Here is a 67545-nt window from a genome sequence, read left to right on the forward strand (position 1 = left end):
TAATATTTTTCACAGGTTTAATCAATGCATAGTCATTTGTTAGTCACATTTTCAACTTGCATGTCATTTGGTGAAAACATACATGATCATCAGTTAAAATTCATCTTCTTCAAGTTCAATCTCTGCTTGTGGTTCGTATTGGGGTAGGGAGACATATGCTAGTAGTTTTGTGGTGAACATATTGTTTACCATTCTGTGGACACAGGGCAATATGCATGTTGAGAATAAGCAAAGGAGTATGAGCAGTACTCCAACGAGTACTAGTCCTTTCATGAGCAACGTCTTCCATGACCCACTAAGAAGCCATGTGAGCCAGTCCTCTTCACCAGTGATGTAGTCCTGTCGTTGAGCTTGACTCAGTTGTCGCAGCACGTCCAGTGCGTCAGTCATATTGTTGGAGTGCACATTATCAGGAATGTATGTGCAGCAAGTCGTGTTGAAGAGCACACATAAGCCTCCTTTCTCGGCTAGTATCACGTCCAATGCGACTCGGTGTTGCATTATTGTGATGCGCACTGCATCGATTTCTTCATTCTGAGCCTTGTTGATCTTTGTTGAAGCATTCAGAAACAGTCCAAAACGGTAGTCGAGTGTCTCTATCCTGAGCATGTTTTTGGCATTTCCTGCCCACGGGAATAGAGAAAGCATTACTTTTTGTCCTTTGGTCCATGTTTGAATTCGTCTGGTACGTCAGTTCCCCAGATTGAGTCGTGAGGTTGCACGTCTCTAGTGCTCCTCTTGCGTCTCGTCTGATGTGGTTCATCAAGCCTCGGGGCCTCCAGGATCCTCGCCGGGATCTTCTGCAAAGGAAGCAAAACACCTTTTCCTGCACCTCCCTAACTTATCCTATTTGGGACTCTTTAATCAAAAGCATGATCCTAATTATGTTCTTAACTTATTGACTTGTATTTATATATATTCTTCAACGTTACTCATCCCTTTAAAACTCTTTAAGCGCTGGTTTCCCGTCCGGTTGCTCGCTATCATCAACATCCTGTACACGAATTGTCGCTGCTGCAAGTGCCTCTACTCTAATCTTAAGTCACCTTTTTAACCAGAAAATCATTATAAGCGCCTATTCTACTAAAAGATCCAAAAGAAAACAACCTCTTTAATCCTTTAACCTTAACATAAAAATAACAGTTTCAGTTTTACCATATCCAAATGATCAACAAACCCCCAAACATAATCACGCATAATAAGAACCAAAAAAGTCCTAAAATGATCCTAAATTATTAAACAATTAAATTATTAAACCCTAAATTCCCCCTTTATTTTGACACATGAAATGTGTCACAATACTATACAAAACTCAAAATGCTTAGTTTTTCCCCACTCATGATCCAATCTATGTCATAAAAATAAACTTGAAACAGAACAATTATCAGTCATGTGTTTCTCCAATTAATGGTAACATGAGTTACATCAAAAATGTTTCCCCTTTAACATTTGGCATTCTCCCAACAATATACTATAATCCCATAATTTAACCCCAGTCAACAAAACAGAAATTTTCTCTGGTAAAAGCCAATTGTTTGTCCACATTTATGCATCCTCACTCACCCAGCCACACATTCACTCACATGCAGTCACACCATATATTTGCTAATAGTGGAGCTTCCCGCACGATCAGATTCTCCACCCTCAGCAAAATGAGCTCATTCATTTTTTTTTATTTTCCATAGGAAAATATTTCTTTATGCTTTTGGACTGGATTGACTCGCATAAAATCCTACAATTTTGGACAGGGACTTACGACCTGATCAGTCCCTACAGGTAGCTTTCTCCTCAGCCAATTGTAATCTGGAAAGCCCCCCTTTTATTTGCTCTCCCCGAGAATTTGTCAGCGCTGTTGCAGGCCTGCTTAGAACAGAAATGAGAAAAAATAGAGCTGATTATTAGCTCACAAAACACAAAACAAAATCACCTGACAGGTTTCCTTTAAGTGCACTGTTACAAACTAATGGGCCCAATCCTAGACATGTCCATGTTTCCTAAAACTCCCTCTATTAAAACAAAAACAACAACAACCCAAACCTTACTGACAGAATCAACCCATCACCACAACAACCTTAAACACACAAGTTTTGCCACCACATAATCTCACCCCCTCAATACACCGAAAGTCTTGTTAAAACCACACAATTTGCACACAAAAATCACCCCCTTTAACATACTTAAATTCAGCATAAAACCCCTTTACGACAACATATAATCACTAAACTATAAATTTCCTACCCAACTCTGCACTTCTCTTGTCTGCTATGCTTCCTCTTCTGAAAGCCTCAGTCACACACACACACAGGAAGCTCCTCCGTCACCACTCACTTCAGCTAATTTGCATACTGAGTCATCTCTCAATGAGTTGCTGTAACAACAGAAACATATGTTTAAACATTACCACCTTATTAAATTATTTTATTTCTTTCTACAGTGATCACTACTGTTGATCACTTAGTCCCAGAGCACTCCTAAGTCACTCTTTTAAAACTACTTTAATCACTTTTTGTTTTCATAACTCACTTTGTCATATAGCTTCTTTGAGTTCCTCAATTTCAAACTCAAATGTATTTTATGTTTGTGTATGTGAATTTGCATATGTTGCTTTTCCAGTGTGTCAGACTCCTTCATAATTTTGCCTTTAGTGGCAAAAGTGGACAAACATCTTGAGAAAGTTGAGGGTAAACAGGAATGTTTCCTCTGGATGAGTCCGACTCTACCAGAGGAAAAGGGGAAAGATGCAGAGAAGACAGCGCGAATGGTGCGAGAGCCAGCAGAGCAGCCGGGGAGCTGTTTAAAGGAGGAGCTGTGGAGCTGCTTTGCGTCAATTTTCTCCTTCCCAAATTTACTAACCCAAATTCTGATTTCCCACCTTAAATAGCAGCATTCCTTGTCCTCAGCCAGAAGTTAGGGCTCCACTTGCCACTTTCCACCTCCGCCTTAGCCCAGCGGCTTTACCCTTGAGGTCCCGTCTTCTTCACTTCATCTCACCCGTGAGTCTGAGCTCACAGGGACTGAGTGAGGCCGAGTAATCGTGACTGTGCCTGCCTTAGGTTGTCCCAGGGTTTCGAGGTGGGATCTTACCCGTCATGGGCTATCCAGCCTTCCATACTCGCCTGATACGGGGGCCAAGTGGGCAGGGGAGGGAACACACTGGCTCTGGAAATTAAAGGAGTGTAAGCTGCTTCCTTCATTGCATCTTATATTAAACTATCCCACTTCTGATTCTTTCCTAGAATAATTTCACATATGGCACTTTGTGTATGTGTGTTTTCTATTCATTAATGTAATTGTCAGTTATTTTCTCTCTTCATTTTACTTTTTTATCTGTTTGTTTGTGACGTTCTACTTTAGTTCTACTAAACCTTGATGTAAAAACAATACACCCTCTTTTGACGCACATACTCTGCAGTTTGCCTACGCACGCACTTCTCTCTCAGACTTCCTCTTTTCACACACCGCCTTGCACTCACCCTACTATCAACTTTCATAGTGTTATTATTATTTATTATTTTGTACCCGTCACACCCAATCCCTCAAGTATCGGCACAAATTTGTTTCCAAACCAACAAAATAATCAAAAAACAAAAACATACATGAGTCAGGACACAAAAAGACAAAGAAAAATGCTGCCAGAAACAAAGCAGAAGTGTGAGGGGAAACTGAGCTCACAGACAGCTGCATGTGTTGGCTTTTAATAGCATGCAGCCTCTGCTCTAAAAAACCAATAAATAAAAAATAAAAGAAAATGTGTAACATGCTCATCAACTTAGCGGTGTCCACACATTTAATTCAGCTTCATAATCCTGTAGGTTTAGTTATTATCTACAGGGTTTGGCTTATTAGTTGTTATTATAGATGTGCTCTGTATCTCAGTAATATTTATCTAGGATAAATGACAGGTTTTCAAGCAGGTTAAGTGCCTCTATGCACCTAATTGGTTTAGATATCGCCTTTATTTTCTTCATCTCATATGTCATTATACTGAGTTTGAGCAAACCTTAAGCTTGGTGCAGACTACTTCATAACAATTGTCCATCTCACATCATACTGACTAGGATACTTCTTGTCAATATTAATTTTATATCATTATTAATATCATCATCTTTTTCTCTCTATATAGTAACAATAGTATATTACAATATTTTACTAGTGTATATCACTATACTACTACTGAGACAATTTAATAGTTAGGATCATCTTACTCAGCAAACAGATAATTTATAGTTCATCCAATCTGTACAATTTGCTTCATCTCTGAACAGGTTTGTGCCTACTTTTAGACTGGTCTTCTGTTTGCCTCATCTCAGATCCAACCTTCAGTCACATGCATTCTCTCTGTTGCATGTCGAACCAAGTAGTTTATTATTATATTTTATTTTGTATCCATCAAGGACGTGAATGAGCTGCAGTCTCACCCACCTCCAGGATGGAAACATTTATCTTTTCACACACTTTCCTTGGCTGTACAATGATACAGCCTTAATCTACCTTATGCATCTCTCTTTTTTTTTTTTTTTTTTTTTTTTTTAGAAAAGGTCTTCATCCAAATCACCATCAGGGTGTATACCTCACCCCTGACGTCGTTGCCCACCTCTCAATTTTAAATACACTTAGTCATTGAGGGCTAGCAGGAGGGACTATGCGCTTACCTGCTGCTCCTTGGCAGGTAGCTCCATGCCCTCCTGGGTTTTAATTGCACCTTAGAACACATATGCATCAACACTACAATGAGCGGGTGGAGGGAGGTTTGGAGTCTTCTCCCACCCCCATTCTCTGCGGCCTGCTGGAGCGGGAGGGCTAGTAGGAGGAGTTGGCCGTCCGACTGCGGTCTGGGGTGTGGGGCCTCCCTGCTGCTGCGGAGTCGGGGTGGTCTGCCTCTCCCCACCGCAGGGAAAAGGGTAACACCACCTGGGTCTGGGTGCAATTCTGGGGAGTGTGATCATGTGTACAGCGTCTCTTTATGTCTGTCTCCACGTTGGTTGAGTGTGGAGTGAGTGCATATGAGAGCATGAGGGTGGGAATGGATGTTTGTGTCTGTGTGTGCCTGTATGTCTGTGTCTATATGTCAGGTTGGGTATCAGACGCCACCTCTCTGGGGACACCTCAGGCCCTCCAAGGTTTGGAGGCCTATCTCCACCCACCACCACTTCCCCTGCCGGTGGCGGACTCCCTCAGGTGTCGGTGTGTTGGTGGTTCTTTGTGTCTGGGGGTGGGCGTCCGGGTACACACCGGCTCACTCCTTGGCGGCCGCTTGTCGGGGCCTGGGGCCTGGGGCTCGCTCGGGCCCCTTTGGAGGTGGGGTGCCCCCGGCCTCTCGGCCTGGGGCTCGGTCACTCAGGCACAGCTGGGGGCCGGCGGAGCTCACGGGCGCGTCACTGCAACTCCCCCTGACTTCTGCTCCGCGGCTGCTGGGCGAGCCCTCATCTGGGACTCTCCTCAGCTCTTACTGGAACAGTGGCGCGGCTGCCCCTCTGTTGGTCTTCCATGGTCTCTTGTGTTCTGGGGGCCTCTGGATGTCTGGAGTTTTGATCTCCTCCATACCCACTTCACACCCTGGAGGACGGGGCTGTGGCCCCCCCACACTCCCTAGCAGATCATTACATGGAGAAACCTTTGGAATGCAAGCATGCTGATCCACACAGGTATGCACACATGGGTATTCACAGACGCGGACTAAAGCTTTCTTGGCTGCTGCCTCAAAGCACACTGTGCGCTGTCTATCTTGCGTGCTGCACAATATCGTTTATTATTTAGTAAATATTGATATCTATGACTAGCTAGTTTATTGTGATGGTGCTTTGTTTTCTCTATTATTATGTTGCTCTTTGTTGTTTGCTGTCTCCTCTGTTTGTTTTTTTTGTTTGTTTGTTTTTTTTTCTCCATACAGGTGACCCAGGAGTTCTTTTTTTTTTTTTTTCTCTCTCTTCCCCCCCCTTCTCACCGTCTCTTCTCCCCTTTGGTTTTCTTTCTTTCTCTCCCCCTCTTTCTCTCATTCATCCCCCCTGTCCTATTTATTAAAAAAAAAAAAAAAATGACAAAGGATGAACTGAAGCTCTGCCATCACGTAATGTCGCATACTGCTGTTTCTGATGTCATTTAAAAAAGAAAAAAAAAAAAAAAAAAAAAAAAAAAAGAAAAGGTCTTCATATGAATGATTTCCTTTTATTTATTTCATACACGGCCACGGCCACTATCTCTATGTGACATAAAAAGGGGATCGGTTAGATGCTGTTTTGTCACATGTCCTGAGGCTGATTTCACAATTATAGTGTTTTTTGAAAATGTTACATTTGGGACTTCTACAGTTAAAACAGTTTTACAAGCTCCTGTGTCTCAAAACATTTTTTTTTAACGGCACACCTTTCACATATACTACAACTGTTGGTTTGGCTTCTGACCCTAGCAGCAGTTGTTCTATATTGTAAACTTCCGCTTCATCTGTTTCACTTCCTTCCTCTCCACGTCTTCTACGTCTGTCATCATCACTTTGAAAAGATGCCATTCTGCTAGACGTTTTGCTTTTTTCTTCTGACTTTTTTCCACATATAGCTCTTTTTGCAAAGCGGTTTTTAAAGCATTTATTAAATCAGGGGTGCATTTGCCTTGCCAAGCTGGACAATATATTTTATTTTGTATTTCTCCACCTTTTTGCACTGACTATTCCTGAATTTGAACAGTTTTTTTCTAACCACTCTTCATCTGCTGTTAATTTTACTTTAGTTTTAGAGTTACCCATTTTAAACTAATTACGTCAGAACTGTGACACCTTCTCTGGCACAAAGGAGCGGGCAGGTGATCAATAACAGCCTTCTACTTTCTCACTATTTGAGAAAGCGGTTATTGATTTTACGTGATGACGCACAACCTTAGTTTCCCACTCCAGCCAGTTCGTGAGTGTACACAGGAAAACAGCTTGAGAAGGGTTCGACCGCGTATTGGGTCGTAAATGACAACTCACTTCTCTTTGTTAACACAAACAGAGCGCGCTTTTATAATTTTTATTGAGACTTTCCGTATTTTTATTGTGCAACCTTCTAACTGTTCCGTTGCAGCCACTCCCAGAGCGACCGGAACTCGTTCCGTTACAGCTGCTTTCCCAAAGCAACCGGAACTTTTAATAGCGATTTCTAGAATTTCGCTCTTGCCTGTTGTCTCTTAAATCCCTTCTGGATTGAGATCTGTCGGCGCTAACCAGGTTTACACACTATTTTAAAGGAAAATCTCAATATCAACGTATTTTAGCGCTAGATGGAATGCAGTGTTTCATATTCACCTTACTGTGGCACTGCGTTTTGGATCCGGCACATCTGGTCCTGGCGTCGTGGGGCCTCGCTGACCAGAGATCGAATTCACGCTCCCGGATTTTCCTTTTTACTGTGCACAGATTTTTTCCAGCGCAGGCAACACGACGTCAGAATCCGATGAAAACCGTCTGTGGACAACTAGACGTTAAAAATAACAGTTAGTTATCCGGCTACGAAGGACCAATTAAATGTCAGGGGTTTAGACATCTGTTCACAAGTAAGAGAAATAAGACACTGCAGACCGACTCAGAGTTTAAGAACGTTTACACGGGTGAATGCCTCTGAGAAGACAGACACAACGAGTACAGGCTGCTTGCTTTATTTATAGTTCAAAATGGATTACATAGCACTTCCTCTTTTAACGGAAAGGGGAGAGCTCAGGCATTGTCTTAGCTATCTAACCTCTGCACACAAACTGAAAAATAACGACACAGCAGTATTCATGCTTATCTGACATCACAGACACTGAAGTAAAGAATGCATGTATATCCTGTCTTGTCAAACATCTCAAACACTGAAGTAAGGAATGCATTGTGTTTTGTTTAACAATAGGCTTGGTTATGTGAAAATATATGAACACTAGAAAATAAAACACACTTGATTATATTGTATTTCATAAAAATCCTCTATCAATCGCCTTATGTCCGCGGAAACTCAGCTGCGTATTCTTGACCTGTCGGAGCTTGTTTTCCAGCTTCCTCCACTTGCGAACCATCGATTCATTAAATTAACCTTAAATTCTCTCGCCGCTGCTCGATTTCCATGTTCCTCCGCGTAGCTGATGGCCTTCAGTTTAAACTGTGCTTCGTAAGCGTGTCTCTTTGCCATTTTCAGGGTTGTTAAAACAACGATGTCCTGCATAATGCACATACCTGTTCTTTTATACACGTATGTGCGATTGTCCCGGTATATACGATCAACGCCCACACTTCACCCTTTAACGTTCTCATGGTGTTCTCTACTACGTCCTCCTTACAACACATAGGGGGCACTGCGCTATAGGGCGCGCCGTACTTTTTGAAGAAAATCTAAGACTTTTAAGTGCGCCTTATGGTCGTGAAAATACGGTACTGCAACAACATGGCAACAGAGCAGCTGCAGAGAATTCAACATTAATGAATCGATGTCCACAACCTGCTGCACAACCTGCAGCAGGTTGTGGCCTGATGTGTTTTTAAGAGTTTCACTTTCAGGAGGAGAAGATTTAAACGAGTCACACAAATGTGAACTACAATGTCTGTGACACACAATTTATGCAAACTGCAGTAAATCTGACCTGAAGAAATCCAGTCTTCTGCCTGTTGTGGTTGTGACAGCTGCTCGTAGGAGAGTTTGTTTGTAGGAGGTGGAGATGTTCTCAGATCAAGTGCGTAATCGTCTCTTTGTGTAGACGCTAAAAGCTGTGAGCCAAAACTCTCTGCTCTGAAACTCTTCACTCAGTCCTCACGCTGAGAGTTTAGAGGCTGAACTTCTTGTTCCTCCATAACACTTTTCATGAAACAGCAGAAATGAGCTTGTGTTTCTCAGCAGTGCGCACACAGAGAGCCGATCCTCTCTGCTCAGCCTGAACAAATCAAAGTGAAACGTCAGTGAAAACACAGCTGCTGATCAAACTGTGTCAGATTAATGCCTCAATGTTTCACTGTGACGTTAAAAAATACATACAAATGATTTAAAGAAGTAGGAGGCAGATTTTCACAATAAGAGCACTTTGTTTTTAATATAGCTGTCGAAATTAACGCGTTAATTGCGATAATTAAATTTTGGAATTAATTACGTTAGAATATTTAACTATTTAGCGCAACACGCAGATAAAAAAAAAAAAAAAAAGTCGCTCCCATAATTCCACTTGATTTGTTTACATACATACATTCGCGCTGTCTTCTCTGCATCTTTCCCCTTTTCCTCTGGTAGAGTCGGACTCATCCAGAGGAAACATTCCTGTTTACCCTCAACTTTCTCAAGATGTTTGTCCACTGAAAATGGAGAAGCAGGAACAGGATGGCCTTCTGGATGGGGAATTCAAATACAAGAAGAACATAGATGGGACAATAAACAAACGCGTTGTAATTTGCACTCACTGTAGTAAAGAGTTTCAATTTCACCGTTCAAATTCTACCTTAAAATACCACCTTAATGCCAAACACGCGTTTGTCGGGGCAGCAGCTTCACCCGGCCTGCGTCAGACCACTCTTAGTGAACGCAGGCCACTCGGTAAGTCTTCTTTGGACAAACTGACCGACAATATAGCCAAATGGATAGCAAAGGACTGTAGACCACTAAGCATTGTGGAGGACAAGGGCTTTGCGGATGTTTTAAAGGTTGCATCTCAGGACGCGTCCTACAAGCCCCCAGCGAGAAGCACAATAACAATTCGAATCCACGAACTGTATGAAACGGAGAAAAGGAAAAAAGAAGAGGCTTTAGTTCACACAGAATGCGTGGCTCTGACAGGAGACCACTGGACATCATTGAGTAATAACAATTACCTGGGAGTTACTGCGCATTTAATCACTGAAGCCTGGGGTCTGACATCCTTTGCGCTGACTATAATGAAAACGGAAGAGCGGCACTTTGCGGAGGCTTGTGCAGAGCAGTTCCAGACTGTTGCTCGCAGGTGGAGAATTGAGGAGAAGGTGACAACAGTAGGCACGGACAGTGCGCGCAATATGATCGCTGCGGCTCGCATCATGCCATTCAATCACATGCCGTGTACCGCGCACATTCTACAGAGATGCATCACAGTGAGTCTCGCAGACAGTGGCTTTGTCACTGCGCTGGCCAAATGCCGCAAAATTGTTGGCCATTTTAAGCACAGCCCAGCAAACACAGCAGAGCTGAACGCAGAGCAGGTGTCACTGGGGCGCAAGCAGGAGCCGTTGGCCCAGGACGTGCCTACACGCTGGAACTCCACGCTGGAGATGGTGAAGCGCTTGATCCGCAACCAAACTGCAGTAACCGCGACTCTGGATAAACAAAAGCATAAACTTGTCCTCCTGACGCCTCCAGAGTGGGACAAACTTCAGAGACTGGAGACACTTCTAGAGCCCTGCAGGTGAGCCTGTCATTGTGACCATAATTGTAGGTTTAGATTAAATGTATCAAACATACATCTTAAATCAGTTTTGTTATTATGAAAATGTCTTAATACCTAGTAATAAAAAGCTTTTTTTAATTTGCTGTCTTATCTGTGTGTGTGTGTGTGTGTGTGTGTGTGTGTGTGTGTGTGTGTGTGTGTGTGTGTGTGTGTGTGTGTGTGTGTGTATTCCACTGCAGATATGTGACTGAACTGCTGGGAGGAGAGGCCTACGTCTCCTGCTCTGTAGTTCTACCAGCCTTCTGCCACCTGCGCCGTGTCATGGAAGTAACTGATGAGGACCCTGCATATGTGGTGAGGTTTAAAGAGAAGTTTAAGGAAGACCTTGCTTCCCGCCAGGAACATATCAACTATGCATGGCTCCAGATCGCAACTGCACTGGACCCACGTTTTAAAGACCTACGCAGTGTGCCCAAGACTGACAGAGAAGCAGTGTGGATCACACTGGCAGGCATGCTGCATGAAGACTCTCCTAGAAGATCACACACTACAGAAGAAGGTCCAGCCAAGAAGAGGCTGAGCCTGCTGCAGATGGACTCTGACTCTGAGTCAGAGGAGGAGGTACAGCAGGACAGAGCCATACAGCGCTACAGAGCAGAGCCCTGCACTGCCTTAGAGGACTGTCCCTTACAGTGGTGGGCAGCTCATGCAGGAGCCCACAGCCAGCTGGCCCGCCTTGCTCGCAGATACCTGGCCACTCCTGCCTCCACAGTGCCCTGTGAGAGGCTGTTCTCTGTAGCAGGGCACATTGTGAACAAGAAGAGGTCTGCTCTGCACTCAGAGAACGTGGACAAGTTGGTTTGTCTCAGCAACTGGCTGAAGGATGAGTAGACCAGAGGACCGTGTGTTTAGAGCTTGTTCTATGGTTGAATGTGATTTAAACAATACTTTTCACTGTTGTTCATATTTTTTTGCACTAATCTACCTTACCCAAAAGGATGATTGGAGATTTTTTCTATTTTGCCTGTTGAATTAGGCCTATGTTCTGTGAACTTGAAGATGTATATGGATAAAACAATGTGCTAGATTTAAACGGGTGGAAAACATTCAGTAAAAATCCCTCACAATTATTTGAAGCCCTGTTCTGCTTGTACTGTTTGTACTCACAATTAATAATAAATAAAACAAACAAGTGTGTTAAAAACCACTATCTGTCCCGATTTTTACACATATATACACATATATTTCGAGTTGCGATTAATCAATTTTTAGGCTGTGATTAATTCGCTTCCAGCACAACACCCAGCCTACGTCAGACCACGCTGAGTGAACGCAGGCCACTCAGCGTGGTCTTAGCATTAAATAACACTAACAAGTGTGTAAAAATCCGCTATCTGTCCGTATGTTTGCACACATTTTGGTCATATTTCAAGTTGCAATTAATCATGATTAATTGATTTTTAGGCTGTGATTAATCTGATTAAAAATTTTAATCATTTGACAGCCCTAGTTTTTAATTCAGTTAATGTCAAACTGTCATCAACACCTCTGTGTTGTCTCCGTCTCTGAGCAGATTCAGGCATTACTCAAATAATAAAGGCTTTTTTTCACTATTATACTTTTCATTAGTCTCCAGGTTGATGATTATAAACAGAATTATTAAAGTTTTTATCATTTCAGGCTGAAAATCAACATGAATTTGGTTCTAATCAAAGAAGCTCCTTTAATGTGTGTCATTAAAATCCTCACACAGACTTAAAAAGGCGACATTAACATTAAAATAAATGAAAGAAGCTTCAGCTGAGAGCTTCATGCAGTCATCAGCAGCAGCTCATAGCAGTCACAGCTCTTTATTACGCAGCTTTGCAGGAATTAAAGTGGCTGAAGTGTCAGAGTTTGTGTGAGAAGCTGCTTCATGGACAGCTGTACACACGTCTTTATTATTTCTTCATAAATCAAACACACAGGTTTGTCTGCAGATGATTTAAAGTGTGTCGTTGTGCAGTTAAAGCTGTTTGTGTGACGCCCTGACCTCCTGTGAATGAAACAGCCAATCAGATCCATCAGAGAGAGAGCAGGAAGTGTTGTGTGTTTGTGACAGAACAAGGAAACAGTGATGATGATGAACATACAGGTCCTCTGATGTTTCCTGTTACAGTAACGCTTGTTCATCTGTTGCTCTCCTACACTTTCCTATAAATAAAGGAGAAAAAGTCCGTTTAGTTTCATTTCCTACAGCTCAGAGTTACACTTCACATTCCTGCTGTCACATCAAAAAGCTTCACTTTGGTCCAACATCTACATGTTAACATGAAACACAGACAGACTCAGAACATCTGGAACATCTGCACTTTGACCCAAACTGTTATAGCAGGATATTTTCTGCATATTTCTTATGTTGGACCTGTTTGAACTGTAAACGACCTGTAATCATCTGTAAATGGTGTGAGACACACTGAGGCCACCTACAGGGCAGCTGGGGAACAGCAGGGATCTGAAATCATACGAGACGTTAGTGAGTGAGAAGAACAAACGGACTTAAGATGGCTCGAAGTGATCAAAGTTGATCTAAAACAGAAGATAAATCCACTGATTCTTTGTAAAGTTCATCTGCTGCTCACATGAATCCATGAAAGATTTATTTCACTGAATGTTTCTTCAAAGCTCATTTCAACCTGTTGAAGTCATGAATGAAAGTGCAGACTGAGAGTGGATCACATGATGTTTGAGGTGTGTCATGTGACATGTTCAGTATTGTCACACATGTCTAGATTGTCCCTGATATCATAACTGCTCAAACACTGATGATTATATTTGAAGAATTATTCCTGATGGCAGCAAAGTTTGAATGGAGCTCTCTGTCTGTGCTGATTTGTCGCCCTCTGGAGGTCAAAGCACAAACCTACAGGGCAGCTGGGGAACAGCAGGGATCTGAAATCATACGAGACGTTAGTGAGAAGTTAGAACAAACGGACTTAAGATGGCTCGAAGTGATCAAAGTTGATCTAAAACAGAAGATAAATCCAAAGCAGCAACAGATGAATGTTACCATTTCCAGTTACGGTGCCCTTCATCTAATATGGAAATGTGTTTTTTTTTTTTTGCCGTGTTGTTGTTCTTCCTATTGTGTTTAGGCCAGAGATGCTCTTCAAACAGCGGACAGACATGACCACATTACAAGAACATGGTGTGAGTCCGATTTGATATTCCAGTCAACGCTGAGAGACCTTAACCAGGAAGTCAGAGGTCAGCTGATGCTGCGAGCAGGAAGTGAACCAAGGGAAAGGTTCACTCTACTCAATCTCAAAGAAAATATGCTGGTATTTGTTGATGTTGATGGTACAATAAAAATATATAATATAATAAATAATAAAATATCATGTGATGATGAGATGTGTTGTTGGTGTTTGTATTTTCTGTAAATGTCTTTTTTAATGTAAATGCTTTGTTCCAGACGGACAGGGAATCAGTTGCTGTACGATGACATCATCTTGATGTTGACGAGGAGGGCGAGAAAAACTAGTTTTGTCGTGCAGATGGCGATCTTGCACCGTGTTCAGAGAGCCGACACTTTGATGGTGCTGCTCTACTCAGCTTACTTTAGCCTGGGTTGGACTCTATATGAGCAGCTTCCACTCTGGTTTCACTCTTAAACACACTTGTTTGATTTCACTTGTAAAAGTTGAAGAATAAATATTTTATTACAAAATTATTTGTTGATGCATTTTTTTAGGGTCAAATATCTTGTTTGATTTGAGGAATGAACTGTTAGGGTGGAAAAAGTGAATCAGGTTAAAATAGTGGTGCTTTATATCAGTGAAGATGTATAATGTAATTTAAAATGTTGATGATGGGTTGTAGTGGGCTTGTACTTACAAAACTGTCTCATTTTATTGGAACGATCCACAGTTGCATCCATTCACGGATGACATCTGACATCATTTGACATCTGGTCTGAACACGTTTGTACACAAGATGCCTCAGTTCTGGATGTTCCCACAGACTCCTCTGTGCACCTAAAGAAAAGGTCAAGGGTCAGCAGCACATGTAGTTGGGACAATTCTTCAGTCGCACAAACTACACAATCATTTTCCTCCAATGACGACTTTTCACTTGCAGAAATGGTCCTGTGTGATTTCCAGGCTGTGATATAAAAACTAGTTCCTAATGGCAGCGACTCACTCAGTAAACATGTGTTTCCTTCACCAACCTCACACACAGATCCAATAAGATCAGGAAGTGGGCAGTATAGTACAATATGTGTTATTCTGTGCTGCACTGCCCAAACTAAAGATCTGCTGAAGTGTTGGAAATGATCCAGATGTTTATTTTGGACGATACAGCAGAAGATCAGACATGAAAGTGGAGATAACACAGAAGACCTGCAGCAAAGGTCAGAGGTCAGACTGGGCCCCTGGATTCAACAATGAGCCAATGATCATCAAGCAGTGACTAAAGCAGAGCCCTGACGTTCTGACATTCATCACACAGTCAGAACAAATGTCTGCTGATGACTTCATCTCATGAAACATGACACATTTCTCTGTTTCTATAAACTGGAGTCAAACACAAACATGAAGAGTTTCACTGACAGACTCCAAAATGCCCCCACAGTGGATCAAAGGGAAATCCTACAGTGTGGCCAGAGACTCTTAATGGCTCCAACATCAACACATCCACAATGTTGGATCCAGTTCTGCCTCACAGAGTTACTAAGACACACCCTCTGCAGCATCACAACAGCTCCACCTGCTTCACCTGCCTCCTCAGCATCTGTACACCTGAAGAGAAAAGAAAGGCTCCAACAGCTCAAATCTACAAAGGATTCATGAAGTTTCATCCAACAATAACATGTTTGCCTTCCACAGTGTGCTGTTAGACACCACTGTACCTCTGCCATTTCAAAAAGAGCAGCTTGGGAACATTTTGGCTCCAAACACTTTGTGTTTAAGTTCTTTGTTTTCTTTGTGAAGCCGACAACATCTGGAGCTTTGTGACTCATAGAAACATCATTTTGTTCTTTAGATGACAGCAGATTGGGACTGAATAATCAATCACTATCAAACCAATAAAGACAAACATGCTGATTTTACAGGAACTTTGTTGGAGAAGCTGCAAAGACATGAAACTGGTGGAGATCCCAAACCAGTTGATAGTGCTGGTTATTCCAAATAAAGCTGTTTCCCTTTGAGATGAAATGACTTTGTGTCCTGATATATAATAAAGATGTTGTTGTTTTTGAGCCCCTGTATTAAAAGTAGTTTAAAGTCAGCTTGAGTTTGATGTCAGTAGTAATACGATGGCACCTGTCCAAGATGGCGGCCAACCAAACCGGTTTGACAACCGGTTTGGCCGGTTTGACAACCGATTTGACCAGTTTCGTGTGTGCGCATGCGCGTTCAGGTGTTCTTACCCTCTGGGCGGGAACGACTCCTCCTAGTGGGATGTGCTAGGTTGTATGGGTATAAAAGCGATCCTTTCACATTCTAAGAGCATCACCGCCACGGTCTGAGGAGCACCGACACATCGCGCTAAGGATCCCCGACGCATCGACCTAGAGCACCGACACATCGCGCTCGCTAAGGATCCCCGACGCATCGACCTATGGAGCTCGGAATGACACCCAGCCAGGACATCGCCCATGCCACAGGCACTCTAGGTATGTCTTCAGGAGTATGCAGTCGGGGTCCTCAACGTAAAAAGCAACGCTGTGGAAACGCCGCAGATGGAACTGTATTCAAGTTAGAATATCGAGGCGTCGAAGGGTATGTGTATGCCATTAAATATACCGAAGGGACAGTTGTGCTTAGTGTAGATTGTGGTGAGGGATTGTTTTGGGGGGAAGCCCAAGTCATGTCTACTAAAAACTGGAAGCTCTTCCGCACCGTAGTGTGTGCGGACCTGGACAATGTGGGTTTCCCAGAGCTGCTGTATGTTTCCCAGTGGAACAGTGCATCAGGCCCTGAGCTTTACAGGGTTGAGGCTGATCGTTTCAATCGCAACCCCGACGACTTTATTTTTCTCAGTGTATGTGATGACAGGGATAGTCTTATTGCTTCCAGAGGGCTTGAAAACTGGAGGTTAAATCCATACCCTCTAAACCTCGAAGAGCGCACAAGATGGTTTAAGGACTTGTTTTTTATACAGTGGTGCGACTGGAGAGGTTTGTCGCGTCTGTTTAGCCAGATTGATGACGCGATCAAGAGGGACAGACTCAACACTGCGTACGAGAGTATTAGAAAGCGCCTTGTTTTTGACGATCTGGCGAGTTGTCCGAAGACTGGTTTGCCTGGTACCCTGTGTAAACCTAAAATCATAAGACCTTCCGACAGCTAAACAATAAACTGGTAGGTTTAATGTGCGGGTGTGTGGGGTTGAGTGTGTATCTATGTGACAAATTAAGAGCTTGTGGTTTTCATTTTACAGAGAATGACACGCCCTCGTGGGACCTGTTGGAGTCACCATCAACAGAGTTGCTAATCCCGACCCCCCAGACTCCACCACCCTCACCACAATGCTCGCAGGACCCCCTCATATCAGACCTGTGGGATGAAACTGTAATCGACATCAAACTCGCAACTCTCCACCTGTTAATGTTGGCTTTGAATGAGTTTATACAAGAGACATGTTACGGATGCCAAACAGGCCACCCCAGTCAGGTGCAACACAGCTGCTTGCAGGAATTGTCTGAGTATTTCTTCGACACCTACTATGATGATGTGATGATAAGGCTCCAGACTGACCGATTCATCCCTGCCATCCGGCTGTTTGTACGCTCATCCACTGCAGATGGGTCTGGAACACAAATCCGCAGAGTTGCAGAACACATCATGTGTGAACTGAGATCAGAGCGATATATAGTATGCGCCATTAATGACAACATTGGGCACCTGCTAGATGCAAGTACTTGCGCCCGCCGTGTTAAACCAGCCATGCTCCGCATGATTGGAAACTACTGGGCTGGGTTACATCTGGTTTAATGTGGGGTGTCCAAGTATCCATTGTCTGTGATTGTGTCTTTGTGAAAATTAAATAAAAAGACTTGTTAACATCAACATCATAGTCATTTGTGGTTTGTAAATCATGGAAAGCACATTGCATAAAATATATCATGATCCAGCCCATCCTGCGGGGTTAGCCAGTTTAAATAAGCTACGTATAGCGGCAGGGGAGGCATCAGGTGTAACACCTCCACTATCTCAGGTCAAACATTATTTAGAACAAGACGACACCTACACACTCCATAAACCTGCGAGGATCCATTTCCCCAGAAATAGAGTATTGGTGACAGGGGTCGACAAACAGTTTCAAGCCGATCTGGTTGACATGTGTGAATATGTGACAGATAATGATAATGTGAGATATCTGCTAACATGTATAGATGTATTCTCAAAATACGCATGGGTTAGATGCCTAACAAACAAGACAGGGTCTGTTGTATCAGCTGCTTTTGAGGATATACTTAGTGAGGGTAGGATCCCTGTGAAACTACAAACAGATGAAGGCAAAGAGTTTTATAATGCAACCTTTAAACAGCTAATGAAGCGATATAATATCAAGCATTTCTCAACAGCTAGCGAGGTTAAATGCAGTATTGTCGAGAGATTCAATCGTAGCTTCAAGGGTAGAATGTGGAAGTACTTAACATCAGCCAACTCCCGGAGATATGTAGATATCATACCAGATCTCACACAAGCATATAACAATGCTTATCACAGATCTATCCAAATGGCTCCGGCAGAGGTGAATAAGGATAATGAGAAGTCGGTCTTCAACGCGCTGTACAAAACGAGGCCTCAGAGGGAACTGCGCTTTAAATTTAATATCGGTGACACTGTACGAATATCAAAACTGAGAGGAAAGTTTCGAAAAGGATACGAGCAGACCTACACCGATGAGATTTTCACAGTCAAGGAACGTATAGGGAGACAGCCCCCAGTGTACAGATTAGTGGATCTAGCAGGAGAGGTATTGAAAGGGTCATTTTATGAGCCTGAGATACAACGTGTGGTTGTTGATGAAAACAAAACATTTAAAATTGAAAACATATTGGCTAGAAAAAAAGTGGGTCGGAAAAAGCAGGTGCTAGTGAAATGGCTAGGATGGCCCAACAGCTTTAATTCGTGGATTCCAGAAAAAGACATCGTTGAGGCGTAATTAACTCAGATGACGCAGCTCTACACACATTCATTCAACACTGAGCATAGACTGAGAAAGCATGAATAAAAAGAACAACAATGCAGGCTTCTATGTAAGCCTCTTCTCGAATGCTTCATCACATGTTTACCCGGGTAATAAGATATCTAATTTTAGAACAAAGCTAGCAAAACCTATTGTTTTGGATCAGCCATATGAGGTCGCTGTTATAGAGATACAGTACCCACGCATATGGCGGACTTTTCCACAATCAGATTCGGAAGTGGAAATTCATGACCCCGTCAAAGACGGAACCATAGCCGTAACCATGATCGAACTGTCTGTGGGCCATTATGCATCTGTGGAACAGATAATAAAAGAATTTAATTTTAAATGTCAACAGCACCAAGCCACTGGAGACATTAAAATGCAGTACAACGCCGTTAGTAACCATGCCTGTGTTATGGGGCCTAGGGGGACTATTCTCACATTTAGAGGGAGACTGGCGGAAATCCTAGGATTCAAAACAGGAGAACCGTTTGCACTTCATTATAAAAACACATATGCCCCGCACCCCGCAGACATATACGGGGGAAAATATAACATCTTTATTTATGCAGATATCGTTGATTACCAGCTTGTGGGTGACGCCCACGCGAGGCTATTAAGAGCTATAAATATTACAGACGATGACCGCCGGTTGCCTATTCTACAATTTGACAGCCCACACTACACACCTGTGTCAAAGACATTAATCGACGACATAGAAATTGATTTGAAAGACGATCGAAATCAACACATACCCTTTTTATACGGCAAAGTGTTTGTCAAGTTACACTTCCGACCGATAACACAGCATTTTTGAAAAAAAAGGATGGCCGTCTACAACTCTGATGACTCAAAATATGTAAAATACTACTTATCACAGGCTGGTGGAGAGCTCGGAGGGTATGTTGGGACCAGTACACAATATGGGACAGGTCTGGGTGGGTTGTTCCGTAGCTTGTTTAGATTTGCAGTACCGCTGTTTAAAAAAGGAGTCAGCATAGTCAAACCACACCTAAAAACAGCCGCATCGGGCATAGTGTCTGATGTCATAACCAACATAACCAGACCCTCAACCACTAAGCAGGACGGTAACGGCTTGTATGTGTATACGCCCAAACCATCTAAGACCCCACCCCCAGGGCAGCCGTTGTCTAAAAAGCGTAAAACCACAAAACCTAGCAGGAGAGCCACCAAACGGACACCGTCACGCAGAGTGAAGAGACCCAGAACCACTCGTTCAAAAACTGCAGCGCTTGACATATTCTAAATGGCACTGTTACACAGTCATTCTGGAGAATGTGTAAAAACAGAGCTCGATCTTTTTACTGTCCCATACACACAGACTAGCATTGAGAAAAGTACATTTATTGAAATCCCACCTGTATCTGCAATCACTGATGGAGGGCCGATCGAGTTTTACATCTCATCGTCGGGTGAAGATTACCTGGATCTAAATGACTCATATATCTACACACGGGTGAGAATCACAAACGCTGATGGCTCAAACCTGGCTAGGGACGCTAATGTAGGATTTATTAATTATCCTGGATGCAGCATATTTAGTCAAGTCGATATTAATTTGGGAGACCGGCTCATTAGTCAATCATCCAACACATATCCATACAGAGGTGTGATAGAATGTCTTATCAATTATAATAAGGACACTTTAGACACACAGTTCAGCACCGGGTTATTCTGTAAGGATACAGCATCACACATGAATGACACATCTATAGAAGGAGAGAACCAGGGTCTGATGACCAGAGGTGGCAACACAGCAAATAGTAGTATTGTTGAATTGATTGCACCAGTACATGCAGACCTGTTTTTTCAAGAAAAACTGTTACTTAATGGAATCGACCTGTCGCTGAAATTTGTGCGCTCTAAAGACGAATTTGCTCTCATGACAGCGGATGCCAATGCATACAGAGTTAAAATTGTCACAGCCAGTCTCTTTGTCAAGAAAGTTAGTGTATCACCTAGCGTCAGACTTGCACACAGCAAGGCATTGCACCATGCAAACGCAAAATACACGGTAGACAGAGTATCTTTAAAGACCTTCTCCATACCTGCAGGGGCTAGAATATCAACAAATGACAATTTATTTATGGGTAGGATACCTAAATTTGTCATCATTGCATTCATAGACAATGAAGCATACACAGGCTCCTACCAGCGTAATCCATTTCATTTTGAAAACTGCGATATAGAATTTATGTCTTTATATGCTGATAGTCAGGCTTATCCTGCTAAACCATTCCAGCCAAATTTCCAGAGAAAACACTATATCAGAGAATTTTACCAGCTGATACAAACCACAGGAAGACATTTAAAGGACAGATCGTTGGCCATAACACGTGACGACTTTGGTAACGGCTACACTTTATTCTGTTTCAATCTGGAAGCTGACGAAGGACATTCAGGGAATGTGTCGTTAATTAAAACTGGGAACGTGAGATTGGAAACCCGTTTCAGAAATCCACTACCCCGTACCGTGAACCTCTTGTGTTATTCTGTATTTGATTCAGTCATTGAAATATCTAACATGAGACAGGTGCTCTTGGACTACTATTGAGACAAAAACGGTCATGAACACTATAGAACTATCAGCCGTGGTCGGCGGCATTATCAATAAAAACACACATTTCCTAGGCGTGTTAGCCTATGATCAACTAACCACTGAACGGCTTCAAAGACTCCCTGCTATGTGTATTGTAAACACCCACCCTTCTACGATGCCAGGGGAACATTGGCTTGCTGTTTATATTTCGAGAGACAGACGCGGTTATTTTTTTGATAGTTTTGGTCACTCGTTAGACAGTTTTCCCCCAGCAATAAAGATGTTTCTTCTAAAAAACTGCTCCACTGTTTTATATTCAGGAAAACAAGTGCAGAACGACTTCTCCATCACATGCGGTCAACATTGTGTATTTTTTTTATATCATATGCAAAATGGTGTATCTTATGCCCGCCTGCTTAACATGTATGGGTCTGATTTAATTTGTAATGATGCTATGGTGTGTCGATTTGTCAACAACATACAACCTGTTGCTGTATGCAGTGCTTATGTGTGTGTGCAATGTGGATACTGATATGTACTAATGAGAATAATAATAAAAACAACATGAGAGCATGATTTAATCGAGTCAATGGTATTTATTATCAAATCTCGTATATATATATATATAGATTCATAACATACTTTGTTTAAACATAAAAGAAATCAAACATTAACCAGTAATAAAAGACATAAAATATTTAACAGTAATAAAAGAAAATAAAACAAAACAATTTAGCAGCAATAAGTGAAAAAACAACAACATAACAGTAGAAAAACACCAAACAGCAAATATTTTTAGCAGAAAAACAATTTCTGCAATAAGAAAAAAAAAAAACCTGAATTCAAAAATCCAACCACTCTACAGGACCCCTCTTTAATTTGTTTTTTTTATTCTTTATTTTTTTTAGTGTACTATGTCGCAGCGGTCCACCGGGGGTGTTCTTTTTTGGTGTGTGATCGGTTTTATACAAGGCGACGGTCTTACGTATGCCTGTGTTAGATATGGCTGATAACGGTATGTTTAAATCTGAGAAAGCTTTTAAAAACTCTGTCCAGCCGATAGGTCTCAAACCCTCAGAAGGTGTGTGTGTGGTTGTGACGGCTTTAATTAGATCATAAATGTGTGAACCAGGGATGGTTTGTTTATCAACAACAATTTCGCCTTTGTCATTGTAAGAGATCAAGTGTGGCGAACGGTTCACCGCTGATAGAATAAGTTCTGCATTCCTCCTACTCCTTTTAGGTATGTGTGTTAAAACATTCTCCGCAACAAGATCCCGCACCCCGGCATCACCATGAACAGGCAATGTGTCCGCCGACTGGGGTTGCACATCCCTGTTAAATTGTTCAGGTAATGATAAAGACAATACATTCTTTTCACGGGCACCTTGTCTCACAAGGGTGAGGTATCTTTGGAGAATATCGCTGTATTTTTTAGCCTTCTCATACACATCTATGTCAGAATCTTGTAACACTTGTAACATCTCCTTATCCAACTCGTTCTGAGACTGTTGTCTGATGGTGCCTGTTTGCTGCTGCTGCTGCTGTTGCTTTATTAAGTCCAACTGGTGTTGGGGTACCAAAAACATCTTTTGCACATGTTCCATTTTCACCTGTTTGCTATCAGACTGGTTATGAAAGGGATTGCAGCCCCTAATAACAGCAGTAAAAACCCTCCAGATTGGTTGATTGTCTTTCTCTTTTTCAAAGATTTTATTTTTTTGTCTGCAATCAGTCTGATTATTGTTTTTTTCTTTTTTAGCTGTTTGTACTGCTGATTGGTCAGTGGAATGTTACCATGCAATACATTAAAGGCTATCTCACACAATGCATTGATAAAATCTAAGTTTGAATTACTAATAATAACTCTGCGTAGAGTAGGAGGAGCCCTGTATATCATCTCCAACAGAGACAGATTCCTCCGCATGCGTGATGACATCCTCTCACCTCTTTGCTGATTTTTGTTTTGGAATGTAAACAACCGGACGGTCTGACAGTAAATTTGTTCTGAGTCTTAAATAGTCCGGGGTCTTAGCTTTATAGTCTATTAAAAGATACCCGTATGTTGTCGATGTGGCATCATTAAACGCTTCTATAAAATATTTAGTATTACCCGGAAACATTTGCCTGGCTAAAAGCATAACCTGATATTTATCTCTCGGATTTTTAAACAATATTAGGTAATTAGTGTTCAAGGAAATGGTTCTACTGGATTTTCCCTGAATAAACAAATTCTGAACTAGATATATACAACTCAAATTCCTATGATGCACATACTTTGTGAACACATTTTGTACTTCTAAATTGTTAGCTGCATCGTTCATCACATCGTCTATAATTAACAAATTGTTCTTTTCTGCAGGCAGAAGGGTGTCATCAGCAAGAGATTCGGGTATACCATTAACAAAGTTTATGTTTCTTATCTTAAGAAGCTGGTCATATAGTGTCTGCCAGCATGAGTATATATACACAATGTTATCAATGCTGCATGATATAATCCTGGAAGAGTTTTCAATTATGTTTTTAACAAAAAAAGTCTTGCCACAGTTACTGGGACCGCTGACCACCATGCTGAACGGATGCTGCAACCGGGCGTCAAACCGCTGTTCTAATTTAAAATCCATAAGGAAGGGTTGTGAAGTCTGGGAGCACACGGCGCTTATTGTAAACAACTTTAACTTTTTTCACAATGGTTTCATTCTTCAAATGAAGCTTCTTTTTATCGCGTCTGATGCTATCAGACACGGCAACTAGGTGTGCGTCTGATGTCTGATTGGCTACAAACTTGCGGACTAAACCTTTCAAGGAGTCGTGGGTGACAACTTTCGAGTTTAATGCATTCAGTGTGACGCCTTTACATTTGACCTGGGTCTTGCCCAGCGATGTGTGATACGCGTAACATTTTGGCCCACCGGAAACAAATTCCGCTATGTAATCCTCCACACCATCCTCTCCACAATCTAATTCACTTGTGAGATCCCCCAGAAACGGACCTAGAGGAGGCATCCACTCGCCAGGGCGTGCCGTGAAAATGACACTGTCCGTGTCACAATACAGCACGCGCTGCTGCAAGTTGTCTAGCAAATCATACAGCATGAGTCGGGCGTGTGCAGTGGTCATGGCCCCGACAAAGACATTAACGTCCTTCACACGGGAAGCTCTACCATCAGCGTGGCGCCACTGCACCATTGCGACGTCGTCAGAGATGAAACAAAACTGACGCACGTCGTACTGGTCGCTAAACATTAGCTGGCTAAATCTGGAAGGGTCTGTAATGAGCTCAGATGATGCCATGTTTGACCTCATGCTGAAACGACCCCATAACGAGTTTAACAACAGCTTGTTACAGTTACGAACAGCTTTATTTACACAAATCTTGGATGGGTCTAGCATTATTCCCTCCTTCTCATAATACTCGTCTATGTACTTCTGCTGTTCGTCAGGTGTGTTCACATGATCAGGATACCCCGAGGCCTCCTGTTTGAGTTTTAGGAAGGCTTTCACATAGTCTTTAAACAATGTGTCGGTCTTATTGGGGAAATGCCACACCTCATCAACAGCAAGAACCCTGTATCCCTTCTCAACAGCTTTTTCAAGCTCAAATGAGACCCATGTGCCTTTCAACACCCGCTCACTGTCACTGTGCCCGCATGCAGTATGCTGGTTCTGGTCTTCAGCACACATGCTGCAGAGTGGAAACATCAGTTTTCCATGGCATCTGTAGGGTAGGACGGGGTGAAAAAGACCCTTAGGTGGGAGCACTGTGCATTTAACAAAGCCGAAATAATTTTCTAGCTTGTCAAAGTTGGTGTAAATGACTTGAGGGTGTCCTACAGGATAGTCTTTTTTAGACTGCACTGTGGGATAGAGACTGGTGAAGTCGTAGTAAAATATTTTTTCATCACAAGCAGTCTTGTGGTACAGCTTTAGAGCATTTGTGCGACCGCCAAAAAGGGCGTCTCGGGGATTCAGGCGTTCTGGCTTTCTGTACGTATGCATGAAAGCCACAACTGCAGGGTCTGTCTGCTTCAAGGCAGCCCATTCACACTCCCACATCACTATTACGCTCACACTGTGTTGTGATCTCAGTGCATCAACTTTGTCACAAAACATGCGATGCAGCAGTCCATAGGATGCTTTGCTGACAGGATTAACTTCACTCTCGGGGTAGCATTTAACACAACCGTGGTGAAAACATCCTGCAAATTCATAAGCTGTATTACTTGTGGGGTCAAAACCGTCCACAAAATACGGTCCAACCCTCTGTTCGCCTCCTCTGAGAGCATGTTTTACCACTTTGTTGGTGGTGTGGGACACATATTGAAGCCACTCAATAGAGACGTTAGAAAACGTCTTGTTCTGCTCAACGTATGCCCCTTCATACGTGAGAGCGAGCGCGTCTCTAGGCAGAAACAGCGTTTTATACACACCCATACTAAATGCAGCCAGGGTGGTATACATGAATGGATCAACTTGAGTACAACCCAGTAGCGTGTCACGATAAATGATGCATGCTTTACGCAGGACATCAACATCGTTAACACAGTAACGCCTGAGTTCAGCCTGAAAATCAAAGGGATTCTGCGAGGCAACCTGGTACCATTCCATGAATCGCACCTTATCGCTTTCAGACATGTGCTCATAGCCGTAGAAGGAGGGGTCTGGGTACGGGCCCACATAACGCTCATTATCCCTCGTATTAAACCTGTGTGGGAAATGGCCCTTCTGCAGGTCTTGAAAACCTAAAGCAGAGGGTATTTTGGCAAGGCCCATGGGCAAAAAGCTGAACGAATCAATCCACCGCTGGTCATAGTCCCTGTCATGCATTAAAATCACACGGCTGCCGCTCATTATGACACTAGGTGTTATGCTCTGTCTGACAAAGTACTCGAGGAGTATGTAGTTATCAAAGCCAGATGCATTATGTGCTATGAAAGTGTACCCACGAAACCTTGGGCGTCTGTAATGCTGCACAAACGCCTCCACACACTTTAATGTATTAAATGTGAACTTATTGCCCTTCAGATCAGACGCACACACAAAGTTAGCCTCGTGTTTACCGTTGTGGTACCGCGTCTCAAAATCATATAAAATGTATTTATCGTTAGGCTTCTGTTTTTCAACAGGCTGTATGAAACACTGATGGTCGGAGTCTCCTGCTAATTTAGGTTCGCGGCAGTGCTCGCATCTAGGCTGCGCACATTTGTGTGGCAATTTCTTGGATTCTCTATATGTGGTGCCACAGTGCATGCAATGTTTCATATTATCACAGGGGATCATGTTGTGTTTTAATTCAGGTAATTTGTGTTGTTGGTAACAGTGTTGTGATTTGCAGATGCGGTTACAGTCGCTGCATTTCACTGTGGGTCCCCTGTGATGTTGACAGAGTGTGTAACATGTGTTACATCTATGTTTACAGCTGTGCTGTAATGGTGTATTATATATACTGTAACAGAAATTACACACATAGGACCCCCCCAAAAAAGCGGTCGGGTTTAAAATCAGGTGGTAATGTTGATTATGGAGATACATCATCAACGTGTTAGGGTTTGGCTCTTCATGTGTGTAAAAACATTCCAGGCGTTTACGCCCTTCTGTGTGGTAATAGATTACAATCTTAATGTTGAAGTGCTTCTCAAATTTACCGACATCAGAGAATGATACTTGCTGTGTGTCGCATAGACCTACTTCAGCATGCATCTGTTTAGCTGTAGCAAGTTTTTCATGCTCAGAGGATGATGAGTTTAATGAATGTGCTATGCATAGGGAGAAGCACAAATTGTTGTTTGTGTTGTTTGGTGTGTATAAATGTATGCCTTTCTTTGAGAGAATCTCATCATAAGGTATGTGCGCCAGTCTTAAGCGAGACCCGCCACTACTGTTCTGAGCTACCGTAACAATAAACTCTAATTCATCATCACCGATAGATTCATCATTACTCTGCATAACTTGTGCAATTTGATCGAGAAACAGCTCCGGATCATACCGATCATCAGCGTTTAAAACAGCCTGAACATCTGAAGCCAGCGAGGGGCCACGCAGGACCACGTTTAGAACACTGCCCTGTTGGGATCCCGCCACAGCTCTGTCTATCACATTGGCTAAGCACTCGCGCACTCGCGCCGGCACTTGTTCTGGATGATCGAGACTTATACCCCTAAAATCAAGGCGTTCACGCAATTCGCGAGCATTAAAATTAGGTATCTCTCTAATGTGTGACTGAGAGCGGCTGCCGGACCCAGACTGCACAACGGGCTCAATAACAACTGCAGTAGCTGCAGCAGAGGTGACCCGGCTAGATTGTGCATCAGACGCAAAATCACCAGCAGCACAAGCTATATGGTTAGCATCAGTAACAGCAACGGCCCGAGCAACACCTGCTGTACTATCACTATTATTAGCAACAATAGCCCCATCAGCAATAGCAGACGTAGGAACAGTCTGACAAGGATGTGTATCGGATGAGGCTGATGCAGGCACCCTATTAAGTCTAGCTATAATATCGTCTAATTTTTTATCTGTTTCTTCAGCCCACTGCATAAAAGTCTCTAAGTCAAAACATCTAACAGGAGTGGAGGTTCCGTTATTATGTTTAAATAATTTATTTGGAGGGTCCATGGTCTGGATTTTAAAAGTCAGGGACTTGAAATTTTGCTGCAGATGTTGTCTAATGTACTACACACTTTGTTTATGAGTTTGGTAAACTGTTGCCTTTGTACCTGTGCTTCTTGGTGGTATTGATTGAGTCTAGCTTCAATCAAACATAATTTATCAGCTATTGAGGCTATATGACTTTGTTCAGCAGGCTGAGCGTCTGGAAGCTTTATGTAAGCATCATACGCCGCTGATATTTGAGAGTCTGTTATGCCGCCTTCTTCGAAATCTATGTGTGAATCAACGCTATTTCTGACACATTCTGGGGTGGTGGGTATATGAACTAGATCAAAATCTGACATGCTGTACTCAAAAACATCAGAGAAATCGCGAGGTAGCCACTCACTCGGGGGTGTTGCAGGTTCGCTGATGAAGATCGGTTCTGACTCTCCACTGCTGCACAAAGCTCCAGGTTTTTGTTGTTCTGGGAGGTCGATACTGCTTAAACATTCCAAAAACGTCTGGAATCGTATGGTGTCCTGATCATTATGAGGAGGGGTGCTGTTCTGCAGTCTGTGAAGATAGATAGACATGTGTTAAAACATATTATACATGTACCCATTTCAAACTGAATAAGCGTGTCTCCCTCTCTCTTTTTATCTAATTTATATATGCCTATGCTTACCTTGTAGTGTGCGTTATTCGGGATGGTCCTGCTTCTCCACACACCCGGTTCTCTGGCGTGGCTCTGTAGGTGTAAAACGGTCAGTTTAGAACATTTGTAATTGTTTAAACCCCTTTAAAAAAAAATACACAACTATACATCCCGTTGTATACACACCTGATGTAAGGTTGGGCTCTGTGGTAGCGGTGTCTGAATGTTTTCCTGCTCAGTTTGTTAACCCTGGAACAAACAAAAACGTTATTACATAATTTAAAACAATCGCTAGTTTAAAACATACATACGTTTAAAAATCCAGTAATGCTGTACACACCTTGTGCCTGTTAGAGAACTAGTTCCAGCTGTAAAAGCGCCCGTTTCTAAAGAAAAGGGTCCTGGGCCGTTCTCCCGAACTCCTAAAAATTAAGCTTTTGTTTTAGGAAAAAAAATAGTTTGAATATCCTATAATATGTTAACATAACACTTTTTAAAAATCCAATAATAGGTTTTGTTTTACTTACCGTTTACGATGTCCATGTTATAAAGAACGATGTTAGTGTTGATGATCGCAAAGAAAATGGTGTGCTCTGCAGCGAATCTTGAGGCGTAAATGGCTCAGGGTATCGGGCTCTGAGCGTGTTTTTTTATATAGGGTGGGTGTTTCCAAAAAGAAAGGTATGTCTCCAATCAATTTAAATGAGACCCTACAGGGCTTTTGTCTTCTCAAGGAATTACAAAGGAGCCGATACTTCAGACAATAGGCGGGGTCGCCACCCGACTGGTACCACCTGCCCCATTTACCTTGTCGAGGAATTACAAAAAGAGCCAATACTGGCCACTTTAAACAATAGGCTGGGCCCTTGTTCGCATGGTACTCTCAACAACTAAGTGATACCCGCGGTGGGCTTTTACAATCCTGAACAAATTCAAACAATTAGCCAGCTGTTGAAAAGTTGGAGCGGGTCTGGGCGACTGGTTTTAGAAGTATCACTGTAGCGTTTATTTTCTAAAGGGCTGAATGTTATTTGCGACTATCTGTTGTGTTAAAAACTACTCTGAAACCATGAAACCACTTACAGAAGAAATGGCCCGTTTGATCCGTTTTTAAATAAATAAAATGCTTGCATCGGTGCAAGGTGTGACACCAGAATCACAAAATGAGTGTATTTAAAAGACGATTAGTTTGAAAAGAGCGATACTGGCTGCTTTGGGGGAAAAGGTGACATTGTGTGCAGCGTGTTTTAGAAGTATCACTGTAGCGTTTATTTTCTAAAGGGCTGAATGTTATTTGCGACTATCTGTTGTGTTAAAAACTACTCTGAAACCATGAAACCACTTACAGAAGAAATGGCCCGTTTGATCCGTTTTTAAATAAATAAAATGCTTGCATCGGTGCAAGGTGTGACACCAGAATCACAAAATGAGTGTATTTAAAAGACGATTAGTTTGAAAAGAGCGATACTGGCTGCTTATAGCATTTATTTTCTAAAGGACTGAATGCTATTTGTGACATTTACTGTGTTAAAAACTAGCTGGCTGGCTTTGTCTCACTCTTAGTTCAACATTCCGAAATCCCGATTTTTAAATAAAATGATCGCATCAACCCTGGAAAGAAACCCCAGTAGATGTGTAAAAACTAGTTAAATTAAAACTAGGGGTTTGATTAAATGAAACGCTTGTGAACATGCTGACATCACCCATTCAGAAGAAATTCCCATTTGTGCCATTTATAAAATAAAATGCATGCCTCACCGCAAGCTGAGACATTGTCAGATTTAGAAAATTAGTGTGATTAAAACACTATTACCAACACTTTTGACTAGAGCACACCCTCTTTGTTAAGGCGCACTGTGAACCAAAACAGCTTCCACTCCGCCAAGAATGAAACAAGAAACAAAGAATTGCTTTTAAGAACACATGCATAACTGAATGTTGCGATACACCTAAGTGAAAAAATAGTTTAATTAAAAACCCTATGGTTTGATTAAATTAAAACCCCATTAAAAACACATAAACTCATATAACCCCTCTGATACCCTGTGGTATTTCCACACCTGAACACGCATGCGCACACACACACACGAAACTGGTCAAATCGGTTTGGTTGGCCGCCATCTTGGACTAGTGCCATCGAATTACTGAACGCGCATGCGCACACGCACGAAACCGGTCAAACCGGTTCTCAAACCGGTTTGGTTGGCCGCCATATTGGACAGGTGCCATCGTATTACTACTGATGTCTTTATGTCAAAGCTGCTCATGATGTTGAGCTGCTGATGGAATAAAAACAATATAAAAGCATGTAGTCCAGACTTAAATGCAGCCTGTTGTTAGCTGAGGTCCACACACAGTGTTTGACAGTGTAAAGTGTGTGAAAGGGCTGCTGGTGGAGCTCACTAGGATGAGCAGGTGACCACGAGGTGGAGAGCAGCTGGCCTGGCTTTGACCCGGGCCACGCCCCCTTTCTCTCTGCTTTGCTGTCACTTATCTTCACTGCTCTGTCCAATAAAGCTGAAAAAGGCCCCGAATCAAAGAAATCTGCTGCAGCCTCTGAAATGTCTTCTGTTTCCTTCCCGACGGCTTTTTCACCGTCAGCCCATCAGACAGTCCAGCAGCATTTATGATGATGTCATGATGTTGAAGAGGCTGCTACGGTGGCCTCCCATGACCCCCAGCCTCATCACAGCTGAGATGCAGACATTTGAAAACATTCAGCAGACAACTGAATAACAGTCCAACACAACAGTCTGTGTGCAGACACACACTGACCTTTCATATAGTCAAACACAGCTGGTTGAGTCATTTCTCTGTGAGTCTAAAGTGAATCTAGTATTTGAAAGTCCACTTCCTGTATTTGTTGTTGAAGACTTCTTCAGCTTCTTCTCAAGGACATCAGCTGCTTGTTTGGCAGCAGAGGCAGTTAAGAAGCTTCCTGAAAAACACTGAACAGTGAGTTCACTGTGGCATATGACAGATTCAGCTTTCTGTGTGCAAATGTGTCTGTGTCGACCTTTCAAATGCTGTTGAATCCAAAACATCAGCGGCTCCTCGGCTGCTCACTTCATGCACTTCTGTCTGTGTGACAGTCCAATGACATCACAGCTGTTTCCAGCCCCAGTGTCTCAGGACTGGACACCTTTAAACATGTCGAGGATCAAACAGCGTCCAGCTAAACACACATGAAACTATCAGAGCTGACAATCATTCCAATAACATCTAATGGTTCATGTATGTAGACACAGGACTACAAGGAAATGGCTCTCAGCATCTGGCTGTGGGAACACATGAGTCCCTGTTTGTGTTCAGATTGTGTGCATGTTTTAGACGTGTGTCACATGTAGAAACACAACAATCCCACAATGACACACAGATGTGTTTGACACAGCTGTGCAGCTGTAAGTTGTTTCTAATGATTCATTGAAGCTCTTCTAACATTCTGGAGACGATCAGTACATGAATCTGTTCAACACGACAACAATTTGACTTCAGTGTGAACGTTTGCATTAAATAACCTTCTTCATCCAGCTGACAGCATCTTCATCCTATGATGTGAACAGTTCCTGCTGTTGATGACAAACCTCTGACAGGATCTGCTTGAGGAGCTTTTTCATGTGCAGCTCTCTGAGCTCAGGGCTGAGCTGCTGTTTCATCTTTAAGAGCTGCTGCCTCCTCGCCGGACTTGTTCTCCTCTTCTTCTGCTTCATATTAAATTCAATAAAGATGCTGACATGTGTCTGTAGCAGCAACATCATTGAATCTAGAACAACTGTAGCCAAACCAGTGGCTCTGCTGGGATCACTGGTGAGCCAACACTTCCTTGTTGATGCAGATTTCAGGGCTTCCTTTTGCTCCTCCGTTATAACTGTTCTCTCTTCTCAACACATGATGACACAAAGGAATCAGCAGTGACAAAGATGATGCTGAAGAGAAGCACACACTTCACACATATAACAGACCAGTGCAGTTACACACACCTCTGCTCGACATCAGGCCTCAAACAAAGACACAAAACACTAACTTGACTCTAAACAGAAGAAACGAGCAGCTGTTTCTGTTCTGTGCTTATTTATATTTGACACACATGCTTCTCTTTGTGCAAACACACATCGCACTATAAGGGTAACCTCGCACACAATGATTGGACAGCACAGTGATGATGCTGGGAGATCCTATACGCAGCAACACAGAAACACTGAGAACTTTAAACAATGATGGAAAGTGTTATAAATGACTTGTTGGCCTCTGATCTGTCACAAACAGCTGAAACGTGTCTCTCATGAGTCACATGAAGGTTTTTGACAGAAAGGACAAAAAGTAGCTGCAGTCAGTTTGTGTCATTTTTATATTTATTCATCTGGGAGAAAAATCTGAGGGACATTAAAATGTGTTTTCAACAGAGACAAGAACATGAATATAACAGAACAGGTAAATGAACATGTTTCAAGTAAACAGCTGGACTGATCAGGTCCAAACACAGAGTGATAAACTTGTCAAACAGCTGTCATATCTTTATATAGAAGCTCTTTATAAATGCTACTCACTGCAGTCTGTTTACTAATAATGTCAAAGCGTTAGAAACACAGAAACATCAGAATGGTCTTTGTTCACAGAAACCTGTCTGGGATCCTTTGTTGTTCTTTTGATGCAGAGTTACATTATAAATATAAAGAGTTATTTCAGAGTCTCATCAGTTTTCCTGCATGTCTTTATTTAACACATCAGCAGGGCTGAAGCTCTCATGTTAAACACACACTGATCTATGGACACGTTCATGTGTTTCTAACAGAACCAGGCTGTTATCAGCCTGCACTAACATTATGTCACACACACTGAATGTAACAGTGACAGTTTACATCATCACACAATCAGCTGTGATTGTTTCACTGTCATCAAACGAGTCAACAGGAAGTAGAATCAATAGAAACCAATCATTTACTGACAGCATGTCTGATGGAAATAAGTGCAGATTATGTATGAAGTCTAACTGCACACAGTAACTGTGTTACAATAAGGAATTAACAGCGCCCTCTGCTGGAGTGTTTCAGTACTGCGTTAACTACAATACACCACCTCCTCCTCACACCACCTGCTACAGCTCTACTCTTCTATGACTACAGTCATCCACAGCACTGATGTGAGGTCACATGGTTCATATGTAAGGAGCACAGCTGACCTCAGGTCAGTTTAATGACTGTGAGCAGCAGCTGTGTTATTGTCACTGTGACAGGGAGACACTCTCAGACACAGCGCTCATGTCAGCTTGTTCTCATGCAGGAGGATCAGGAGCTCCATGTTTGTCTTTCTGTTTGAATCATGATGTGTTTGTGCCATCAGAGTCTGTCATGAGTACTCAGGGTTTCACAGCAGCTCTTCTGGATGCTGACGAGGACTCCAACCTCATGTTTCACCTCTCTGAGCTTCTGATGTCTGTGAACACTCGTGTTTCTTCTCTGGGCTCATCTGGACAAAAACACCTTTCTGTGTTTGGCTGCAGCCTCATTCTGACTGACAGGAAGTGTGTTATCCATGAGCTGCACTTCTGTGAGGAAGTTTCCTGCTGTGTTTCCTGTCTGTGGACAAACACGAGTGTTCCAGCTGAGGACTTGGTTCCTTCCACCTGTCCATACAGGACATCACGCTGTCTGCAGCTCTGTAAATGCAGCTCCAGGTCCTTCCACGTGCTGCTCTGTATTTGTGCAGTTTGTAGTGTGTCCTGGGAAACGTAGCACACATGGTGTTCTTCTGCTGTTTCCTCCTTTCACTGAGTGTGAAACACTGACGCTGTGCTGTTGTTCACAGAGGGGAGCTGATTCTAGCTGCAGCTGGACTCTGTCATCTAACTGAATGTGTTGGTGCTGATCACGGGGCTCTGAGGGGGGAGCAGCAGGAGGACTCTGGATGCTGACGTCAGTGTATCTGTGGAAGCTCCCACAGCGTGTCTGTCATTCAATATTGTGCTGTATATTGTATCTATGCAAAGATGAACAGACTGTGTGTTCACTGGTCTCTGTGCTGCAGCTCTGATGTCATCATCACTCCCTCCTCCACCCTCAGCAGTCCCAGCATGCTGCTGTGGTGCACCCCACCCTCACTCTACACCTGAGCCACAGACCACACCCTCCACCTCAATATACACCACAGTTTTCTCTGCTGTGGAAATGAGATCAGGAGGAAATCATCATTATTATTATTTAATAAACGCTCACATTAATGTGGGCTTATTTGTTTCATATTAGAAACATTAGTTGAGTGTTTTTAGTATAAAATGGTCAAAGTCCCTCTTTTTGCTCCTCCCCTCACCTGTGGATGGGCGGTGCTGTTACCGTGGTGACAGCTTGGATGTGTTTCAGTCCTGCCTGGTTATCACTGCAGGAATCTTTCACATTTATTACAGGTAATAACTCTGATTTTTCTGTGTATTATGAACCAAATGTATCCTGATACACACAGAGATGGATGAGCAGAGGTTTTTTTTGCAGTTTATGTACTTACTATGGACTTAATGCACACATATTATTAAAATTAGGGCTATAACAGTTGTATTGATGTATAGCAACTTGAAATGCTCCCACAAATGGCTCCACAGCATGTAAAAATATAACAAAAGCTCTGGCGGACTTGGTTCTGTGGTCAGTCTTAAAGGGTGAAGTTAAACTCTGTAATCTTCACTGTGTCACAGAGTTCAGTGAGTCCCGTTATTCACAGTATCAATCAGATCATCAGAGAACAGCTGATCAGCAATCAGTGGTGCCAACAGCGCCTCCTGTGGTGAGAGGATGCAATAATGCAATGTAGCATTTTTCCACTCAACACTTGCAGTCATGGAAACTGTCTGTTGGATCTGTGTGACGTTGCTTTCTTGGTTAGAGTTCCTCACAAATGTCCAGATGATTCTTCTAATGAGGCGTCGACCATGTTTGCAGCTCTTTGGAAGAAAACGTCGCCCTTTGCCATCCTTACTTTTCTTTGACTTCTTCAAATGCAGCTGAACTCCAGCTGGTATTTTCTTGGACTTTGCAGCTGTTTCTGGTCATCAGTTCATTCCTGCAAACCTCTGAAGCTGAACAACAATGATGCTGCATTGCTGGCTGATCCCAAAAGGTTGATTCTGTTCATCTGGACGTTTTCAGAAACGTTTGCTCACTGATCAGGTGACTTCTTCAGTCTCAGCTGACTGCAGCTTTACAAGCTTACAAACAGCACATTTGCACAATGACTGAAAGCAGCAGCACCTGATATATATGATACTAATATAATACATATACATATATAATCCATACTAATGATGAAGGAACTGAGCTCACAGTCCATTGTTCATTCAGTGAACTACTCAGTTTATTTTGGGCCTCAGAAATGCTCACTCTGTTTGTACATCACTGTCAGCAATAGACTCATTCTGCTGTGTGGACAGGAACACATGTGACATCACTTCCTGTTTGTTTGTGACTGAAGAGGAAGAAGTTTACAAGGAATCATTTAGAAGAGTTTCAAACATCAACTGATTGAATCCATGAATCTGAAAACGTGTTTGTGAGTGAAAGAGACAGACATGTACAGACTGAACTATCTGTTCAACAGTCAGAGTGTTTCTGTAACAGGAGACACTCTTTACACTCCACTCAGCACAGGGACACTGAGGAACCAGACCAGACCATAAACCCAGGATAAAGAGTTTGAGTGAATGTGGTGTTGAAGGTGTGGAGGTGGATCAGAGTGTCAGAGGAGACTCTGTAGAAGGACAGAGTGCCAGCAGGACAGTCCACATACACTGCTGCTCTGTTAGAGACAGAGGAGGAGGAGGAGGAGGAGGAGATGGATGTTTTTATTTTATTGTGCCTGACATAACGAGGACCATTTAAATCACAGATCAGACTCCAGGACTGATCATTCCATCCAAACACACAGTCATCACTGTCTCCTTTCCTTCTGATGCTTCTGTAACTCACTGATATATAAACGTTTCCTCTCCACTCGACCTCCCAGTAACAGCGACCAGTCAGACCATTTCTACACAGCAGCTGATAAACATCAAATCTGTCTGGATGATCAGGATATGACTGAACCTCCTCCACACGTGTCACCTTCCTGTTGTTGTCAGACAGTTGGAGCTTTGTGTTCACTGTGTTTGTGTCGATTGTGAGTTGACAGGAATCTGATGGAGAGAACAAACACAATCCAGCTGCAGTTATTGATCCATCATCTGTTCATTGATTGAGACTTTGATGATGACTCCTGACATGATGAAGATGGTTGAATGTGTGCTGCTTTGTTTTCATGAATCCCATTAAAAACACACTTACACTTCCTCAGACCTGGTCTCAACCATCGGACTCCAGCAGGCTCCACCCTGAAAGGAGGAGGGGGGTCAGAGCAGCACAGTCAGCATGCACACATGGACATTACATGGCTCTCACACACACACTGTTACACACTGAGCTCAAAGCTCGGCTCCACTGTTTTAGTCAAAGAAATCTACATTTATTTATCAGCACATTTAAAAACAGCTTGAGCCAAAGTGCTGCACAGAGTAGAGAGAAAATAGGAAACATACACAGTAATGACTATAAAGACTGGTCAGGATTGAAAGCTACAGAGTACAAATGTGTTTCCAACCGGCTTTTAAAAATGTCCAGTGTTGGTGACGACCTGATGTGAAGGGCGACTGTTCCAGAGTTTGGCTGCAGCCATCGATAAAGCTCACCTCTGTTTTTACGTCTAGTTCTGGTCAGAAGCTGCTTATCTGCAGACCTGAGGGCTCCACTTGGATTCTTTTGTTAAAGAGAGATAAGATGGAGCCAATCCATTCACAGATTTAAAGACAACCAGATCTGGAAGTGGATTCTACCACGTACTGGTAACCAGTGGGAAAAGCTGGAAAAAGCTGGTGATGGGTCGTCTAGCACAGACCCACCGCTGGAACAAGACAATTGATGAGGGAGAGAACTGTGACAGCGCCGTTCCTTCACTTGACCTCAGTCGCTCTCGTCTGCTCCCTCGTAACACTGCTCTTTTTTCTCCAGCTAAACAAAAACAAAACTGAGGTAATAGTCTTTGGCGCCAAAGAAAAACGATTACAGGTCACCAGAGAACTTCAATCTATACATCTAAAAACCACAAACCAGGCGAGAAATTTGGGTGTAGTGATGGATGCAGACCTAAACTTAGAAAAACACATTAAGACAATAACAAAGTCAGCTTACTATCACCTCAAGAATATTTCAAGGATAAAAGATCTGATGTCTCAACAGGACCTGGAAAAACTAGTCCATGCATTCATCTTTAGTAGGCTTGATTACTGTAACAGCATCTTTACAGGTCTACCTAAAAAATCAGTCAGACAACTACAGCTCATTCAGAACTCTGCTGCTCGAGTCCTCACTAAGACCAAAAAAGTGGACCACATCAGTCCAGCTCTGAGGTCTTTACACTGGCTGCCTGTCCGTCAGAGGATAGACTTTAAAGTTTTTTGGGGTTTTTTTGTTTTTTTTGTTTTTTTTTGGAAGTGACATCAGAAACAGCAGCATGTGACATCACGTGATGGCGGAGCTTCAGTTCATCCTTTGTCATCCTTTTTTTTTTTTTTTTTTTTTAATAGGACAGGGGGAAAGAATGAAAGAAAGAGGGGGAGAGGAAGAAAGAAAACCAAAGGGGAGAAGAGACGGTGAGAAGGGGGGGAAGAGAGAGAGAAAAAAAAAAAAAAACAAACTCCTGGGTCACCTGTATGGAGAGAAAGAAAAACAAAAAAAACAGGGGAGACAGCAAACAACAAAGAGCAACATAATAATAATAAAAAAAAAAAGCACCATCACAATAAACTAGCTAGTCATAGATATCAATAGTTACTAAATAATAAACGATATTGTGCAGCACGCAAGATAGACAGCGCACAGTGTGCTTTGAGGCAGCAGCCAAGAAAGCTGTAGTCCGCATCTGTGAATACCCATGTGTACACCTGTGTGCATACCTGTGTGGATCAGCATGCTTGCATTCCAAAGGTTTCTCCATGTAATGATCTGCTAGAGAGTGTGGGGAGCCACAGCCCTGTCCTCTATGGTATCAAGCAGGTATGGAGGAGATCAAAACTCCAGACATCCAGAGGCACCCAGAACACAAGAGACCAAGGAAGACCCACAGAGGGGCAGCCGCGCCACTGTCCCAGAAAGAGCTGAGGAGAGTCCCAGATGAGAGCTCATTCAGCAGCCGCGGAGCAGAAGCCAGGGGGAGTTGCAGTGACGCGCCCGTGAGCTCCGCCGGCAGCCAGCTGTGCCTGAGTGACCGAGCCCCAGGCCGAGAGGCCGGGGGCACCCCACCTCCAAAGTGGCCCGAGCGAGCCCCAATAAGCGGCCGCCAAGGAGTGAGCCGGTGTGTACCCGGACACCCACCCCCAGATACAAAGAACCACCAACACACCGATACCTGAGGGAGTCCGCCACCGGCAGGGGAAGTGGTGGTGGGTGGAGATAGGCCTCCAAACCTTGGAGGGCCCGAGATGTCCCCAGAGAGGTGGCGTCTGATACCCAACCTGACATATAGACACAGACATACAGGCACACACAGACACAAACATCCATTCCCACCCTCATGCTCTCATATGTACTTCACACTCAACCGACGTGGAGACAGACATAAAGGGACGCTGTATACACGATCACACTCCCCAAGCGTACTCTACTAACCGGGTCTAGGTACCCTTGCCCCTGGAGGGGGGAACTGCACCCAGACCCAGGTGGTGTTACCCTTTTCCCTGCGGTGGGGAGAGGCAGACCGCCCCGACTCCGCAGCAGCAGGGAGGCCCCAGACCGCAGTCGGATGGCCCACTCCTCCTAGCCCCCCCGCTCCAGTAGGCCGCAGAGAATGGGGGTGAGAGAAGACTCCAAACCTCCCTCCACCCGCTCATTGTAGTGTTGATGCATGTGTGTTCTAAGGTGCAATTAAAACCCAGGAGGGCATAGAGCTACCTGCCAGAGAGCAGCAGGTAAGCGCATAGTCCCTCCTGCTAGCCCTCAATGTCTACATGTATTTAAAATTGAGAGGTGGGCAACGACGCCAGGGGTGAGGCGTACACCCTGATGGTAACTTGGACTCCGTGTATCGTGCCCACCCCCAAGATCCTATATGTATGTGTAATGAGGGTGTGAGTAATGTGAATGTCTAAGTTGTGGGATAAAATTGAGGCAGAGGCAGCCAGAAGGGGACAGAGGGGGGGGGGGGGGGGGGGGGGGTAGCCTCCTCTGCATCCTGGTGACATACCCCTACTCCAAGGCCCTGCATGTGTGGGTGGTTGTGGAGGAGCAGGAGGAGGGAGGCAGCTGGAGATGGGGAGGGAAGGAAGGGAGGGGCAGGTGACCCCTCCCTGGGGCCAGCTCCCCCGCTTACCCCAGTAGGCACTCCCACACTTCGCGACCCGCCAGGGAAAGGGGGGCCCAGGCCCATCCAGACCGGGGTCCAGCGCAGCAGCGCCCCCCGGCCCCACAGAGCCCGGGACAGTCCACCCAACCCCACCACAGAGAAAACTGCACCCACCCCACCATCCACTCGTCTTCCAGACTACATGAGACAATAGACGCCCAGGCTGAGATCTTCCTCCACCTCTCCTGTATCTCCCCCTCCTGCAGAGAGTTCCTGAGGGGAAGAAAGCTCCTGCAAGGTGTAACAATCTCCCCCACCGGTTGAAGAGCCCCACAGGCGACTCGACACACCGGCGGCACCCTGCGCCAGGGATGGGCTCCCATGCACCCACCCGCCCACAACCCCGGCAACACACAAACCAGGACCCAAGGCCCCGAGGCCCAGCCAGGGCCCCGGCCCAGAGATGGAGCGCCCCCAGACCCTCACGCCCATCCCGGACCCACCCAGGGGGAGACAGGCTACCAGGTCAGTAACCCACGTCCATCACCACAGACCCTCCCCTAGCCCCGCTGCACGCAGCCACGAGGAAATGGTCAGAAAAAGGCCCCCAACCGGACATGACCGGTTGGGGGCATCAGACTTTAAAGTTCTGATGCTGGTCTATAAAGCTCTGAATGGTTTAGGACCAAAATACATCAATGACCTCCTGACCCAGTATGAACCTTCCAGATCCCTCAGGTCATCTGGATCCGGTCTTTTATCAGTTCCCAGAGTCAGAACCAGACACGGAGAAGCTGCATTCAGCTTTTATGCTCCTTATATCTGGAACAAACTCCCAGAAAGCCTCAGATCAGCTGAAACACTCAGTTTATTTAAATCCAGGTTGAAGACTCACCTGTTCTCAGCTGCATTTGAATAAAGCACCAAATCCACACCTTTAAGCTTAAATTTCAAAACTTACATTTAACTACTGATTTTATCTACTGTTCTGATTTTATCTGTTTTGATTTTATATACTGTTTTGTTTGTTTGTTTGTTTGTTTGTTAATTAGTTATTTAGTTTATTTGCTTGTTTTAATCAATTTTAAATCATGCTTTTTATTTGTTTTTGTTTCTAATGTCTCTGTAAAGCACTTTGAATCACCTTGTTGTTGAATTGTGCTATACAAATAAACTTGCCTTGCCTTGCCTTGCCTTTATTGAGCTTACATGAATATGCACAAGTTCATTAACACATGACGTCTTACACAGGTATGAACAAAGAGTACCAGTCTGTGCATAGTGTGTGTGTGTGTGTGTGTGTGTGTGTGTGTGTGTGTGTTCCAGATGTGACCCTGTGACCCCAAAGCTGGTGCTAAGAGTCCAGCGGTCCCCCTAACAAAGGGCTCTTATACTTAACCAGACACAGAGTAGGTGTCCTCCTACACAAGGGGTCTCAAACTCGCGGCCCGCGGGCCAATTGCGGCCCGCAGGACGATCGTTTTTGGCCCCACCTTAATATGAAAATGTAATGTTAGTTTGATAATGTATGACACTTTACAGTGTTGTGGGCGGAGCTGAATTAACCCACCAATCAGGGTGGGATATGGATCTCAGGGGACACCAGCCGGGCTTGATGCAAGCAGGGAAACATTTCTTAATGAGTCAAAGTTCCAGCAGCGTTGCCCTGGAGTGTTTCTTTCTTTCCTGTGCCTGGCTGGCTTCCTCCTTTCTATTGGGCAAGCGCCGACATTCGCCCCAGCGCGCTGCGTTCACAACACTTCAAAAAAAGTTGGTTTTTTAAGTTGCTGCCCAGCGGGACATTATACGTATATAGATTTATACACACGTCAGTGGGATTTAAAGTTATTTTTCCACAGAGAGAGATCTCATATTAACTCTCACAGTGATGCGTAGGCGGCGGGATAAAAGAAAAGTCATGAACTCAATGCAGCCCAATTTAGTCTGCAGTCATATAGCGACACCTGTTCATTGGCAACAACAGTCCCCGGTAACCCGGACTAATTATAGGGTCGCACCGTAGGCAAGGCAAGGCAAGGCAAATTTATTTGTATAGCACAATTCAACAACAAGGTGATTCAAAGTGCTTTACAGAGACATTAGAAACAAAAACAGATAAAAAGCATGATTTAAAATTGATTAAAACAAGCAAACAAACAAACTAACTAACTAAACACACACATTCACACCTGTTCGCGCGATCTGAACCCTTATCATAAGGGGAGCTACCAGTCCTTCTGTGGACGAGCTACTTTCTATTTTAAATTCCCTGAATTTAAAATACTCTCTAGACCCAGTCTAGACCCAGCTGGGGAGCTACCCAGAGCTCTAAACCCACTTAACAAACAAACAAACAAACAAAACAGTATATAAAATCAAAACAGATAAAATCAGAACAGTAGATAAAATCAGAACAGTAGATAAAATCAGTAGTTAATGTAACTTTTGAGATTTAAGCTTAAAAGTGTGGATTTGGTGCTTTATTCAAATGCAGCTGAGAATAGGTGAGACTTCAACCTGGATTTAAATAAACTGAGTGTTTCAGCTGATCTGAGCCTTTCTGGGAGTTTGTTCCAGATATAAGGAGCATAAAAGCTGAATGCAGCTTCTCCGTGTCTGGTTCTGACTCTGGGAACTGATAAAAGACCGGATCCAGATGACCTGAGGGATCTGGAAGGTTCATACTGGGTCAGGAGGTCACTGATGTATTTTGGTCCTAAACCAGGTTTTTCCAGGTCCTGTTGAGACATCAGATCTTTTATCCTTGAAATATTCTTGAGGTGATAGTAAGCTGACTTTGTTATTGTCTTAATGTGTTTTTCTAAGTTTAGGTCTGCATCCATCACTACACCCAAATTTCTCACCTGGTTTGTGGTTTTTAGATGTATAGATTGAAGTTCTCTGGTGACCTGTAATCGTTTTTCTTTGGCGCCAAAGACTATTACCTCAGTTTTGTTTTGTTTAGCTGGAGAAAATTGTGGCACAACCAGTCATTAATTTCCTCAATGCATTTACCAAGAGTCTGTACAGGGCCTTGGTCTCCTGGTGACATTGTGATATATATTTGTGTGTCATCTGCATAGCTATGATAGTTTATTTTGTTGTTCTTTATAATCTGTGCCAGTGGGAGCATGTAAATGTTAAACAGAAGGGGTCCCAAGATGGAACCTTGGGGAACTCCACATGTGATACTTGTCTGCTCAGATGTGAAGTTACCTATTGATACAAAGTATTTCCTGTTTTCTAAGTATGTTTTGAACCAGTTTAGTACAGTTCCTGAAAGACCTGTCCAGTTCTCCAGTCGTTTGAGTAATATGTTGTGGTCAACTGTATCAAATGCTGCACTGAGATCCAGTAAAACTAGGACTGACATTTTTCCACTGTCTGTATTCAGACATATGTCATTAAACACTTTGGTCAGAGCGGTTTCAGTGCTGTGGTTCTGTCTAAAACCTGACTGGAAGGCATCGTAGCAGTTATTCTTTTTTAAGAAGTAACTGAGCTGTTGAGAAACTGCTTTTTCAATGATCTTACTTAAAAATGGGAGATTTGAGATCGGCCTGTAGTTGTTCATTTGTGTCTTGTCAAGGTTGTCCTTTTTCAGTATAGGTTTGATTACAGCAGTTTTTAGTGATTCTGGAAACACACCTGATAATAAAGAAAAGTTCACGATCTGTAACAGGTCTGACTCTAAAGTCTTTGAGACCTTTTTGAAAAAACTTGTTGGCAGGACATCTAAACAGCAGGAGGAGTTGTTCAGTTGACCTAAGATGTCCTCCAGGTCTTTGCTGTTAATCGGGTGAAACTGTTTCATGGTGTTTAAACAGTTTTTTGGTGGACACAGTACATATCCTGGATCTGCTGTTGATGTACCAATTGCTTGTCTAATATTTTGGATTTTTTCTGTGAAGAATTTGGCAAAGTCATTGCAGGCCATGGTCGAATGAAGTTCAGCTGCCACTGACACAGGAGGGTTTGTTAGCCTGTCAACTGTAGAAAATAAGACCCGAGCATTATTGCTGTTTTTAGTGATGATGTCAGAGAAGTAGGACCTCCTTGCATTCCTCAGTTGAAAATTATAATTGTGAAGTTTCTCTTTATAGATGTCATAGTGAATCTGGAGGTTTGTTTTTCTCCATCTGCGCTCAGCTTTCCTACACTCTCTTTTTTCATTTTTCACCAGTGTGGAATTTCTCCATGGAGACTTTTTCCTTCCAGAGATAACCTTCACCTTAATGGGAGCAATAGTGTCCATTACATTTAACATGTTAGCATTGAAGCTATTGACGAGCTCATTGACTGACCCTCTGGACAGGTCAGGTGTTAATGGGAAGACCTGGTTAAAAATTGCACTACTGTGTTCAGTTATACACCGTTTTGTGATCACTGTTGTTGATATATTTGTGTGGGCTGAGATTTTACTTTCAAAGAAAACACAGTAATGATCAGACAGGCCCACATCAGACACAGTAACCTTTGAAATGCTCAGGCCTTTGGAGATCAGTAGGTCAAGAGTGTGTCCTCTATTATGTGTGGCCTCTGTTACATGCTGAGTCAGCCCAAAGTTGCCCAGAGTGTTACTCAGGTCTTTAGTCCCTTTGTCCTGAGGGTTGTCCACATGGATGTTAAAATCCCCAACAATAATTACACAGTCAAAATCAACACAGATCACAGACAGCAGTTCACTGAGGTCATTAAAAAAGTCTGTGCAGTATTTGGGAGGCCTGTAAACATTAAGAAACACAACTTTGGATGTGGCCTTCAGCTGTAAAGCCACATATTCAAAAGACTGAAAACTTCCAGGAGATAGCTGCTTACATTGAAATGATTCATTAAATAAGACAGCAACCCCTCCTCCTCTCCTGCTCACCCTGGCCTCACTGATAAAACTGTAGTTAGGAGGGGTCGTCTCGATGAGAACAGCTCTACTGTTACTTTGGTCCAACCAAGTTTCAGTTAAAAACATAAAATCAAGGCTGTGCTCAGTGATTAAATCATTAATTAAAAATGTTTTCCCAGCTAAAGATCTAACGTTTAATAAAGCCAACTTAAGTGTTTTAGAGGCATTACTTGTCCCCTCGTGTTTGGGAGCAGTCTGTGGCACACAAGGTATGTTTACTATGTTTAAGGATCTTTTAGAGTGCACCTCTCTGTGTTTTGACCAGGCCACATGTCTCCTTCTGTCACCTAAAAGTACAGAGATTTTAAAACCTTCTAGTAAACAGGGTCCCAGCTTCTCCTGGGAAAAGTCACCACTGCCATAATCCTTGCAGCCCGGACCCTCCACACATCACACATCAGACTGCGGAGACAGAGCATGAAGGTGGTAAGGAGGAACTAAGGGGGGCGAGGCTGGGCAATGTGACTTCGATTGCTCTGTTGAGGGCGGGGCTCGATGGCGAACCTTTGGCCGCTCTGGTGGGGGGTTTATGGGGGACAAAAAGGGATTGGGCCGGGGGGTAGATCTGAGCCCAGCATTGACCCGCTCCATCATCTCCTCAGTGAATTTCAGGTGTGGGGAGGGGGGAGAAAGGGAGGGGGAGGAGGGTGATGGCCTGTCAGGGGTTTGGGGGACTGGGGAAGATCGTGGTCCCTGGTCCTGGTCGTTGGTGTTGTTGAGAGAGTTGGAGGCAAATAGGGACCCCTCTTCTTGCCTCAGATGTCTCTCCTTTCTGAGGCTCTTCCCAGGTGGGGGCAAATGGAGCTCCTCCTCAAGGTTTCTGCTGGGCTTTGTCTGTTCTTGGAGTACTGTTTGTTCCTCTTCATGAGATAACTCCTCGTTTATCTCAGCCTTGGCACCAAGCACAGATGGATGACGTATGGAATAAAACAAGTTGGAGGTGAACAGTTTCACCCCTGACTTGTTAAAATTAAATCCATTTGCTTTAAACAGATGCCTGCATTCCCAAAAGATATTAAAGTTGTTGATAAAATGCACCGAGTGGTCAGTACATGCTGATATAAGCCATTTATTCAGTGTAAACAACCTGCTGAATCTCTCGTCTCCTCCTCTGACCGGCGGTACAGGTCCACTGATGAATACAGCTGCATTCAGAGAGTTTACAGTATTTAGTAATCCAGTAAAGTCCCGTTTCAGAACCTCCGACTGTTGTTTGGACACATCGTTTGACCCTGTATGCAGAACGATGTTTGTCACAGTTGGATATTCATCTGCAATTTGAAGAATTCTCTCCTTCAGGTTGTTGACCATATCGTTAGGAAAGCAGAGGACTTTAGTGTTCTTACCGCACATCCTTTGTACATCCTTTACGGCAGAGTCACCCACAATCAGAGTTTCAGGCCTAGCCTTTAGCTTTCCCTGTGGTCTTTTACTTTTAAACAGATTTTCAGACCTTACTTCGCTGCTTTTAGATGGATGGTTGTCCGATATAGATCCAGGGTCCTTTGATAGTGGAGCAAATCTGTTGTGCAGTTTCACATTCAGTTGTTTTGGAGGTTTGTTGTTAACCTTCCTATTCACAGTTGTCCAGTCCTGTTTCCTCTCGAACTTCTCTGTCTCGTAGGAAGTGAAGGCCAGTCGGTTTCAGAGATTTCAGCTCGCTGTGCTCTGCCCGTGATACGTCCTCCCCCTTCCAGGAGACATGATTTATGTCTTGGTTTTGCACCAAGACAGTCCAAGGGGGGATTATCACTTGAGGATTTATAATAATGCACAGAGTCTACTTTCTTGGTCATGTTATCTGTGCTCCTTTGCTGTGTACTAGCTTGCTCGTCGCCATTGTTTTGAATAAAAGGCAAGGTTGTGTCATTTCCACACAGTCCATTTACCTCCACGTTTACTTCTAAGCGATGAATTTTTGTCTCCAGTACTGCAATCTTCTGCAGGGGGCTGTGGTAGTCATCTGTGGAGAGGGAAGGCATCTTGTTGCTAGTTAGCCTAGCGGTTAGCACCTTTCCAGGCTTCCAGGCTGTAATCAGGCTTCAGCTGTGTCTAGGCCAAAGACACACGGAGCGCTGAGGATAAGGTAACTATAAAAATGTTGCTGTTTCTGTTAAGAACACTTTAGTCCTAATAATCTATAAGTGTCCAGAAGCTATCGCAGGTAAGCTCATACGGAAAAAAGGGAAAAAATCAGCATAAAAATCAATAAAAGAAGAAAAGCATTTAAGGAGCAAAGAGATGAAGTGTCCACACTCGCAATTTGTGGCTCGATGTTTTTATTTGCATCACTCCGTTTGCATTGCAGCAAACATGAACATTACATATATTTCAATATAATGTAAAAGCAGTCAAAACAACTAACATCAGAAACAGCTGATGTTATTTGTTATATGTCACGGTGTCATTTCCGCTTCTTTCTCCTGTAACAACAGCCCGGCGCCGTGAGCAGTCGCCTTTTTTGCACTCGCTATCCCTGCACTTTCTACCATCTGCAAACGCCACGGTGTTCGTGTCGTCATGAAAGACATGAACATCGAGCGTAAAAACAAAGGAGACTGCTACCGGCTTTTTATCTGCCGATCGCCGTGCTACGGTTGCAAGAAAAAGAAGCAGAAATGACCTTCAATAAAGCAACCAAAGAGAATAATGCAGCAGTCGGAGCCACGTGGTTAGTGAGATGATTGCTAAAGCAGGGAAGCCATTCACAGAAGGTGCATTTGTCTAAAAGTGCATATTGCAGGCTGCAAATATAGTCTGTCCGGGAAAGAAAGGTCAGTTTAGCAACATCAGCCTTTCTGCCAACACCGCAGCAGATCGCATTTCTGACCTGTCAAGTGACATTTATGACCAACTGTGTGAGAAAGCCAAATGTTTCAGTGTATACTCAGTCGCTCTTGATGAGACCACAGACATCACCGACACTGCCCAGCTCCCAATGTATGTCCGTGGTGTTGATGACAGTTTTGAAGTGATGGAGGAGCTGCTCACAGTAATTCCAATGCATGGCCAGACCACCGCTCAGCAGATATTTACAAGCTGTGTAATGCCATTGAGAATGTTGGTTTGCCATGGAAGAGGTTTGTTGGAATAACAACAGATGGAGCGCCATCAATGACAGGGAGGAAAAATGGACTGGTGGCACAAAACAAACTGGAAGAGGAAGGCGTGGAGGAGGCCATTGCTCTGCACTGCATCATCCATCAGCAGGTCCTTTGCAGCAAATGCCTGAAGTTTGACAATGTGATGTCTATTGTTGTGAAATGCATCAACCAAATCAGATCCAGGGGCTTAAAGCACCGAAGGTTCAGAGCTTTTTTAGAGGAAATGGAGTCAGAATATGGGGATGTGCTCGACTTCACTGAGGTACGTTGGCTCAGCAGGGGAAATGTATTAAAGAGACTTTTTGAGTTGAGAGCAGAAGTGAAGCCTTCATGGAGAAGGATGGAGTTAGTGTTCCTGTGCTAACTGATCCCAAATGGCTCATGGACTTAGCTTTTCTTGTTGATATGACACATGAGCTTAATGTACTGAACAAGACGTTACAAGGCCAGGGGCAACTTGTCAGTGCTGCCTATGACAACGTGAGAGCATTCTCCACAAAACTGGCGCTCTGGAAAGCTCAGCTCTCTCAGACAAACCTTTGCCATTTCCCAGTATGCAAGGCACTCGTGGATGCAGGCACACCATTCAGTGCTGACAAGTATGTTGATGTCATTTTGAGGCTACAGGAGGAATTTGATCACAGATTTGCTGACTTCAAGACACACAGAGCCACCTTTCAAATTTTTGCAGACCCCTTCTCCTTTGATGTGCAAGATGCCCCTTCTGTGCTTCAAATGGAGCTCATTGAGCTGCAGTGCAACTCTGAACTCAAAGCAAAGTTCAGGGAGGTGAGTGGAAAAGCAGACAAGCTTGGACAATTTTTGAGAGGATTGAGCCCTAGTTTCCCTCGGCTTTCCCGAATGTTTAACCGGACCATGTGCCTTTTTGGTAGCACATACTTGTGCCAAAAGCTCTTCTCCACTTTGAACTTCAATAAGTCCAAGTACAGGTCCAGACTTACGGATGATCATCTTCAAGACATACTGAGGGTCGCAACTGCTTCCTCCCTCAGGCCAAATCTGGCTCGGCTATGTGAGAGGAAACGCTGCCAGGTCTCTAGCAGCAAGGAGTAGGCAAGAGAAGCCATGTTCACAAGAACAGTTCATTTTCTACAGTGTTCCATTCATGTTCAGAAGAAGGTTATAGAACCGTTAATACAGACATTTTTATCTAAATACAGCAGATATAGAAGACTGAAAGAAACACATAAGTTCACTGACTAAAAATATCTTATTCTTATTTTATTTATGTATTACAGATTGATTTATTTTCTTATTAATTCTTAATTTGTTTATTTATTTGTCATATTTTGTGTTAAAAAATAAAAATAAAGAGATTTGAGAAGAATGGAAGTTTTTTAACCATGCCTTTCTTGTGGAAAACCTAATGCGGCCCAGCCTCACCCAGACTCTGCCTGCAGCGGCCCCCAGCTAAATTGAGCTGTACGGAGCCCCGCAGGGGACATGGGAGAAAAAAAAATTATTGAGAAAAAAAAATTAGGGAGAAAAAATTATTTGGGAGAAAAAAAAAACTAGGGAGAAAAAAAAAAAATTAAGAGTGACTTTTGCGAGATCTCGCAAAACAAACTCGGGATCTCGCAAAAGTATTGCGAGATCCCGCAAAACTTTCTCGCGAAAGTTGAATTCCAACAATGGCGGCAGCTACTTAGTTGTAATATTACTCTTTCTGGGTCACAAAATACACTTTTAAGATATTTTGAGGCGTGAATGTAGTTTTGTAAACGTCAGATACCTGCTCGGTTTACAAGACATCACATATTTGCAAAAGTGCTCCGACGTTTTTGGAGATCTGACACCCACTAGCTCGAAGCTAACGGGAGGTCGAGACCTACTACAGTCGGGAAGAACACTGCTTTCCCGGCACATCGTGCCGCGACCTCCCGGTCGGCTTCGAGCTGGTGGGCACTAGCTCGAAGCTAACAGGAGGTCGAGACCTACTACAGCCGGGAGGAACACCGCTTTCCCGGCACATCGTGCCTCAACCTCCCGGTCGGCTTCGAGCTGGCGGCCTCCGAAGAATGCGGCTAAAACTTTTGCGATATCTTGCAATACTTTTGCGAGATCCCGAGTTTGTTTTGCGAGATCTCGCAAAAGTCCGTCTTAATTTTTTTTTTTCCTCCCCAATTTTTTATTTTTTCTCCCTAATTTTTTTTTCTCCCATGTCCCCTGTGGGGCTCCGTAAGTTTGAGACCCCTGTCCTACACCATAAATCAGTAAGAGAGGGTACGACCTCTCTCATTGCCCCAAGTGCTGTCTGCATGCCAGAGCACTCTGGAAGGCACACAGAGTCTTTACAGACTACTCAGGATCAAACCTCTATCATTATGCAATCGATTATAAAACTCTAAGCATATATGAGTAAATATTTCTAAGCATAAATGACAATCAACAATATAAACCTTACAGCTGGTTTTAATAACAGAATTCATTTGTTTCTCAAACGAGAAAGAGCTATCGAGAAACACTCCTAAATCTTTAGTTCTTAACTTTTCCAGTGGGCCAAGGTCAACATTATCTGCCAATGGTAAATAGGCTGCTGTTATTAACTAATGCTAATTTGACGTGAATTAGCATTATGCACTAATGCTAACACTTACTTTTTTAACAATGTGAGTAGCTAATGCTAACACTATTTCCCTTAACTTTATAACAATGTGAACGGCTAATGCTAACACTCTTTTTCCTAGCATTACAACATCTGAGCTGCTAATGCTAAGTAGGCTGCCATTAGCACCTACGTCTAATTTAAGGCAAATACGCATTAGAACCTAATGCTCATATCGTTTTCCTTTGCTTTATAACAATGTGAGCAGCTACTGCTAAATAGCATTAGCTAATAACAGCAGTCTAATTTAATGCAAGTTAGCCTCATTTGCATTACAACGATGTGAGGAGTTAATGCTAAGTATGCTGCCATTAGTGGCTAATTCTAATTAGGGGTGAATAATTATTACCAGCTAATGCTAATATCGTATTCTCTTCCCTTTTAACAATGTGAGCAGCTAGTGCTAGGTAGGCTGATGCTAGCAGCTAATGCTAAAGCTAATTTATTGTGAATTAGCATCACATTAGTGAGGAGTTAATGCTAAGTAGACTGCCATTAGCAGGTAATGCTAATTTTAGGTGAATAGGAATTGGCAGCTAATGCTAATACCATATTTTCTTGCTTTAACCCTTTAAAACTGGTCAGAGTGGGCACACTCCGTTTTGCGCAACTATTTTTAAATCCCGGTAGCACTGTAACCACGTGAGCTAGCGCAATAATTTTTTTGCATATGAAACCTGAGGAGTTGTACTTACATCTTATGCCATCAGCTTGTCCTAGGTTACAGTTTCCTTCCACATATGCTTAGGACTCATATTGCACTGCTGGAAATAGTTTATTTTGATGCATATGCTGTTATTTTGCAAATTTGCAGTATAATATTTATTTTTTCGTTTTTCCTGCAGTATATAAAAATTGGTGTATTTCAAAAATAAAACTATGAAGGCACTCAAAATAAATTTCCTGTGGTGGGAAACTATTTTGTGCAACTTTTTTGTATTTACAGTTTTGAGGGATAAGCCTCTTAAATTTCTCTATCTAGAAATATATGTTAAAAAAACGATTTTCAATTTTTTTGTAGTTTATTGCACTTTTTTGCAATTTATGTAATTACTATGCACTTAATACATACATATTATTAAAATTTAGGCTGTAATGGTTGTATTGATGTATAGCAACTTGAAATGCTCCCAACAATGGCTCTACAGCATGTAAAAATATAATATAAGCTCTGGCGGACTTGGTTCTATGGTAGGTCTTAAAGGGTTAAATCAATATCAGTAGCTAATCCGATTGTTCAGTCTGACGTCAGGTGAAGTCATTTTTATGCATTTAAGAGCTGCTTTGAATTCAACCTTACAAACTGAACATTAGAACTATCCTCTTCTCCAGGATTTTCCTGATTTAACATTTCAATATGATTCATTTTTGTTCTCTACACCTGCCGTCATCACTTCAATTATTCCCACTGTGGATTTGATCATATTGTTTGCCCAGCATCTCTACATTTTCCCATCCATACGACCTGTAGCTCATTAACACTATTAATACTGGAAACTGCTGTTGAAGCCTGATGGTGACACTTTCGGGTGAAGAAGTGAATTGCAGTAACAGGACTGGCTGGCTTATGATACACTGGACATTTCCAGCGCTTTGTTTTCTCTGCTCACAGACAACACAGATACACGCATGTATATACAGCCCACGTCCAGCTCTGCATGCACTCCTTCTGCTCCATTTCTATAGAGAATAAACAACGTAACACAATCATTCTCCATTGTTTTCAACTCAACCAGCTGCATTTAATGGAGTTTGAATTTACTTTACAACAGCTGCTGTTGTTTCCTGTCTGCATCCATGTTCTTTATTGTACTCCCCACATTCTGAACTGGTGTAGTTCTTCCTAAAGTACTGCAGTATTCCTGCCAGTACATCCTTTTAGTTTTCCTGTTTCCTCTGATGCTCGTTGCTATTCTTTCCTCAATGCAAATTCATGCTAAGCTCCTTCATATCCATCCCTGTTTCTAAACCTGTAATAATTGCTTTAATGTGTCTTTGGCCTAATTATGAGTCTGTCCATATGTTTTTAGTTGCCCACTTGCTTTGGTTTCTTAGCTCTGATTCTCTGAAATTGATCCTTGAAATCATTTACTGGCATGTCTCCCTCTCACCCCCACTATCCCCAGAACACCAGAGTATTCATCTCCTGGTTTATCATATGGCCTCTTTGCATTTTCTCCAATCGTCCCCGTTTCTAGAGTCTCACCCCATCTGCAGGCAGTCCAAGAGAAACTGCCTCTGCCATTTTCTTCTTCTTAATCTTTGATTTTTCTCTTCACTTTCTCCATTGGGTCTTCTTAGACGCACTTTCCAGAAAGCAGCAACATTTTTTGTGCCCCATTTTTCAAATTGTGCATCTTACTTCAGCTTAATGTGTTTCCTGTTTTGTTTGTACACAGGTCATGTAAAAGAAATCCTACCAGAGGCTCGACAAAGCTGAACTGAAAGACAGCACGGGCAATAAATCAGAGCAGCACAGAACTTAAGCACACATATATAAGGTGATTTAACAAATCATGTCTGTTGTAAATGAGTAAGCCATTTATCGACCTGACTCGGTTTTTAAAATCATCATCGGAAAAGACTGAATCCTGACCTGAGAATCCCAAGTGTACACTTTGGACTTTCCACTGCAGAAAACAGAAGCTTCAGTCCTAAATCCTGCAGGTTGTTGTTACCCAGATCCAGCTCTGTCAGACGGGAGGACTGGGAGCTCAGGACTGAGGACAGAGCTTCACAGCTTCTGTCTGACAGGTTACAGCCACTCAGTCTGAAGAAAGGATGACAAGAAGACATGAAACACTTGTGTTAAAAGTATATTCATGGTGCCATGAGGAGCTACTACATTTATAGTATTTCAACACTGTTTCAGGACATGCTGGAATCCTTATTGCCTCATGTTACAAAAGACAAATGTGGCAGTTTACTGTGACTTGCATGGATTCATTAAAAAAACAAAACATACGACATTTTCGCCTGAAAATATGTTAAAAGTTTATTTTTGGACCCAGAAAGACTATTAAGAGCAATATTAAAACTAAGTAGCTGCAGCCATTGTTGGAAACTGGAATTGGCTGGGCTATGAATTCTGGGATATGGTTTTTCTATTTTGTTTTCCGGGTGGAAAATCAGGAGAAATACGGGAGAATGGTGGCTCCGGGAGATTTTCGGGAGGGGCACTGAAATTCAGGATTCTCCCGGAAAAATCAGGAGTGTTGGCATGTATGTTTCCAGGACATGCTGGAATCCTTATTGCCTCATGTTACAAAACACAAATGTGGCAGTTTACTGTGACTTGCATGGATTCATTAAAAAAATAAAAAAACATACACACAATGTTAATTTTTTCCAAATGAAATTGATTAAATGATGTTAATTGATGAAAAAAAATCGATATTGCTTGATCTGACCTCAGCGTTTCCAGTTTGCAGTATTGACTCTTCATCCCAGCAGACAGAAGCTTCACTCCTGAATCCTGCAGGTTGTTGTTACCCAGGTCCAGCTCTGTCAGACGGGAGGACTGGGAGCTCAGCACTGAGGACAGAGCTTCACAGCTTCTGTCTGACAGGTTACAGCCACTCAGTCTGAAATCAAGCGGGAAGGGAGAGAAGATCAACCAAACAAATCAGAGCTTTATTGCTTTTTTTTGTTGTTTTTAAGCAGAAATCAGTGAGATGCTGGTAGATTATGTTCCTTTGGTTTATTACCCAACAACACACACATACACTAATATTTGTGACTTTTGTAATAGTAGCGTTTACAATGCAAAGCAACAGCGATCACAGATTGAAGGGGCCTGAATAAAACTACAATGCAGTGATTTTTAAGATGACCTGTTCTTCCAATTTCCAACAACAGATTTCTCCAACCTTACAGTTAAAAATAATTCTTCATCTCATACTGAATCTTGGTGCACCTCCCCCAGTTTATTAAAATGAAGAGGTACTGAAGTTGCTGTAAGTGATGTGTGATGCCACTGATTTCCTTTCTGATCCAATACAAAGTAAAATTCAGGCTGGTATCTGCGATACTGATGAAAACTATTCCTTCAGAATCAATACAAGACATCATAAGAAAATATGATGTTTTGTATAACATAAAAAGCCTGAATTTTAAAATATTCAGTTAATAATCAAAAACAGATGTGACTGAAAATAATAAAACTGAGAAACATTTTATGGCCATTCGATCCTTTTACAACCATTGCAAGAGCTTGGTTGGCATAGCCGGCAATACATTGGATAGTAATAAGTCCGGTGGGTGATGGGCTCCACCAGGGCTGCCCTTTGTCACCGATTCTGTTCATAAATTTTATGTTTAAAGGCTGTATCAAAAGTTCATTCAAGTTACAATATTGTGGTCAAAAGTTCTCCTTTTTTCTTTTATACTATACAACTACGCTGGCTCATGGTTTTAGGACATGGATCTGTCATGGAAGAAATCTATGACCACTTTTAATCAACATTTTAAAAATAAACATGATCACAGATTTACTCACAGAGCTTTGTTGGAGGCTTTGACCACTGGCAGCAGCCTCAGAAGAGCCTCCTCTGAAGCAGAGTATTTCTTCAGGTCAAACACATCCAGATCTTCTTCTGATGACAGTAAGATGAAGACCAGAGCTGACCACTGAGCAGGAGACAGTTCACCTGTGGAGAGACGTCCTGATCTCAGGGACTGTTGGATCTCCTCCACTAGAGAACGATCATCCAGTTCATTCAGACAGTGGATCAGATTGATGCTTTTCTCTGCAGACAGATTCTCACTGAGCTTCTTCTTGATGTACTGGACTGTTTCCTGATTAGTCTGTGAGCTACTTCCTGTCTGTGTCAGCAGACCTCGTAGGAGAGTCTGATTGGTCTGCAGTGAAAGACCCAGGAGGAAGCGGAGGAACAAGTCCAGGTGTCCATTTGGACTCTGTAAGGCCTTGTTCACAGCACTCTGGTAGAAGTGTTTCTCTGCAGATTCTCTTGTTTCAGACTTCTTGGAGGTTGTTTGTTGTTCTTCGAGCAGATTGAGTCCAGAGTTGATGAAGGTCAGATGGACATGAAGAGCAGCCAGAAACTCCTGAACACTCAGATGGATGAAGCAGAACACCTTGTCCTGGTACAGTCCTCTCTCCTCTTTAAAGATCTGTGTGAACACTCCTGAGTACACTGAGGCTGCTCTGATATCGATGCCACACTCTGTCAGGTCTGATTCATAGAAGATCAGGTTTCCTTTCTGCAGCTGATCAAAAGCCAGTTTTCCCAGAGACTCCATCATCTTCCTGCTCTCTGGACTCCAGTGTGGATCTGTCTCAGCTCCTCCATCATACTTGACCTTCTTCACTTTGGCCTGAACCACCAGGAAGTGGATGTACATCTCAGTCAGGGTGTTGGGCAGCTGTCCTCCCTCTCTGGTTTCCAGCACATCCTCCAGAACAGTAGCAGTGATCCAGCAGAAGACTGGGATGTGACACATGATGTGGAGGCTTCGTGATGTCTTGATATGGGAGATGATCCTGCTGGCCTGCTCCTCATCTCTGAATCGGTTCCTGAAGTACTCCTCCTTCTGTGGGTCAGTGAACCCTCTGACCTCTGTAACCATGCCAACACAGTCAGGAGGGATCTGATTGGCTGCTGCAGGTCGTGTGGTTATCCAGAGGCGAGCAGAGGGAAGCAGTTTCCCCCTGATGAGGTTTATCAGCAGCACATCCACTGAGGTGGACTTTCTAGGGTCAGTTAGGATTGTAGTTTTGTGGAAGTCCAGAGGAAGTCGACACTCATCCAGACCATCAAAGATGAACACAACCTGGAAGTCTTCAAAGCTGCAGATTCCTGCTTCTTTGGTTTCAGTAAAGAAGTGATGAACAAGTCCCACCAAGCTGAACTTTTCCTCTTTCAGCACATTCAGCTCTCTGAAAGTGAATGGAAATATGAACTGGATGTCCTGGTTGGCTTTGTCTTCAGCCCAGTCCAGGCTGTGTTTCTGTGTTAAGACTGTTTTCCCAATGCCAGCCACTCCCTTTGTCAGCACTGTTCTGATTGGTTCATCTCTTCCAGGTGAGGCTTTAAAGATGTCTTCTTGCCTGATTGTTGTTTCTGGTCTGTCTGGTTTCCTGGATGCTGTTTCAATCTGTCTGACCTCATGTTCATCATTGACCTCTGCAGTCCCTCCCTCTGTGATGTAGAGCTCTGTGTATATCTGATTCAGGAGGGTTGGGTTTCCTGCTTTAGCGATGCCCTCAAACACACACTGGAACTTCTTCTTCAGGGTGGATTTAAGGTTACGATGACAAACTGCAGCTTGAAGTTCTGAATGAGAAGAAAAATAAACACTCAATTCCAAAAAGAACTAATCTTTAAAACATGTTGCTCCATCTTCCATCTCTGGAAAATGTTCATTTATCCAGCAGCTTAAATCTTTAGATAAATCCTCTTACGTCTCTGCAGACGGTCAGCCAGCTCCTCCTGCTTCATTCTCCTCAGGAAGTCCACTGTGATCTTCACAAATGCCTCTCTGCTGCTGCTCCTCTGACTCTCTAAGCATTCTGGGTAACCTGGACTCAGAACCTTCTGGATCTTCTTCAGCTCGTTCTTCACAAAAGTGATGATGTTGTCCTCCAGCAGCTGGAACAGAATATTTATGAATGAGCCAATCAGACTGAAATCATGGAGCCAAACATCAGATCCATGTTGGACACACTGGCGATCCACTGGTCTACAAAGAGCAGCATGGAGATGACTGTGAACAGAACAGATGTAACAGTAGTTGTTGTACATGTACAGACCATAAATATGGAGTCCAGCTGTGTTTGATGCTGCTGGGCAGACTGACCACTGGGAACCTCTGAGCTCTGCTGGTCCACTCTGTGGAGGAACCATGAAGGATTAGATCAACACAGGATGAAGATCCAGGAGTTTCTGCTCAAATAACTTCATCTGAATCAAGTCTGTCAAGTTTTAAACTCTCAGATTGTGAACATATCAGTAATTTTCAGTCTGTTTTCATGGACGTCCTTTCAGTGGTGATGTCAGGGATGATTTTGAAGAAGCTCATCAAACTGAACCATCAGCAGATCACTGTTCCAAAACCAGAACATGATCCGAGTCTCCCTCCACCACCAGAACACCAGCTTTACTAACGTGGTAGATCAGTGTAGTACAGATCAATAACTGATGAGTCATTTGATCAAAATCACTGAGTGCTTCACGTCTGACCCTCTGATGCTTCTGTAGACATTTTGCATATTTAATGAATGTCTGACAGTTTTACATTCATTCTATGAACACAGTGGAAATGTTGTGTTATAGTCTCCATGTTGTTTCCAGCATCATAAATTCTTAAGTTCAGAAAATTAGATTCTTTCTTCACAGCTGAAAAACAACAACATTTATTCTCTATTGAAATCTGCATCGTCCACTCCAAAGGTCACAATCTGAAGGTAACATCTGGTTTTGTTCCCTGTGGTTAACTCTGAGCATCAGTATGGTGGGATTTATCCACTACATCCACACCACTGTGGTTCAGTGTTGTCCTGATGGAGTAACAGCAGCCAGTATGATCCAGGCTTTAGCTGCTGGGTCTCTGTGTGACCTCTCAGAATGTTTAACAGATCAGACACAAAGAGAATCAGAGCAGCTCTGTTCTTTAAAGACAAACATGAACCCACTCAGGTCACACTTTCCCCACAGATATGAGCATCACTGTCCTCAAACAGCAAATGACCAAGTCGAACATTTGGATCTTTTCTCTTTCATTGTTTTCTTTTTAATGAATCTTTGTAACAATCTGAGGATGTTTCAGGTCATATTTATCCAGGAAACACAAACATGTAAAGGAGTCATCACAGCTCTCTGACCTCGTTGCTCCAGGTTCACCACTGAAGTATGGAGGTTCACCTTTGGACCGGTCACTCCTCACAGACGGACAGCTGGACCCTGCAGACTCTGCTCTGTCCTCCTCTTCCTCCATCATCATCTTCAGTCAGTCTGAGAGGTAAACCACAAACACTCAGTGAGTTCACATTAACAGGAGGAACTGACCTCTGACCTGTCATGTGACCATGAAACCAGGTCAATGTGTCTGTAGGTTCAGTCATCCAGGTCATGTGATCTAAGGAGCTTGGAGAGAAAAGAGACGTCTTTAAGTTTCTGGAAGACGTTTCATCTGAGAAGCTTCTTCAGCTCTAAAACCAAACGGTGGAGAGTCCCAGATATTTAAACCTGAGAGGGAAAGAAAGCATGTCGCTGACCCACCACTGATGTTATTTCAAGGAGGAAACTGAGAGCCTTTGCACCAGGAGCACAAACATCAGCTCCAGCAATGATCCACTGATGTGTTTTTATTCCATGTATGAATGTTGTTATTGACAGAGATGACGTTTGTGTGTCAGTGATGCAGTGACTGTTGTTGTTACCTGTACAGGCTGGTTAGACTCTATGAAACAGATCATACAGATCTCTGCATGTTAGAAGAGACTATTAAAGGTCATGAATGAGACAAAGGCAGGGAGGCGTCCTTTACAGCTAAACAGCAGAGTGAGAGAACAGCCAGCACCTCTACATTTATCACATTATACAGCACATGTATGATACTGACAGGGATGAGAAGAATTTAGTGATTCTGATCCCATCATTGATATTACTTATTGATTCTCAGTAGCTCTGCTCTGACAGTCACCACCATCACTGAGCAGCATATCAAAGACATTTGTGCACATTAACTGCATGTTGTGGCTCAAATGTTTGTGCATGTTGGAGGCATTTCCTCTTTGTTGTGATCAGTGTTGGTCATTACTCAAAACAGTCATTATTACACATATTACACAGAACACTTTAATTAAAAGTAATGGAGTACGTTACTTCATTACTCCTCATAACATTACTTTGATGTTACTGTGTAAAATGAACAAATGAGCATGTAACAACATAAAGCTGAGGTACAGCCCCACACACCAACACAGATCCTGATGAGGTCACGTGATGTTTCTCTGAGTGTTTATGAACACAAATCAAAGATGAAACAGCACAAAGACACTTCAAAGTGATTCTACTGTAGAAACATGAACAGGTAGAAACCTGCAGCCTGACTGCTCATCACTTTGTTACCTGTTCAAGTTCAGCAGCAGCAGCTCACTTTATCACGGTGCTGGTCTGGGGTCAGTGTTTACTCAGCTTTAACCTCACTCTGGGTTCTTGGCTAGCTTAGCATTAGCTTAGTGTTAGCATGCTGTGTGCTAGCTTAGTGTTAGCTTAGCGTTAGCATGCTGTGTGCTAGCTTAGCGTCAGAGCTCTGCAGGTGTCTCGTGTGTAAATATTAATCACAGTGACAGTAAAGGAGGTAAAGGGCTGTGACGTCATCACGTACGCTGCGTCCTCTGTGGGCTCTGAGTGAACTCAAAGTACAAACTACAAGTACACAAACACGAACGTAGCTCAGAGTGGCGGACACACTCGGCCTCGTTGGTCCAGCTGTGAGTCCGTTACCGTGAACTATGGAGCGGCAGATTTGTGCTGAACTAAGCTGCACACAGCTGATGTTAGCCAGGAAACATTACACACTGACTTTAATGGAGAGACCGGAAATACAAACACACACAGTTTGTTGTGTGAAGAAATCAAACACGAGCTGAACAAACAGTAAAGTTCCTAAAGACAAACTGTTAAAGGAGGAAACAAAGCAAACTTACAGTTTCTTCACACACCAACAACAAGCTCCACTCCACACCTGGACACTAAACACGGACACACAGGTGAGCTGCTTCCTGGAAGGAGGCGGGGCTCCACCTGAAACTCAGCACAGGTGGGAGGGGCTCAGCTCTGTGTGTGCTGATGTGTTAACTTTAAAAATATGCCGTCTGACTGCTCAGACTGAGTCAGAGTAAAGTTCACATGCTGACGTGTGGAGACATGAAACCTTGTTGTAGCTGCAGGTGTGAACACACTGATCCCAGATCAGCTCTGCTGTATTTGTAACATGAACATTTCTGCTGCAAAGCTTCAAATGTTCAGCATGTTTCTCTGTTTCCAGTCTATAGATCCAGTCACACTTTCTACCTTCACCTGTGCAGTAAAGACTGAGAGCAGAGCTGAAACCAAGCGTCCAATCAGGGAGCAGCATCAACACCTGAGCTTCATTCAGACTCTGTTATTGAAGATGTTGTTGGTACAAAGTTCATCTGCTGCTCACATGAATCCATGAAAGATTTATTTCACTGAATGTTTCTTCAAAGCTCATTTCAACCTGTTGAAGTCATGAATGAAAGTGCAGACTGAGAGTGGATCACATGATGTTTGAGGTGTGTCATGTGACATGTTCAGTATTGTCACACATGTCTAGATTGTCCCTGATATCATAACTGCTCAAACACTGATGATTATATTTGAAGAATTATTCCTGATGGCAGCAAAGTTTGAATGGAGCTCTCTGTCTGTGCTGATTTGTCGCCCTCTGGAGGTCAAAGCACAAACTGCATGATGTCACTGTAACCACCACAGAGACAGGAAGTGTTTTTATGACTGAAACACTGAAATGATGCTAACGGCTGTCGTTAGGCTCACTGACAGCAGTGCTGATGTGTTCATGTCAAACACTGGCTCAGGTCAGACTCCTTCATCCTTCTCCAGCGTGAGGCCGCCCTCAGACCCACAGGAGCTCTGACCTTTGACCTCCTGACCCTAACCATTTTAGTCTTGTTGCATCTTTAAATGCAAATCCATCCAAACTGTAGCCGAGCAAAAGAAGCTGGAAGCTGTTCTATGAATGATGTTGTTGAAGGAGCTTGGAAAGAAAAGCGTCTGGACTTCTTTAAGTTGCTTGAAGAGGGACATGGACGTCTTAACGCCCACTCACATCCTGGGACATTTGATCACAGGAAATCACATGATAGCGTGGGGCTAGATCTCACAGTGGGTTCACCCAAAACCTTGGCTGATTGTGACCCACACCCGTTCTCACACCGTGGCTCGTGTGATTAGGTAGAGGATCAACAGGGGCTCCATGTCCCTGAATTTAAACTGAATCTAAACACACCGTGCACAATGCCAAGTTAGATAATGGTTAAAAGAACAAGATAAGAATAAATCAAAAGATAAAATAAGGATAAAAAATAACTTAAAAAAATAAAATAAAAAGATAAATAACTGCAAATAAGTACAAATAAGTAACTGAAGACACGTGTGGTCTGCAGATGTCGATGTACATGGATGTACATGGAGTTTAATGTGCAAAATGAACTTAGTGTGCAAAGTGACTGATAGGTTTGTAACATAAACCTATTCGCTGGAACGTTAAGGACAATCTGCTACGCAGCAAAAGCAAGACTCAAGGCACCAAAGTTCTCTGGTTACTCATGCATGAGGGAGACCTGGCTGGAGCCAAGCGTCGTTCCACCACTTGACCACTGTCAGACTCTCAGCCAGGTTTCCCCACAGCACTCCTTTTATTGTGGTTACATGAATATGCATAGGGTCATTAACATATAACATCTTACATAGGTATACATGTGAACAAAGAATACTGTGTGTGTGTGTGTGTGTGTGTGTGTGTGTGTGTGTCAAAGGTCATATAACAACATGAAAGCACGAAGGCAATCATCCTTGGTCAGGAAGAGGGTAGACTAGACCCCCCCCGGTAAGGAAGTCCAGCAGTTCATCTAAACAGAAAAGCACTTAGACTAAAACAAATGTAGCTACGTTAATCCTACCATAAAACAATAAAACAAGATGCGACCTCTTCCCATGCCCCCAAGATGCAGGTGTGCATTCCAGTGTGGAATACACACCAAGCCTCTGTAGCCTGTTAAAGATCACACAACTTATCACTACACAATTGATTATACACCTCTAAGCATATATGATTAAATGTTTCCTAATACAAATGACAATAATAAAATCTAAACCCAACATCACCACCCTGTATTGTCATTTTTTAAGGCTATACAGCGTATATATATCTTCAGCTCTACACCACTTGTCAACATTTTCAGTGCAGGCTTCATTTCATACACACATATTAGCCTTAGCATCCATGTCACTCTGCTGCAACAGTATGTAATTGGTAAAGGTGTTAGCAATCATTTTATTCACCATCGATCTTACACATGGCAAAATGCAACCTGTAAACAAGCAAAGCAAAGCCAATAATGTAAGAATGGGAGTCAAAAACTTTAAGAACATATTCCACCATGGTCCAGATGTCAACCAGGCTATCCAGCCTTGTGACGCGTCTCCTCCTGATGTGTGGTCTGCCACATATTTCTGCAGAGCAGTTAAGTTCTGCAGTGCCTCATAGATGTCTCCTCCAGTCGTATATCCATCCGGAATAAACGTACAACACGTCTCTCCAATCAGCTTACACACTCCTCCTTGTGATGCTGTTATCAAGTCTAGGGTCAGCCTGTTTTGCAGTACCATCGTTCTGATGGCCTGTTGCTCCTCCGCTAAGGCTGTTCCCAGAGTCTTAGTGAGATTAATGTGTCGCAGTAAGGCATATCGGTTGATCTCCACATGATCCCGCACCTCTGCAACTCCGATGTTTGGGATCAAACTTTGGAAGAACTTAGCCCCTCCACTCCAAATGCGGAATTCTCGCGGCACTCCAGTGTCTACTGTCACTCCAAACGAGTCAGGTGAGGCTAAATTCACCTCACGCTTCTGTCGGTTGCTAGGGTGATGTTCAACTCTGTCCATGAAGAAGACATGATCGGATAATTTCACCACGGCACACAATCCTCCCCATCCCTCAGGGAGTGATAGATAGGCTTTATGTCCACACAGGAAATACCAATCAGCCAAAACTCTTGTTCCTTTACTGTTCGGCACCGTCCTTGAACATCCTGTCCACTCCTGACTCTTTGCCTTTACTGGTATCCTGTAAGCCCGGTTGGACTTGCATTCAGTCCTCCTTAATGTCAAGTTCTCAGCGCACTTTGCATCGGTCAAGCATTTCATACACCTGCTCTCATCCTCTGGAGGGCAGTAGGTGTATATGTATCCACATAAGTGAAGCGGCAACTCCCCCACTGACAATGATCCATTGTTCATCACACACAACGGCAATTGGGCTGTATTCAGCTTGTTCAGCAATATTATGTCCGGCAGTGGGTCTGACACTTGAGGCCAGGCCAATAAGTCAGTTTGCTCAGAACAATTCATGTTTAGAAGTGGTGACTTACTCCAGGTGATGTTCAGAGGTGTACTGTAATTGGCCTGGGACCAGAGGACTCTGTTGCCAGGATGAGTTGCTAAGCCCAACAGACACCAACTCCTGTCCTTTGATATGCTGTACGGCCACAGTCCAGATGTATATGCGGATAACGGCATATGAGCACACACATAGCAGTCTGTCCTATTGTTCAAGTGAGCAGTTGTATTCATAAACTGCCACCAAAAGTTTGTAGAATAGCCATGAGGGTATTGGGTGTGGTTTCCTTGGACATACAGGGTCTCCACAGCTGACCATGATGACATCAAAGCCATTACACCCAGCAGGGTAGACAACACTTTACCAGCCATTCTGATGAGTACCTGTGGCTCAGTTGGTTTCTTCACCGGATTGAGACGAGGGGCCCTGGAGGCTTTCCCCCCCCTTTGTTCCCGGTCTTCCTGCCACTTACTCCGAGCTGGCCTGGATGTGTGTCACCTTCTTGCAGTGGCTTTGGTGTATCCAGGTGGGTCGTTCTGCAATTTTCACAGCTGTTGGTGTTGTCAGCAGAGCCTGGTATGGTCCGTCCCACCGTGGCTTCGACCAGCACTTCCTCTTTATGACCTTTATCAGCACCCAGTTCCCTGGCTTCAGACGTTCTTCCTGTACAGAAACAGAATCATCTGGCAGATTATTTGCACTCATGACTTCTTTGCTTTTAAGCATTTTAATCATCCAGTCTGCTAGTGTGTTTTCTTCTTCTGCTTTATCATTATCATTACAAAACACTGGAACTCTAAATGGCCTGCCATATATTATTTCAAAAGGCGTTAGGCCATTATCAGTTGGTGTGATTCTCATATACATTTTCACTAGCTCAATGCAGTCTACCCATGTTCTGCCTGTTTCCTCCATTGTTTTCCTGAGTCTCAGCTTTACTGTGCCATTAGTCCTTTCAACCAGCCCCGCACTCTGGGGGTGATATGAGCAGTGCGTTTTCAGCGTTATCCCCAGATGTTGTGACATTTTCTCAATTACTTCATTTACAAAATGAGGACCATTGTCACTGTAAATAGTCTGGGGGATCCCATGCTCTGGGATCACATTTTTGCATATTACTTTAGCCACTGAAATAGCATCTGCTTTCTTAGTGGGGACAACTTCTACCCACTTTGAGAACGGGCACACAATCACCAGGCAGTACCTGTAGGTGTTACAGTTAGACAACTCAATGAAATCCATATGGATTACTTCAAATGGGTAGCTGGGTCTGGGAAACCTTCCTCGTTTTGGTCTAAGGTTCCCCTGAGCATTATGTTTACAACATATTAAACATGCTTTACAAAAATGTTTTGAATAAGCATTGAATCCCAGTGTGAAAAACTGCCGTTCAACTGCTGCTACCATTTGAGTTGTCGAGACGTGGCAGAGTCCATGACTCAAAATTGCAGCAGTCCTATATAAGTTTTTAGGCAATATAGGTTTGTCGCAAAGATAGTAAATGTCACCTCGCAGGCTTGCTCCTTTAGTGAGCCACAGCTGTTTCTCAGCTGGAGGTGAGTGTGACTGCATGTCTGCTAACACATCATGTGTGATGGGCATAGTTTGCTCCTGTGCCGCCAGAATATGAACCCCATGTGTTCCAAGGGCTGCTTCCTTTGCAATTTTGTCTGCAAAGGCGTTGCCTAGTACAATGGGGTCAGTGCCACGTGTATGTGCTGCACATTTGCAAACTGCAACTTTACTAGGCAGTAAGACTGCTTTCAACAGGGCCTGCAACAATGTCGCATGCTCCACAGGTTTACCTGTTGATGTTGTCATGCCTCGTCTTGACCACTGAGCGGCAAAGAAATGAAGTGTAGCATATGCATACTGACTGTCTGTATATATAGTCACTGCCTGCCCTTCAGCTGCTTTGCAGGCTTCTGTCAGAGCCACTATCTCAGCTGCTTGGGCAGACATGGAATGTGATAACTGCCCAGCACGGATGACCTGCACATCATCCACAACAGCAAAGCCTGTTTTAGTCTTTCCCTCTGCTGTTTTAAAACTGGAACCATCAACAAACCAAACTTTGCCCTCAGTGAGTGGTATGTCCGTTAAATCACTTCTAGGTTTACACTGTGTTTCCACATGCTCACTACACACATGTGGTGTACCCTCCTCCTCTGTGGGCAACAATGTAGAGGGATTCAAAGTAGTACACCGCTTAATAGTTATGTGTGGCTGGGAGAGCAACAGTGACATTAAAGACAAGTGTCTGGCAGGTGACAAAAATGTCATTTTAGTCTGCAGCAATAAAACATCAACCTCATGTGGAACCAGCAGGGTCAAAGGGTGAAACAAAACAATTTCACCAGAACACTTTACGGCTTCAGCGGCTGCACACACAGATCGCACACAGTGAGGTAAGGCACAAGCCACAGGATCCAGCCTCTTAGAATAATAAGCTACTGGCTTCATGCCACCTCCACATTTTTGTGCTAACATAGATGTCATAAAATGTCCTTTACAGTCAACTGTTTGAACAAAAGGCTTGTTATAATCTGGAAGCCCTAGAACCGATGCTCCTGTCAGCATCTGTTTCAGCGTGCACAAAGCTTGCTCCCCCTCAGGGGTCCAACTTAAACTTTCTGACATAGCTAAAGGCTTACTGTACATCATATCTAATAATGGCTGCGCAATTTCAGAGTAATGGGGCATCCACGATCGACAGAAATTTAGCAACCCTAGGAATTGCATCATGTGTTTCTTTGTCACTGGCCTAGGTGCTGCCAAAATAGCTGTTTTCCTCTCTGGATGTATGCTTTTCCCTGCTGCACTAAGCAGATGTCCTAAAAATTTCACTTCTGTCTTTACCCACTGTAGCTTTGAAAGTGAGGCCTTGTTACCTGTCTCAGCTAAGTGAGTCAGCAATGCCAATGATATGTCTTTGCAGTTCTTCTCTGAATTGGATGCAATTAAAATGTCATCGACATATACCAACATCTGTGAATGTGATGGAATCACAAAATCAGACAGACAATTTGTAATATTCTGTGTGAAAATTGTAGGACTATCACAAAAACCTTGCGGCAATCTGGTGTATGTGTATTTTTTGCCTTGATACGTGAAACCAAACCAGCCTTGTGAATTCTCATGTACTGGTATGGAGAAAAAAGCATTACTTAAATCTACCACGGTGAAGTGTGTCATGTCTGGCCTAAGCTGATTTAATAAGGTGTGGGGATCGGGGACGCATGGAGCTATACTCTCCACTGCTTGATTTACAGCTCTTAAATCTTGAATCATGCGCCACGACTGTGAATCAGCCTTTCTAACTGGGAAGATGGGTATGTTACATGCTGCTTGTGGAGCTTCAACTAGTATCCCTGCCTTAATCATATCCTCTATTACTGGTTTAATGCCTTCTACTGCATCAGGCTTTAAGGGATATTGTTTCACTCTTGGCCTAAAAGATGTTTTGGGTTTTATTACTACTGGACTCGCTGTTGTTATTAACCCCACATCAGTCTTCCCAGTAGACCAGAGCTTCTCTGGGACCTGTTTAAGCTCCGGGTGATCTTTGACATCTACAACATATCATTCTGCTGTGTCATTCTCACTCCCCTTTAAATGTGTTTGTGGTGTAGTATGTGTCACCCATCCCAGCTTTTTACGAAAGATGCTGTGCTGCATGTCTGTCTCCCAACCCCCTCCAGCTTGCTGCCACATTCCAACACTCTCCCCCTGTCTCACCAAAGATGCTAAGTCTGTCCACTCAGCTGTGACACTCTTTGTCAGTGAAATGTGTGGTGTTTGCCCTGTAAAAAGTTGTTGTGCAGCTTCAGAAAGGATCACACTACATCCAGCCATGGTTTCACCATCAGTATATATTGCTTTTATGGTGATTCTCTGTGGCCCTAATTTCAGCACTTTATCTGTGTAGGCCTCATCAGGCCCAGGCATGGTCTTAAATCTCAGTGTGACATGCAAGTCTTCTGGTGGCTGTATGTCATGGCTAGTTGTCAACATTTCCTCAGCTGCAGCTAACAGTTTACAGTTTATTTGATCAGGTCTGGAGGCCGACAGGTCAAGTGTCCAGTAATAATGCAA

The 67545-nt window shown here is 43.2% G+C and overlaps 1 protein-coding gene across 1 annotated transcript; it reads right to left on the minus strand.

Moving 5' to 3' along the window:
• Window positions 1-35682: 35682 nt before the first annotated feature.
• Window positions 35683-59536, minus strand: LOC112432785 (protein NLRC3-like). Its single transcript, XM_076889119.1, has 9 exons — window positions 59415-59536; window positions 58166-58295; window positions 57095-57173; window positions 56747-56933; window positions 54821-56618; window positions 53733-53906; window positions 52919-53092; window positions 36644-36690; window positions 35683-36495 (listed from the first exon to the last, which is right to left on the minus strand). The coding sequence occupies exons 2-9, from the start codon at window positions 58282-58284 to the stop codon at window positions 35963-35965; spliced, it is 3111 nt and encodes a 1036-aa protein (XP_076745234.1). The 5' UTR covers window positions 58285-58295; window positions 59415-59536; the 3' UTR covers window positions 35683-35962.
• Window positions 59537-67545: the final 8009 nt, after the last annotated feature.

This window comes from Maylandia zebra, linkage group LG2 (assembly GCF_041146795.1).
Source record: "Maylandia zebra isolate NMK-2024a linkage group LG2, Mzebra_GT3a, whole genome shotgun sequence".
Classification (NCBI taxonomy): domain Eukaryota; kingdom Metazoa; phylum Chordata; class Actinopteri; order Cichliformes; family Cichlidae; genus Maylandia; species Maylandia zebra.

Excerpts from the sequence above, each read along its gene's own strand:
- LOC112432785 (XM_076889119.1), bottom strand. The coding sequence starts at position 58,284 with ATGATGATGGAGGAAGAGGAGGACAGAGCAGAGTCTGCAGGGTCCAGC. Across the intron at positions 56,619-56,746 it reads GGCTGACCGTCTGCAGAGAC|AACTTCAAGCTGCAGTTTGT; the intron begins GTAAGAGGATTT and ends CTTCTCATTCAG. Across the intron at positions 53,907-54,820 it reads AAAGCCTCCAACAAAGCTCT|ACTGAGTGGCTGTAACCTGT; the intron begins GTGAGTAAATCT and ends GCTTGATTTCAG.